Source organism: Oreochromis aureus, linkage group 3 (genome assembly GCF_013358895.1).
Source record: "Oreochromis aureus strain Israel breed Guangdong linkage group 3, ZZ_aureus, whole genome shotgun sequence".
Taxonomy (NCBI): domain Eukaryota; kingdom Metazoa; phylum Chordata; class Actinopteri; order Cichliformes; family Cichlidae; genus Oreochromis; species Oreochromis aureus.
Window position 1 is genome coordinate 44,471,126 of NC_052944.1, and position 72,089 is coordinate 44,543,214.

Genomic DNA, 72,089 nt, shown 5'->3' on the forward strand with positions numbered 1-72,089 from the left:
TCGTAAACCACCGCCTCTGTTCAAAGATGGTCGCTCACAGTGGACATAGATGGCCTCTTTCACTCCTCTTTCAAACCATCTGTCCTCTCTGTCCAATATGTGAACATTGGCATCCTCGAAAGAGTGACCTTTATCCTTAAGATGCAGATGGACTGCTGAGTCTTGTCCTGTGGAGGTGGCTCTTCTATGTTGTGCCATGCGCTTGTGAAGTGGCTGTTTGGTCCTTTGTCCCTCCTTGGGGGGATACTCCCACTGGGTTTAAATCTGGGACTCTCGGCCATTTGACCTTAGAACTGAAGAAGCTTCTCGGATGAGAGGTGAAACGTCTTCAAGCAACTTAAAGAAGTCCAGACGCTTTTCTTTGCAAACTCCTCTGACTATGATGACCTGGATGACTGAGAACCTTCACAGACATATATCAACAAACATGCACAGAAATACACGAGAAAAACATAACACTCAATAAAACATCAGAAAAAACAACTGAAATAAATCAGACTGTGCTGACTGAAAATCGGATATCCGGCTCAGCTACAGCTGAAAGTCAGTCAGAATAAACAGATTTTTAACAGAGTTTTAAAATGATCAGGCAGCTCTTATGTTAATCAAAGAGGTTATTCTAAAGGTTAGCGACGTCCACCAAAGGCTCTGCCACCGTGTTTATAAACACTTTTCTTTGGCTGAATGTGATTGTGCTGCTGATTTTAGTGCATCTTAGTGAGCTGGATGTTTGACAGACGTGATGAACAGGCTGGCTTTGATGGACGCCTGTGCTGATGCTGGGAGATTACTTTAGATTACTTTAGCTACCACTGCACTGATTCTTTGGTTAGAGTTGTGTTTTCAGCCTGCTGAATAGTAATATATGCTGCTTAGCTAATTGTTGAAAGTTGAATTTAGTTTAAAATACACTTAAATACAAAAGATACTTGACTGTTGATTTGGTTTAGCATTAATAATCTTGGAAGGTAGACGACCTCTGGAAGATGGAGAAGCTTTAGATGAAAACTGTTTTCGCGTCTCTCCACCCAACCAACATGGAGTCTACTGCCTTTAGCAGATGCTGCTCTGCACTTAGCTTCCTTTGCCTTTCATGATAAAAAGTGACCACTGCATGAGAACCATGAAATACTCTTCAGCCTATTATAAAATTTCACTCTGGAATTCACAATGTTTAGTTTCCTAAGTACTATATGTCTAAATTATGTAACACAGATACTCCCTTTTTCTTGAGCCACAAGCATGTCTGCAAGAAAAATGTCATCTTCAGCTCTATCTTTGTCTGAGCCATTTTAACATTTTAACATAGAAGTGCGAAAGCACTTCTATGCTCACAAATAATTAGAGTTTTTTTGATAGTGAGAGACAGTGAGGTGAAGATAATACTTACCTGAAATCAGCAGGGCTTGGGAAAGAGAGACTGAGAGAGAAAGAGAGACGAGGGAGAAAGTGTGTCATGAACTGGAGTTCACACAGAGGCAGGACCCAAAAGCAGACTCAGTACACCAATTGCAAACTATATACAATTCTTTATTTACAGAGGTGATCAGGCAAAAACACACGGAAGGTTGGGAAAGGCTGTTGTGAGACACTGTGATTGGGGTCACGGGAGTCTGTAACAGAGGGAGAAAAGGTTTAGTAAACAGGTATGGGAGCAGGTGAGACACGTAAGGAGAACAATGGTATGGTAGGCTTACACTGGGCAAAGGGCGAAGGGCTTCAGGTGGTTGCGAACATCAGGGTTGGCAGGAGGACAGGCAGGCAAAGCAACTAATGCATGATTTCCTTAACAGGGGACTTAGAGGACCATTTTTTTGGAGGACCAAAGAAAAGGTCCTCTAAGTCCTGATTGGTTTCATTTCTGAAACACTTGTCAATGTTTGTTTCCTTTTTCTAATGCCAACTAAACATAGCACAGCACAGATGACCACTAGAGCTAGTACTGATAATACCAGTGACAATCCAACAATATGCTGGCTTTCTCTGCTCTCTGGTTGTGGACTCACAGTCTGAAGGTTGGACGTATGAAAACCTGCTAAAAGAACAAACAGACAAAGCCCAAAATAACAGGTTTTGTTTTAACTTGAATTGAATAATGTTTGCAAAGTGATAAAAATTTTTAAATCTGCTCACAAGTGACATCGAGTTGACATCTTCCAACACTGAAGCCATAATCAGTGTTGACCTCACACAGGTACAGACCCGAGTCATCAGTCCTGACTCTGGACAGTTGAAGTCTGATTCGTCCTTCTCTGAGGGCGTCTTTGTCACTCTGGACTCGTCCTGAAAACTTTTCATCCTGAGACTCTGACACCTCAACACCTTCATGAACATGATACAGGACTGAGGATTTATCACTGATGAAGAGTTCACAGAGGATGTTGAGAGTTTTGGTGGATCTGTCAGGTTTGGTGGTGAACGTCCACTCCAGTGTGATGTTGTGGTTCTCCTCTGCCTGATAGCAGGTCTGTGTCACATTGACCACAAATGATCCTGTTGAGGAGACAGAGAGGGAAAGAGAGGAGCAGACACACTGAGAACTGGAACAAATCTGTTGTTGAGCTTTATTTGGAGTTCATAAAGTGAAGCTGTAAACTAACCAGAGACACATGAGGTGAGGATGATGAGCAGCAGGATCCTGCAGATCATCTTCTCCCTGTGAGAGGAGACAGAGGTGAAGAGTCATCAACAAATGAGGTCAAAGGTCAGTCAGTACACCTAGAAGAAGGAAAATCTAAAGTCTGACTTCATTCACTCATTACAACATCTGACCAAAACTACAAGAACTACAAAAAGTGCAGAAAAACCTGCACTTTGATTTAGTCTGAAAATATTTCTGTGTAAATCACAAGTCATGAGTCCTCAGAGGTGCAGAAATTATTTTTTGCCACAAGGTAGCGCCATATTTACACTGAAATAGAAAGGAACTATTAAAGTCTGTGAAGGTTCTCAGTCATCCAGGTCATTGTAGTCTAAGGAGCTTGGAAAGAAATGTGTGTAGACTTCTATACATTTCTTGAAGACATTTATCCTCTCAGTATGCACAGGATGCTGTACAGTGCAGAGAGGAATGCTCAGACCTCTACATTGGAGAAACCATACAATACCTTCATAAAAGCATGGCACAACATAGAACAGCCACCTCAACAGGACAAGAATAGGTAGAGGATCAATAGGGGGTCCAAGACCTTCTTGGGGACACTCCCAACAGAGCTTAAATCTGGGACTTTCCACCAGTTGCTCTTAGAACTGAAGAAGCTTCTCGGATGAGAGGTGAAATGTCATTAAGAAACTTACAGAACTCCATACGCTTCTTTTTCCAAGCTCATTAGACTACACTGTTAAAAAAAAAATCCTAGAAAAACAGTAATATTCAGGCAGCTGGGGCACCAAAATAATACCAGAAAATAACAGAAAATAACTTTCTCATAAAAATTTGGTTATTTTCAGTAATGACAATTCAGTTTGTTGCCCTAATTTTACATGGGATTTTGCCTTTTTCAAGTGCTTTTAGACATTAAATTAGGAACATGTTAATGTGATTAAACAATGAAATTATCTATAAACAAGGTCAATGAATGTGGCAATATGAATAATAATACTTAAATGTACAGAAATATACAGTTAACAGTTGGTTTAAATAATAATGGATTGCATGCCCTGGGACAGACTGACAGAGGCGAGGCTGCCATATCGCACCATCGGCCCCTCCGGCCATCACCAGTAGGTGAAGAGTCTTGACCAAGGACACAACGACCAAGAGTGTCCGAGCCGGGGCTTGAACTGGCAACCTCCTGATTACAATGTGAACTGCCAACTCTTGAGCCACGATCGCCCTAAATAGCAATAATAATAATTATTATTTGATGTAAAAAAAGTTTGAGACTCATATATTTTTCCATAGCATTACATTTGAATTCAACAGTTCAATCTTTCAAATAACGGACAGATATTTGTGAAATCATGATACATGTGTGAATGTATTTTAACAATCTAAATATGCATATGTACAGACAGATACATTTAAAAAACAAGAAAATTATGTTTTATTACATTACAGTGATTTTACGTTAATTTACATTTGAAATGTGAAATCACAGTCTATTTATGTAAATTTAATGATATTCTAGAAGAACAGAACAAAACTGTAAAATACACAGTAAAATACTTTTATATTAGGATTTATTTTTACAGTGTACTATTAGAGTCATTTTTTCAGATGTTCTCCCAAACCTTCTGAATCGGACTAAATAAATATATAACAAGGTTTACACGAGTATTACTTATATATAAATATTCATTTTACAAGCTGAGCAGAATGTTTGTGTTTATACTTCCAGTTTAGTTTTCCAGGATTCATGCCAATAACATCTCCACAGAATTATAAAAGTAATGATTCTTTATTTAATTTGCTGTTGGAAGAAAATAAAACATTAGCTGGAGTTTGATGGTTGGTGTCACGGTCCCTAAGACTCCATCTTAGGCAAAACTTTTTGTTTTTGTTCTCTCTCTCTCCTCTGCCGTGGCGGTGCTCATTGCGGGCACTCGCCCCTGGCCCACGCACCTATGCTCATCATCGCACCTGTCTCAGGAGAGCTTCTTAAGATGGCCTTAAGAGACCTATGCTGCTCTTCGCTGGATCGTTGAGCCATCAGCGTCAGTTATTCTGCAATCGACAAGTCTGAATATGTGAGTCTCCGTGTAATTTATTACTAATTGGATTGTCTGTGTGTGTAGATCTTCCCTGGACCCGCCCCTGTATCACTGAACAAGCGAGTGAGCGAGAGGAATGTTGTAGGAAAGGAGTTGGACATTTGCTGAGAGAGTTGAGTGTGTTTCTTGACCTTTTCCTGCGGCTGAGTCCGTCTACAAAACAGTGTCAGATGGAGTCAGTGTTTGGTGTTTGAGCTCTTCTAAAACTAAACGCAACCTAGTGACCTGTAAATAAACCACTGAACACAAAGATAACCTCACACCTGAACTGCATAATAGTATTAATAATAATACAACCTTTGGTACATTAATGGCCTGCAGTACAGCTTACATTTCACTTACAAACTTACGAACAGTTGTAATCACATTTTATTTTACTCTAACACAGAAATGTTTCTGTATTAAATTCAGTCATTTTATTATCTTTATGATGTAGTCATGTTGTTACTGCTCTACAAAGCTTCTTCAATGATCTGCAGATGATCACGCCAAAAAACAATGCCAGTCCAAACATAGAGGTGCACAGAATACAAAAAATAATAATAACAAACTTTTCATTAATATTTCAATACTTGATAAACAGCTAATGAATCAGAATAAACAGAAGATCAAATGAACATATTCTGGTAATTTTGCTCAAATCATTCATTTTTCTCCAAGCGCTTCTTAAACTGTGTGAATGTTTCAGCGTGGCTCTTCTCTGCACAGAGGTACAGTATGCTGTCAAAGGTGTCACTCATTGCACTACAAGTTGATGGTGATGATTCTGAATTGATTAATCCACAAACATAAGCCACAGCTTCATTGCAGCTCATGTTTATATCCTGCCTTTAATCTGCACATAATGGCTTCAGTAACTTGACGTCTTTTCCAGAAATAAATGAAAATGGAACGTTTTAATTCTGTCATATTGATGTTGAGATTGCAGTTTAGGTGGCCCTAGTGGCTGTGGGAGTCCTGTGCATATAGGAAGAAAAATCTAAGGATGTTGTGGCAGGCTAACAGATGTTCTCTTTTACTATTAAAAGGAAAACGAGGGTTCCAGAGAGGATCATTTGAATGAGGGGAAACACCTTACAGTGTGGTTAAAGTTGTGTTATCTTTCTTTGCTAAAAACAACAACAACAAAAAAGTTCCCCTGATCTCTCACCGGGAAAGTCTCTTCTAACTGAGCTGGTCACACACTAAACCAACACATCATAGAGAGATAGTGACTGTGACAATGACACATATTAAGTTCAACATGCAAGAAATGACAGAATTTAATGTTCAGACACAAGTATTTAGTTACCAAATAAGCTTACAATAAAATGCCTTTTTCTTCAAACAGAATATAAATGAAATAATTTAATTTGTTCCACCAATCTGATCAGCCATGTCTGCTGGAGAATTACAGAACTTCCCATGTTGGGTTTTCCAACTTTGCACTGAAACTGATGGGGAAATTCACAACCTGAGAGTAAAACTGAAACAGTCACTCACATGCTGGTGTCTATGAGCTCTAACACTGAAATGAAATCAGGAACAAAAATCGAGATCACAAAACATTTTATTTAGAGTAACTTCGAATTAAGGTCAGTGGATTAAATTGAAGAAAGAAAGAAAAGAGGGCAATAATTCAAAGAAGAATAATCTGTTAGTTTCTGATGATTCTTCTTTTTAAACTTTTTCAAAATCGAACATTGTAATCAAACTTTATCAGGCTGTATGCCTTCTTCATAAAAATATGAGCATTTTATCTAATTCAGGGGTCGGCAACCCTAGGCACGCGTGCCACCGTTGGGTTAACTGATGGCAAGCACAACCATAGCTGGACTGGCGATCGGGCATAAGGGCATTTGCTCGGTGGCTCGATTATTCATTTATTTATTTATTTATTTGTTTGTTTGTTTATTTTGGTGGTGGATTGGCCAGACGCTGGTCGGTGTGTAAAAATAACTCAGTTGTTTGGTGTTGGCTATGGCGGAGCTTCCACAGATTCAGTAAAATTAACAAGTGGTGGAGGCCAGCAGGTGGATGAGGGAAGGGGAGGCAGGAGGAGGAGAGACCCGAGGCAGCCGCCGGTCGGAGCGTCAGGTGAACTGAACTTCAGGTAAGAAGTTATGACCTGCAGTCTATCTGGGTCAGATATAAACCAAGTTTAGGTGGAGTTTATTTTCGTTGTGCTGAATTTTTGCAGTCAGTTACAATAACTCGTACTGCGCACTAGCTAGCATGACGGAATTTATATACAGCTGGGCGGGTGCTATGATTTTATTGATAGTGAACTTTATTTTATTCATAAGGTTAGTTAGTAGAGTTGCCAACCGTTCCGTACAAACGGAATCGTCCCGTATTCAGAGAAATTATTACGCGTTTCGTGTTGAGCTGAGAAGGAACACAGTTTGTCCCGGACTTCAGCCAGGATGGAAAAAGACACAAAGCTGGAGTTATTGTGTCTTTGCTGCACAGCTGCCTCTTCTCCCCTCATTCTCTCCCCTCTCTCTCCTGTTGCTACTTCAATCATGAAACTGATCAATGATCAGCTGATCAGCTTTTCTCTCTTGTTTGTTTATCGCCCAATTTGCACCAGAAAGAGGAAACTGCCGGATGTCGCGCTAAACAACAGCAGCACCTTTAAGCTTGGTCAGCTGTTGTTAGAATTTATTTAATATTAATTTCTAGTATCAGCTGATGTTTGCTGGAGCCACAGCTGTAAAAGCTGCTGGTCATGATATCAGTTTGGATATGTGGTGAGAGGGAAACATGCAGATGAAACCAGGAGATGTCCTTACTGAATCATCAGAGCTGAACAGGTGATGGAGAAACAGGTTTACCTTTTAGGTGACATGAATGAGTTGAAGGGAAGTTATGAACTGTTTCTGAGAGACAAATAACACCAGGATGCTTTTCTACGTAGCTGACAGCTGGTAACTGTGCAGGGGCGGGTCTAGCAAAGTTATGCCAGGGGGGCAGGTAGGGCATTAACAGGGAAAGGGGGGCACAAAGAAATACTTTCTTATTCTCATTTAAAATATCTAGCTTTTATTAAATAATTATCTGAAGCTTACAACCAAAGTTTTTATCTGACGTAAAATGAATAGAAATCATACATTTATCAACAAGACAGTGTACATCACTGTCACAACAGCGTTTGTTTTCATTCAAAGGCTTTATGGCTTTAATATCTGGGGGGCCGGTCTTTAGTCAAAATGCATCCATAGACTTGAGACACAATGCATTTTTGGGACTTTCAGGTGTATGGACCAATGTTTTATTTTCTGATCAAACCAGAAATCTTTAATGAGCAGCTAGATTTGTCTCGCATTAACTGGCTGAGTTAATGCCAGTTAATGCGACATCGAAGCAGCTGGAATCCACAGCTGTGTGTGTTCATGGAGCTTGCATTTTCACCTGCTGGACATCACTACCTGACAAGTTTAACTGTCTTCAGAACATTGCAGAGGCCTTATTGACAGCATTTGGCTCTACATATCTGTGTGAGCAGATTTTCTCTCACATGAGTGTCCTCAGGTAGCCGTCTGAGTGCTGGACACTCAGAGACCTGTGTCTCTGAGTGGGAGACCAGAGATCACACTAACATGTGTGTCTCTGTATTAACAAACATACCATATTGGCCCAGTTTATTTTTCTTATCATTGTTGTGAGGAGACCATAAATAGCATTTGCATTTTCTGTTGTACAGTTCATTTGCTGTTATGGATAAAAAGTGTCTTTTTTTTGTTTCAAAATAGCTGATAACTTTTCGCTGATAGCTGCCAACATTTGCAAACAAATATAATTCTATAAAGTGGTTCAATATAGTGTGTAACTGTTAATATAGAGCGTTATTAAATTTATTGCTAATGCAATCATATGGCACACTGACTTCTGAGGAAATTTTAAATGGCACTCGCCATCAGAAAGGTTGCCTACCCCTGATCTAATTATACCCTCACTAGACAGTAAATTGAACTTTTAAAGTAAATCTGAGACATTATTAAGTTTGTATACAGAAACAGAGCTATAGATGAAGTACTTACTTTAGTCTTGTCTTTCTTCTGGCAGGCTTGTTGTGTTGTAGTAAAGCATGGGGACTTTAGTCAAAAGCTACAAACTGTTTGTTCTGGGAGTGTTTTTGGAATTTTTTTTAAATTTCCAAAGAAATTTTGGTGGGATTCTTTGAACCAATTTATTTAACCACTGTGGGGCTGCTCTAGGGAAACATTACGGCTCAAATATGAACACATTTAAACTTTGTTTTATGTTTTGTCTTTTATTGCAGTTTCATTATTTATCAGAGGTCATGCAGACACTTGGGTATTTTACATCAGTACATAATCAACCATTGTTGGTACACTGCCAAAAACTTCTTCTGTTGCCCTGAAAAGCTTTGCACTACAGTTTTGCTACAGTTTTTTCTTTTTTCTATCACAGGGTTGTCAAATATTAAGCCTAGAGGGAAAGGATGGCATACATTTTTTTTCTTTTTTTAAAGGTTTTACAGCATTTCCTACCCATCTCGTGTCTTGATGCATCCCAAAATGTTGATTCTGTTCATCTGGACATAGCGTTTTCAGTGGGAAAAAACGTTTTGTCACTCATCCAAGTGACTTCTTCGCACGATCTGATATCGTCGTGTTGGTGTTGTTCCCAGATCAACATAGTAAATGTTGTTCCAGGATCAAAATTTCAAGTGACCAATCAGAATGTTGTGACGTCATACTTTTGCGACTTCGGGAAAAACAAAAAACTGTGCTTAAGCTGCGAGAAACCGCCTCTGTCCGCCGATCAACGGACCCTGACTGCGACCCTGACCCTAACCCTTTAATAAACAGTAAGCAGAACTGATATTGTCCTTGCAACATTGGAATTTCATAAATGCACGAATGGCTTGGCGCGCCAAAGAATAACGTCACAACAATGTGATTGGTCACTTGCAATGTTGAACCTGGAACAACATTTTCATGATGATCTGGGAACAACACCAACACGACGATATCAGATCATCCGACTTCTTCAGTCTCAGCTGACTGCAGATTTCCCCAGTCTAATAAACAGTACATTTGCATTATGACTGAAACTTTAACGTCAGCCTCAGTCCACAACTGTGCACTTCAGTAAACCAGACAAAAACATATACAAGGTATGAATCAATGTTTTACAATAAGAAGATAGTTTACAAAAAAATCTGCTCAACTATTTTACATGTGTTTCTGCATTAAAAATATATACTGTATATATCAAACTATGAAGGAGATGCACCTAAACTGATGCACCTTGATTGTGAGTTAATAGTCATTGGTTGTGATTTTATTTAGATTTATTTAGACGCCGGTCGGGCCTGCTAACCAGGCTAAAGAAGCAGCCTTTCAAACCACCGTTCCAGAGCATCTTCCTGACCAACGCACGGTCGGTCGTCAACAAAATAGACTAACTGAACCTACTTCTCTCTGCACAGCCAATCGTCCGCGACTGTTGTGTCCTGGTCGTCATGGAGACATGGCTATGAGAGGGAATTCCCGACGCCTCGATGCAGCTAGCAGTCCGCACAATGCACCGCAGCGACAGAAAGTCTACAGTGGGGAAAAGCAGAGGAGGCGGTTTGTGCATTTACACACATAACAACTGGTGCACAAACACTAAGATCATCACCACAGTCTGCTCCCCGGACATAGAGGCAATGTCTGTCATGTGCAGACCTTTTTACCTACCCAGGGAACTGCCTGCAGTGCTAATAACAGCAGCCTACATACCACCAGACGCTAATGCTAGCTCAGCCCTTGCATACCTACACGACACGATCTCCGAACAGCAACGGATATACCCAGAAGGAGTACACATCATTGCAGGGTATTTCAACAGAGCATGCTTAAGAACTGTGCTGCCTAAATTTGTACAACATGTGAAATGCCCTACGAGAGGAAATAACACCCTGGATCATGTTTACTCAAATATTAAGCAAGCCTACAGATCTGTTCCTCTCCCCCACCTGAGCATGTCCGACCACCTCTCCCTACTCGTTGTCCCGGCATACACACCACTCAGGAAAAGGACAAAGCCCACCATCAGAATCATTAACACCATTTCTGAGGAAGCTCTCACAGAGTGGAGTGTCTTTGAACAGGATGACCTAGAGACTCACACAAAAGCAGTGCTGGGTTACATCAAACACTGCATGGACACTGTCACCACGGAAAAGCGGGTCCAGGTCTACCCCAACCGTAAACCCTGGATGACAAGCAAGGTTCAGGCACTGTTAAAGGCACGCAACTCTGCATACAAATCTGGGGACCAGGACATGTACAGCAGAGCAAGAGCAGACCTTAAAAAAGGCATCAGAGCAGCAAAACTGGACTACTCAAACAAGCTATCAGATCACCTCTCTGATAATAACTCCAGGAAGGTATGGGAGGGCCTGAAACACATCACCAATTACAAAGGCATTGGGACAAATATAGATAATATGGACATCTCGTTAGCAGAGGAACTTAAGCACTTTTTTGCCTGCTTTGAGAAAACTGCAGTCACCCCCACCATGCACACCACCCTGCCAACAACATCCTCTGAACACAGCCCCCACACATTTAGCCTCCAAGAACTTCAGGTCCGCAATGTGTTCAGAGCAGTAAATCAGAGGAAAGCTGCTGGCCCTGACGGAATAGCTGGTAGAGTGCTCAAAGCCTGTGCAAAGTAACCCAAATCATCACTGCAGAAGAGACTCCAAGACTGGCAAGTCCTTCCAAACCTGCCATCATCACTGTCTCCTTTCCTTCTGATTCCTCCATAAGCTACTGCAATATGAACCTCTCCATTCTGCTCGACCTCCCAGTAACAGCGACCACTCAGACTGTTGCTACACAGCACGTGAGGCCAGTGATCAAATCTGCCAGGATGATCAGGGTACAGCCTGTCCTCTTATACATGCATCACCTTCTTGCTGTTGTCAGACAGTTTGAGGATCCTGTCAAAGATCACAGAAATCTAATGGAGAGAATAATACAGTACATACAATATACATTCAATACTTTCATCTCTAGCCACCCAATAACCAAACAACAGTTAGCCCATATTTTGCAATGTTTAGTCTAAACTTTGCACGATGCAAGCAGTGCAGTGAGACCAATCTGTATATTTGGTCTCTTCTGTACATAATCTGTTCATAACTATTCTACCATTATTCTATCCTTTTCTGTATATCTCAGTATATCTGTGTATTTGCTCTCTACTTAAATTATCTGTATCTGCTCTTATTGCACTTACTGCTTTTGCACTTCTGATAAGATGCAAACTGTATTTTGTTACACTGTATTTATACATGTGTAATGACAATAAAGTTAAATCCTAATCCTAATGATGAGTACAGATGGGCAACAGAAAGAAAGAAATCTTACAGGAGAATCTTATTTATACAGTGCCAAATCACAACAATAGTTGGCTCAAGGCACTTTATATTGTAAGGTAGACCCTACGATAATACAATGAAAATCTGAGACGTGAATCCTGAGGGCATACATTTTATACCACCACCCTCTAATGCTAGTTTGCATTAACACAGAATTCAAATTACAAGATTTATTTGGTGCAGTTTTTCAGGTCTTTAGGTAGTGGTTCACTGAAGAAATGCTCAGCCAATCAACTCTCTGCATTTCGGTAAACACTGGACTCTACAGTGCCACATGTAAAGAAGGTAGAAAAAAGAAGAAAGACAGTGATATATTTAGAAAAAAAGAAGGGGGGAAATACAGTGACTGCACTGGAGAATGTTGAAAAAAACAGAGACCGGTGACACAGAGAAAGGAAGGAAAAAATAAGGAACAAAGGGTGCTGTGCAAAAAAATGGACAGTGAAAATAAAGCAATGATGAATGCTGGGCCTCTCTGGGTGCAATTGATCTCTAAGATGATGTCGATCCAAAAGAGCAGTTTTTAACAACGGACCCTCCCACTTTTCCACTGAGACAAGTTTCTCAGGTATGAGGAAAGTAGCACAGTAGTATTTAGAATACAGTTACTTTGTTGAAATAAATGGATTACACGGCGGTATTTTCCTGTTTCATATTGTCGCAGGTCAGGACTGTTTGGGTTTGTTTGACAGCTACGTTCTGTTGTTCCAGGCGGCAGCTTTACGGTTGCCATGGTTACAGGGTGACGCACGCTCTCTGTGACTGTGTGTTTCCTGGATGAGAGAGCGCCTTTTTGTTGTTGTTGTTGTGCTAAGCTAATAGGCAGAGTGTTACAGGCATAGCCCTAAAGAATGTAGCCTGATGGGCAGTGTAGTCCGTGCTGCAGGGAGAATGGACTGCCATACACGTTATGTGTCTGTGAGCGCGAGGAGCGAGAAAAAGGCGAGTCGAAAAGTACGAGTTGTCATCGAACAGAAACGGGAGCTGGAAGCATGTAAATATAATAATAACCACTGCAGCCAAGAAGAGTGCCTGATGAGCCCAGCTGTAAGTAAGCTATTAAGACTCGACTGTACACTGTGTTCGTGTTTTCCTCCGAAACAATAAGTTCCGTTGGAGCAGCCTTTCAACGCCTCTCTCTCTCTCTCAAAGCAAGTTGACCCAGACAACAAAGTAAAGCTATTTTTTTCGCTCTGAGCCCGACACGGAACCCACCGTATTAGCCAGAGGTCCCTTTACTACGGTTCGGAGCCGCGGACCTTCAGTAACAGTAATAAATCACATTCATGTAGTTGTAAACAGCATGATAATATATTAAGTAATCCAAAGTATTCAGAATACGTTACTCTAATTGAGAAACGTAACGGAATATGTTACAAAATACATTTTGGGGCATGTATTCTGTAATCTGTAGTGGAATACATTTTAAAAGTAACCTTCCCAACACTGTCTGTGTGAACACTCCTGAGTACACTGAGGCCTGTACAATATTAATGCCACATTCTGTCAGGTCTGATTCATAGAAGATCAGGTTGCCCTTCTGCAGCTGCTCAAAAGCCAGTTTTCCAAGAGCTTCAATCATCTTCTTGCTCTTTGAACTCCAGTGTGGATCTGCCTCAGGCCGTTTGTCATACTTGATGTTCTTCACTTTGGTCTGAACCACCAGGAAGTGAATGTACATCTCAGTCAGGGTCTTGGGTAGCTCTCCTTCTTCACTGGTTTCTAACAAATTTTCCAGAACAGGCACAGTGATCCAACAGAAGACTGGGATATGACACATGATGTGAAGGGTTTGTGATGAACTGATTGTAGAAATTATCTTGTTTGCCTTTCCCTCATCTCTGAGTCTCTTCCTGAAGTACTCCTCTTTCTTTGGGTCAGTCAACCCTCTGACCTCTGTAACCATGTTTACACATGTTGCAGGGATCTGATTGGCTGCTGCAGGTCGTATGGTTATCCAGATGTGAGCAGAAGGAAGCAACTTTCCCCTGATGAGGTTTGTCAGCAGCACATCCACTGATGTGGACTCTGTAACATCAGTGAGGATCTCAGTGATGTGGAAGTTCAGAGGAAGTCGACACTCATCCAGACCATCAAAGATGAACACAACTTTGAACTTTTCAAAGTTACAGATTCCTGCTTCTTTGATTTCAGTAAAGAAGTGATGAATAAATCCCACTAAGCTGAACTTTTTATCCTTCAGCAGATTCAGCTCTCTGAATGCGAATGGAAAAATGAACTGGATGTCCTGGTTGGTCTTGTCTTCAGCCCAGTCCAAAGTGAACTTTTGTGTCAGGAATCTTTTCCCGATGCCAGCCACTCCTTTGGTCAGAACTGTTCTGACTGGTTTGTCTCTTTCAGTCGAAGCTTTAAAGATGTCTTCACACCAGATTGTTGTTTCTGGTCTGTCTGGTTTCCAGGAAAACTTTTCAATCTGTCTGACCTCATGGAGGCTGGAGACACCTGAACCAGACTGAACAACTCTGTGGAGACAACGTGAAGAATCAAAGCTTAGACTTTGTGTGTCTGTCTTATGACAGACTTAACTTTAACCTATTTATGTTCATCTCGAGCTCTGTCTTTTAAAAATTAGGATTCTACTACAGTACCGATGCTTGAGTAACAGTTCACAATAATGCTTCTTTCATGCCACCATAAATATCAACGGGGAAAAATGTCTAACTTGCTTTGTTTTACATAGTTGTTTCTTATTTTTTCATTGTAAAGAACTTCGTACACCCGTTTCTGAAAAGTACTATAACACATGACTATAAACAAAACGTGACTATTCAATAATCTTAGTATTAAAATAAGACTTTTCTCTAACACTCAAGAATAATAATTACATACTAATTTGTATCAGTGGTGTTCCCACAAAGAGAAACATCAATATCATGTTGATATCATGTATGGATTACAGTGATGCAGTGATTTCATCTTTCAGACAGAAAATGATTTCCTTCTATCCCAAGTCTTAATTTAAGTTACAATTTTATCACCAGTTCACCAGACTGGAGTAAGGAAACGCGTCAGCTATAACTCCTACTGGGCATCATTTAATCTTACTTCTCAACAGCAGGGGATCCCTTTCCTTTGAAGACAACAATGGCTTCCTCTTTACAGAAACACAGCTGGCTTCAGGTTCAAGTTTCAGGTTCAGGGACATCTGGTTTATGATGTGTCCTGGTAAACAGAAATAATGACCATCAAGAAGGAAAATATACTTTTCAATCTTCAGTTTTATTAACTACTGGACAAGATATGAGGCATTTATAAATATCTTGTAGTCTGTCTAATCCAATGTGGAAATAACTAAAAGTATTCAGCAGGCCTATAGAGTTTTAAGCTCATAACAGGGAATGATTGTTGTTCTCTTTAGCCTGTTGGGCTTATAGTTTTTAAATTTGGGCTTCAGGATCATCTCACAGCTTCTACCTAGCTTCATTAAATTTCTGTCTCCACCCAGAGATCCAGGAGTAGTAATTGTGTCATTGTCTTTAATGTCTGCTGTGGTAGTGTGTAAACTGTGTTTCCTTTAGAGAAGCTACATGTGATTTTTTTTTTTTTTTTTTTTTACACTGATCTCACATTTTAGACAAAAATGGTTTTCATTTATTTTCAGTATTAATTAAAGGTGCAATTGAAACAAAAGCAGCCTTTAGGTTTTCCTCATGGAGCACAAAGGCATGTACACTGCAGATATGTAATGTATAAAAATAATTATCTCTTACCTTTCAACAATGGAGGATTTTCTTCTTTTAACTTCAGCAGGATATAATTTAGAACTTTTCCTCTTCAACCTTCACTTCGTCTTCCTCGTGCTGAGTCCAGGTTTAGGACCAGAGGAATCTGATCTGTAGAAAGTGGAAAACTAATATTAATTTATGGGTTTTTTTGTTTTTTTTTGCCCCACAAGCTGCATGTCTTTGGACGGTGGGAGGAAGCCGGAGTACCTGGAGAGAACCCACGCAAACTCGGGGAGAACATGCAAACTCCACACAGAAAGACCCCGGCCTGATGGTGGAATTGAACTCAGGACCTTCTTGCTGTGCGGCAAGAAGGTCCCTTGTGGGGATAGGTTAATTGGATAATCCAAATTACCACTAGGTGTAAATGTGCGAGTGAATGTGAGTGCGAATGGTTGTCTGTCCCTGTATGTTAGCCCTGCGACAGACTGGCGACCTGTCCAGAGCGTACCCCGCCTCTCGCCCTATGACAGCTGGGATAGGCTCCAGCGCCCCCCGCGACCCTGAAAAGGATAAGCGGAAGCGAATGGATGGATGGGATGGATGGATGTTTTTTTTTGCTTTACTCTTTAGCTACAACAGCTGCTAGACAAACAGTTATATCTTACTCATTATCTGAAGGGGATCCACATCCTTTGAAAACAATGATGGCTTCCTTTGACCGATCACTCTTCACATACACACAGGTTCAGGTTCCTGTTCAAGTTCAAGGGTTTCTGGTCTTTGATGGATCCTGGCAGGCAGAAAATGAGACCATCAGGGATGGAAATTACCTTTACAGTCTTCAGCTGCAACATATGCTGCACAAACAACAAACTATTTACAAGAAGATGAAAAACACTGGGTCTATATAGTTTACAGCTCTTCACACTAAATGATTTCAGTTCACTTTAGTCTTTTATGGTTTCCGGAAAGTTTTAAGACATCTATTTTTATCCGTTTTTGTTGGTGCTTAACTGTGTGAAGCTTATGATCTGAAACAGATCACATAATTCTATGGATGTTAGAGGACAGCTTATAATCGCCATGAAGACTAAAGGCAGGCAGGTGTTCTTTGGATCTAAAACAAGACTAATATAATAACCAGCACCTCTAGATTTATAATATAGGTTATATGGCACTTGTGTATCATAAACACATCGGTCCAATAATTAGTCTTTTATGATATAATGCAGTCTTTTGAAATGATGTCACATTGATGCTGTTTTTATAACAAAGCATTTTGATAAGGTAGTAAAAAACGCTTTCATTTCTCTTTAAAGAAATCTTGTAATGAAGGATATCATAGGAAATATTGTACATCCTAAAAGTCATCTTAATCTATAGGAAAAATAAGCTTTAGTTCCAAACCACCATATAGCAAAGCTTTCTGTGAATCTGTACAATGCTCAAACAAAACACACTGACACTAAAAAACAGGTTCCAGAAAGTATTAATACAGAGAAATGTAATGTGTGGTGTTGAGTGTCATATTTTTCCATTTTGGCCAAATGCTGCAGTCACCTGATCAAAGAGAGAAACAAGTTTTAATCTGATTTTGTTTATGTTGATGTTTTTTGTTTATTTCTTTGTTTTGATTATAGTGTACTTTCTACGGTGGTGTATTAAATAACATGGATACACTGATACATAGATGCCAGTACTTTATAGATCGTTTACAGATGTTTGTGGCCGTTTCTGTAAGTGATTGAATTCATAAGTGTGGTTAAAAAATCCTGAAAAAAATCCTGTCGAAAAACAGCAATAGATAAAATTCATTTAATTTAAAATAGTACATTGTACTGTATTTTTATGGATGTTTTTTTCAATGTAAGGTAAGAAAATGATCCAGAGAGGCTGGATCACATACTAGACATACTCCGGGCTGAGGCAAAGCGAAAGACTGCCCTTTGGTCTGAATCTCTATACGTGAAATTATTTTAGGGAAACGTGGTCAGTGAGAAACAGGAAAATGAACTCATGATCTGGAGCATTTGTGATAATTCCATGCATCATGTCCTTTCTTGCTTAATTCAATGAAATGCAGCAAGCAGTTACAGCGGCATGACTCACAGCCCATGAGTCAAAGCTGTGTTCCAGACCCACTGAAAAGATCTTGGCACATCATGAAATATGGAAATACGACAAAAGACAATCAGTAACAACATTTAAATCAGATTTAAAATGTTCAATAAATGCTAATTATTGCATTTAAACACAAAGAGCCCTAAAGTGCAAAGCCAGAGAATTCACTTCCAGCATGTATCATGTAGTGTGTTTATACTGTTTGTTAGGTTTATATCGGTGGATTGTCATTTATGCTTAGAAATATATACTCATATAGGCTTAGAGTTATATAAACAATTGCATAATGTTAGAGGTCTGATCCTTAGTAGTCTGCAAAGACTCTGTGTGCCTTCCAGAGTGTTCTGGCATACACACACATCCTAAGGTCATGAGAGAGGTCGTGCCTTCTCTTACTGTTTTATGGTATTGTGGTGTCTAATGCTTTTGCTGTTGTATTAAAATTGTCTCGTTCCAGCAGTGGGACTGTGCTAGACAAATCAAATGTCAAATGTATCCGGCTTATCCCAACCAAAAGCCCTGGATGACCCGGGAGGTCAAGCAGCTGCTGAAGGAGATGGAACATCGTGTTCAGGTCTGGCAACAGGGACCACTACACCGCAGCCCAATCCAACCTGAAGAGATGCATCAGAGAGGCGAAGGGGGACTATAGGAGGAGGAGGTGAGGCGCACTCTGCAGGCTGTTAACTAAAGGAAGGCGGTGGGTCCTGATGGTGTGCCAGGTTGAATACTGAGGGATGGTGCGGAACAGCTGGCTGGGATCTTCACCAGGATCTTCAATAAATCCCTCGCACAGGCGACTGTCCCACTCTGCCTGAAGTCCTCCACCATAGTCCCCTTGCCTAAAAAGCCCCACATCACCAGCCTGAATGACTACAGACCAGTGGCACTCACCACAGCGGTTATGAAATGCTTTGAGAAGCTGGTCCGCAGACACATCACAGCAGCCCTGCAGCCTGAATCCACACCAGTTTGCCTACAGAGCAAACTGGTCCACAGAAGACGCTGTAGCCACAGCACTCCATGCTGCTGTAACACACTTGGAAGAGCATGGGAACTAAGGGCGAATACTCTTTGCGGATTACTGTTCAGCTTTTAACACCATCCTTCCACACAAACTGGTGGCCAAGCTACAAGACCTGGGGCTTCCATACAGTAAAGCATTTGGATTGGCAGCTTCCTCTCGGGCCGTAAACGGAGAGTGAGAGTTGGCCATCACACATCCTCAGCACTGGCTCACCCCAGGGCTGTGTGCTCAGTCCGCTGCTCTACTCCCTCTACACAGATGACTGCACTCCTCTCCACCAGAGCAACATCCTTGTGAAATTTACAGACGACACCACTGCGGTGGGGCTCATTTCCAGGGGTGATGAGTCTGCTTACAGAGACGAGGTGGAGCAGCTGTCGTCATGGTGTAAGGCCAATAACCTCCTCCTCAACACTTCAAAAACCAAAGAACTCATAATAGACTTCAGAAGGAAAAAGGCAGAGATCCAACCACTATTCATTAATGGGGACCGTGTAGGAAGGGTGGTGAACTTTCGCTCCCTGGGAGTCAACATAGAGGAGAACCTTTCCTGGAGTGTGAACACCTCCGAGCTACTGAAAAAGGCCCAACAGAGACTGTACTTCCTGAGAATTCTCAGGTGGAATAACATCACACAGAGACTGCTGGTGTCCTTCTACAGAGCCACCATTGAGAGTGTTCTAACCTATTGCATATGCATCTGGTACACTAGCTGCACAGTGGCTCAGAGGAAAGCACTCCAAGGGATCATTAACACTGCCCAAAAGATCACTGGCTGCCCTCTTCCCATACAGGAAGATCTACACAACACCCGCTGTCTTAAAAAAGCCCAAAACATCATAAAAGATAACTCACATTCTGGCCACTCCCTGTTTGAACTGTTGCCCTCAGGCAGACAGTACAGAGCAGTCAGTGTAAGGACTAATAGACTCAAACACAGCTTTTATCCAACTGCAATAACACGTCTGAATATTGCTACAAAAAAGTGTCCATCATGCCACTCTGGTATTAATCTATGCGCTGACTGAAGCATGTATGTGGGAATGTATGTGAATGTTTACTGATACTTCTTATTAAATCATTTGGTATTCTATTGATTTTATTTAATGAATTTTATTGTTTTATTTATATTTTGATATTGTTAGGGATGATGCACTGATCTGGGACAATTTTCAATTTCGTTGAGTGACAATGACAATAAAGATTCTGATTCTATCAGAATCCTCCTGTATTGATTAAAACTGAAGGACTGTTTGTGAACTTCAGTGAGGACTCTGACATTTCTAAACTGAAGTGTATGTATATAGAAGAAAGGGTTAATGAGCTTAAAAGCTGAAAAAAAGGTTAAACACACAGTATCCATCTCAAACCGCTCATGAAGCACAGCCTGATGACCCTCCCTCTTCTTCCTGCTCTTAAACACAGCACCTCCTCTCTGTCCACGTGTTTCCTCGTTCCCTCCCCTTCAGATCTGCACTTTAAAGATGGGTGTAACCAACATGTGGTGACGTGTAAGAGCTGACAGGCTCCATTCACTGCAGAAACACATGTTGTTGAGATCACAGCTCAGACTAGTTTCCGTTATAAGGAAGATAAACTCACACAGTCACTGACACTGAGAGGAGAAATGGCACAGAAAGGAGTTCAGCTGGACCGAGAAACCTTCTCTTGTTCCATCTGTTTGGATCTACTGAAGGATCCGGTGACTACAGCCTGTGGACACAGCTACTGCAGGAACTGTATTAAAACCCACTTTTATGAAGAGGACAGGAAGGGAATCCACAGCTGCCCTCAGTGCAGGAAGACTTTCACACCGAGGCCTGTCCTGGAGAAAAACGTCATATTAGCAGCTTTAGTGGAGCAGCTGAAGAAGACTGGACTCCAAGCTGCTCCAGCTGATCACTGCTATGCTGGACCTGAAGATGTGGCCTGTGATGTCTGCACTGGGAGGAAACTGAAAGCCATCAAGTCCTGTTTAGTCTGTTTAATTTCTTACTGTGAGAAACACCTCCAACCTCACTATGATGTAGTTCAGTTTAAGAAACACAAGCTGGTGGCCCCCTCCAAGAAGCTCCAGGAGAACATCTGCTCTCGTCATGATGAGGTGATGAAGATTTTCTGTCGTACTGATCAGCAGAGTATCTGTTATCTCTGCTTGATGGATGAACATAAAGGCCATGAAACAGTCCCAGCTGCAGCAGAAAGGACTGAGAAGCAGAAGGAACTTGAGGTGAGACGACTAAACATCCAGCAGAGAATCCAGGAGCGAGAGAAAGATGTGAAGCTGCTTCAACAGGAGGTGGAGGCCATCAATGGCTCTCCTGATAAAGCAGTGGAGGACAGTGAGAAGATGTTCACTGAGCTGATCCGTCTCATCCAGAAAAGAAGCTCTGATGTGAAGCAGCAGGTCAGATCCCAGCAGGAAACTGAAGTGAGTCGAGTCAAAGAGCTTCAGGAGAAGCTGGAGCAGGAGATCGCTGAGCTGAAGAGGAAAGACGGCGAGCTGGAGCAGCTCTCACACACAGAGGATCACAACCAGTTTCTACACAACTACCCCTCACTGTCAGCACTCAGTGAGTCTACACACTCATCCAGCATCAATATTCGTCCTCTGAGGTACTTTGAGGATGTGACAGCAGCTGTGTCAGAGACCAGAGATAAACTACAGGACATCCTGAGAGAGGAATGGACAAACATCTCACTGACAGTCACTGAAGAGGATGTTTTACTGTCACCACCAGAGCCAAAGACCAGAGCTGGATTCTTAAAATATTCACATGAAATCACACTGGATCCAAACACAGCAAACACACATCTGTTATTATCTGAGGGGAACAGAAAAGTAACATTAATGAAACGAAAACAGTTTTATTCTGATCATCCAGACAGATTCCCTGTGTATTATCAGGTCCTGAGTAGAGAGAGTCTGACTGGATGTTGTTACTGGGAGGTGGAGTGGAAACGAGGAGTCGTTCGCGTAGCAGTCGCATACAAGAATATGAGCAGAGTAGAGAGGCCATTTGGATGTTTATTTGGATACAATGACAAATCTTGGGCATTATATTGTGACACAAACAGTTTTCAATTTTGGCACAACAAAGTCCAAACTGTCCTCTCAGGTCCTCGGTCCTCCAGAGTAGGAGTGTACCTGGATCACAGAGCAGGTATTCTGTCTTTCTACAGCGTCTCTGAAACCATGACTCTCCTCCACAGAGTCCAGACCACATTCACTCAGCCGCTCTATGCTGGACTTTGTGTTTCTGGACATTGGTTTTTAGAATATGGAGCCACTGCAGAGTTGATTAAAGTCAAATAGAGAAGACAGGTTGATGTTGATCCCTGACCATTATATGTACTTGTGTAGTTTCTAAATGAGGCTTTACATTTTAGAAGCTGAGAAGTTCAGTGGTCCATTGATGTGTGAAAATAATATTGCACTGATTCAAACTGTACTTACATTTATATACCTTACATCAATATAAATCTGAATTTGTTCTTATGGCTGATAATCATGTGAGTTTAAATGATACTACTCTTCATATTCAGCATGTTTGAAATCTTTCATCAGTCTGGTTAGTGGTTTTATTCTGTAGTTGCTGTAGTGGGTTGTCAAATGCAACAATATATTGGAGCTGCAGTGATTCATCAGTTAGTCAATGATTAGAGAATTGATTGTTTTATCATTATTTTAGTCACATTTAAAGCTGGTTCCAGTTTCTGAAATGTGAAGATTGTTGATTTTCTTGATCATATATGATCGTAAACTTAATGTCTTTGAGGTTTGAACTTTTAAAATGCGATAAAACTTTGAATCCCTGAGGTTTTTGATATTATATCATTGTTATTGTATCAAGAGTGATGACATTTAATGCCATTTTTCATATGAAAAATTTGATCACACTCAATCATTCAAGAGTTGCCAGTTTGTCTAGGAATCGGAAGGTGGCCGGTTCAAGCCCCGGCTCCAACAGTCTCAGTCATTGTGTCCTTGGGCAGCTGTGGCTACAATGCAGCTTGCCATCATCAGATGACTGAATGTAGTGTAAAGCCGTTTGGGGTCTAAAGCGCTATACAAATACATGCCATTTACCATTTTACCTTTTAAATATAAAACTAAATGATACAGTAGGATAGACATGTTTCAGTACCCTGAGCTGTGTCTGGCAGGCAGAGCATCTCCACAAATCTGATGCTTCTGATTTGGAGAAAATGAGCTGAGGGAGACACCTGGTGGACAAACACAGACATGACAGAAAGAAAGACTAAAGTGCAGAGTGGAGACAAACAGCTGGAAATACTTGTTGGAAAGGATTGTCATGCTTCAGAAAAACACACAGCACACACTCTAACAGTCCTTTATTTGCACTGACGGAGACACGTGAAGAAACCAAATCACACAATAATGAAGTGAACACATTTATAGCCAGTGTTCAAGATGATGGATAGAAATGAAAATCATGGAGCATTTATGTATTTTTAGGTCTGTTTCTTACAGCAGAAGCAGCATTTACATGAACTCACTGGCCTTTTTCCACTGAACGCTCTCTTCTTCATCACCTCATCTGCCTCTTCTGACTGCTGCTGAGCTTCTTTGTATATGTAAAGGATTTTTCTTCTATCGTTATCTTTTAAGGGTTTTCTCATAGTAGTTTTGGGGAGTTTTTAATTAGATTTACAGCTTCACAATAACTTTGTGATGTCAGATTAGAAAGTCTGTGTCCAACCCTGGTGTTTGATCAGATGTTTGATCCCTGCAGGGTTGGATTTTTTTATATGAATGTTGAACTTGTTGTATTGGAATTTAGTTACTTATGGATTATTCATTGTAAAAAAGTGCATCTACCAGCATTTTATTTATTTCTTATTATGATTAACACGTCAAACAAATATATTTTCCACTTTTTGTGTGACAGATGCAGGAATTTCTCTGTCCTGCATGTGGAGAAATCTGCTGTTAAATCAGAACATTAACAGGTTTCAGGTTGTATTCAAACACATATTACTGTGTATCATGTGTCAGCAGGCATGTGTTAACAGGGACTATAAGACACTTTAATGCATATTTAATGTTTAACACAGTAAGATGCACAGGTTCATTTCACTAAAACGAAGCAGGAGATGTCCTTCCAAGATTTAAAGTTAGTTTATTTTTCAGAAAGGGAAAGCAACTTTAAAAAAAACCTACACATTCAACCATACAGGGAAGGAGAGAAAGGCTTGAGAATGGTTTACTCAAGGGGAAGGCAGATCTAAAATTTCCTCAGAAGCCAATGTGCCATATGATTGCATTAGCAATACATTTAATAACACTCTATATTAACAGTTACACACTATATAGAACAACTTTATAGAATTATATTTGTTTGCAGATGTTGGCAACTATCAGCAAATAGTTATCAGCTATAACAAAAAAAAAATCTGCTCACACAGATATGTAGAGCCAAATACTGTAATAAGGCCTCTGCAATATTCTGAAGACGGTTAAACTTGTCAGGTATTGATGTCCAGCAGGTGAAAATGCAGCTCCATGAACACACACAGCTGTGGATTCCAGCTGCATTCGTAGTTCTGCAAATTTTGACCCCCACAGAGTCGAGCTTTTCACTTCAATCAGCTGCATTTCGATGTTCTCTGTGTCCAGCCAGATAATGCGAGACAAACCCAGCTGCTCATTAAGGCTTTCTGGTTTCATCAGAAAAGAAACGGATATCATGACCAGCAGCTTTTACAGCTGTGGCTCCAGCAAACATCAGCTGATACTAGAAATTAATATTAAATAAATTCTAACAACAGCTGATCAAGCTTAAACGTTCTGCTGTTGTTTAGCGCGACATCCGCTAGTTTCCTCTTTCTGGCGCAAAGTGGGCGATAAACAAACAAGACAGAAAAGCCGATCAGCTGATCATTGATCAGTTTCACGATTGAAGTAGCAACAGGAGAGAGAGGGGAGAGAATGAGAGGAGAAGAGGCAGCTGTGCAGCAAAGACACAATAACTCCAGCTTTGTGTCTTTTTTCCATTGTAGCTGAAGTCCGGGACAAACTGTGTTCCTTTTCAGCTCAGTACGAAACGTGTAATATTTTCTCTGAATGCGGGACCATTACGCTTTTTACGGGACGATTGGCAACTCTACTAACTAACCTTATGAATAACATAAAGTTCATTATCTGTAACATCATAGCACCCACCCAGCTGTATAGAAACTCCGTTATGCTCCGTCCATTGACTACAAATGATCCTGTCGAGGAGACAGAGAGGGAAAGAGAGGAGCAGACACACTGAGAACTGGAATAAATCTGTTGTTGAGCTTTATTTGGAGTTCATAAAGTGAAGCTGTAAACTAACCAGAGACACATGAGGTGAGGATGATGAGCAGCAGGATCCTGCAGATCATCTTCTCCCTGTGAGAGGAGACAGAGGTGAAGAGTCATCAACACATGAGGTCAAAGGTCAGTCAGTACAGCTAGAAGAAGGAAAATCTACAGTCTGACTTCATTCACTCATTACAACATCTGATCCTCTTTATGATCTTGATTATTACACTGACTGACCAAAACTACATGAACTACTGAAATTAAAGCAACCAGGAGAAAAACCTGAACTTTGATTTACTCTGAAAATATTTCATATTTTTAAAGTACAGGCATCAAGTTGAAAGTGAAAGTTTTCCCAGCAAAGTCTAATCTTAAAAGTAGAAATGTTGTACACTTGTAGGGTCTTTACCTTAAAAACCTAAAGTGCTTTGAGGCAATTTTTGTTGTGATTTGACGCTATGTAAATAAAATTTTGTTTTCGTTCTCCCGAATCCAAACTGACCGCTGGTTCTACTAATAATAAAATTACAGTTTCATAAGGTATTGCGATTTAGGGTTTTTATTTTTATTTTTTACCAGGTATCAACTATAGTGTGAAAACTGGACATAGAGTGGCGTTAAGTAGTGTCGTTATGATGGCTTGAGTTGAGCATTTTTACCATTGTCATTCAGAACAGATGAGAGAGAGAAGCGTCTGACTGTGAATTCTTTGCTTCTTTAACTCAAAGTGTTTCGGGAAGTATGAGGATTGATAACGCTAACTCTATGATGACAGACAAAGAAAAGCATGTGATGTTTCTTCCGGATCTGCACATGCACTTTTTCCCTCATGGCGCTAAACTGAGCTGAGTTGGAATGTAACCTGCAGGCACACTTCCAGGATCTCCCACTGTCTGTAGAGTTTGCACGGCTCTGTGAAATGCAACATTATTTATTATATTAGTATTATAATGATGCTCTTTTTCCAAAGCACAAGACAAAAAACATATTTTAGTCCATATAAAAATATCCAATGCGCCGCAGCGAGAGGCTCGTAAACAGGTCGCTGATGTAATAAGTGTACTGTCCTTGATCAAAACTAAATATTTAAAATTTCCAATCACCCCTAAATTTAAAGAAGTTCATTTTAAAACTACAAAAAACATCTACCCCTCTAATGAATTTATGAAGGAAATATTTAAATTTGTGTCAGACAACTGTTGTATTTGCAAAACAACTTGTGACTATCCAAAATTTATGGAAATCTCTCCATGACTTAATATCATCCTTGTCTAGAAATATTGATTTCTGGTCTTTTCAGAATATTCAAATAGGAGTAATCCTCAAGGATGAAAATAGGGAGTTCTTAGTAAACAATCCCATTATTACAACAAAATATTACATTCATAAATGCCGATATGCTAGATCCCGCCCTTCATGGCTTGCTCTTAAAAATGAACTTTCCCTGTTGTGTAAATCTCTGAATAAGCCTCAGGCATATAAATTGCATACATTTTTAGAAGAACTTTATGTCTTTTAGCCCCTTTCTTAAGCTATATGTCTTGTTTATAAGACCTCACTTTTATTGATTTTCATGCTCCCCTTTATCTCCTTCATTTTTGTTCTTTATTTTTTATTTTATTTTATAACGTATTTATTTGGTTTTACTTTTTTTATATATAGTTACAATTGTTGTTAGTTTGAATGTAACATACCAACTACATCATTGTAATAATATGGTTTTCCTCTGATTAAGAAAGAAAAAAGAAAAAGGAGATGTGATATACTTTTGTGAAAGATTCAGTGATCCACTATTTTTTTGAGATTGTCATTGTTCTAAATAAAGTTTGAAAAAATGTGTACTGTCCTTCCTTCTTTCTCTTCACCACCAATTCACCACGCACCTGTAGTTAGCCAGATGATGGTAGCAGTTGTGATCAACTCGACCATAATGACAGAAAAATACTTTTAAAGAAGGATCAGAGTTTCTTTTTATTATTCTTGTCAAACATTTATCATGTTTTTGTGGAGCTGAATGTGTTTGAAAACTCTTTAATATGTTTACTGCCTCATACACCAACTACTACACCTGCTGCACCCTCTCACCTTTGATAGTGTCTGATGGAGAGAAAAAATTGAAATGAGCATGAACTTAAATGCAACTTAAGCATCATGTCAGTGGCTGCTTTATCTCTATGTTTAGGATCATTATCCTCCTGCATTAAAAAAAAAAAACCTGTAGCACTGGTTGTTAACTTCAGTGAGAACTGTGACATTTCTAAAGTGAAGTTTACTTATGTAGAAGAAAGTGTTAATAAGCCAAAAAGTTGATGTGAGCACTGAATTAAAAAAAGGGTTAAACACAGTATCGCTCTCAAACTGCTCCTCTTCCTGGAGTGAAGCACAGCCTGATAACCCTCCCTCTTCTTCCTGCTCTTAAACACAGCACCTCCTCTCTGTCCAAGCATGGGTGTAACCAACATGTGGTGACGTGTAAGAGCTGACAGGCTCCATTCACTGCAGAAACACATGTTGTTGAGATCAGAGCTCAGACTAGTTTCAGTTATAAGGAAGAGAAACTCACACAGTCACTGACACTGAGAGGAGAAATGGCACAGAAAGGAGTTCAGCTGGACCGAGAAACCTTCTCTTGTTCCATCTGTTTGGATCTACTGAAGGATCCGGTGACTACAGCCTGTGGACACAGCTACTGCATGAACTGTATTAAATCCCACTTTGATGAAGAGGACAGGAAGGGAATCCACAGCTGCCCTCAGTGCAGGAAGACTTTCACACCGAGGCCTGTCCTGGAGAAAAACACCATGTTAGCAGATTTAGTGGAGCAGCTGAAGAAGACTGGACTCCAAGCTGCTCCAGCTGATCACTGCTATGCTGGACCTGAAGATGTGGCCTGTGATGTCTGCACTGGGAGGAAGCTGAAAGCCATCAAGTCCTGTTTAGTCTGTTTAATTTCTTACTGTGAGAAACACCTCCAACCTCACTATGATGCAGCTCCATTAAAGAAACACAAGCTGGTGGCCCCCTCCAAGAAGCTCCAGGAGAACATCTGCTCTCGTCATGATGAGGTGATGAAGATTTTCTGTCGTACTGATCAACAGAGTATCTGTTATCTCTGCTTGATGGATGAACATAAAGACCATGAAACAGTCCCAGCTGCAGCAGAAAGGACTGAGAAGCAGAAGGAGCTCGAGGTGAGACGACTAAACATCCAGCAGAGAATCCAGGAGTGAGAGAAAGATATGAAGCTGCTTCAACAGGAGGTGGAGGCCATCAATGGCTCTGCTGATAAAGCAGTGGAGGACAGTGAGAAGATGTTCACTGAGCTGATCCGTCTCATCCAGAAAAGAAGCTCTGATGTGAAGCAGCAGGTCAGATCCCAGCAGGAAACTGAAGTGAGTCGAGTCAAAGAGCTTCAGGAGAAGCTGGAGCAGGAGATCGCGGAGCTGAAGAGGAAAGACGGCGAGCTGGAGCAGCTCTCACACACAGAGGATCACAACCAGTTTCTACACAACTACCCCTCACTGTCAGCACTCAGTCAGTCTACACACTCATCCAGCATCAATATTCGTCCTCTGAGGTACTTTGAGGATGTGACAGCAGCTGTGTCAAAGACCAGAGATAAACTACAGGACATTCTGAGAGAGGAATGGACAAACATCTCACTGACAGTCACTGAAGAGGATGTTTTACTGTCACCACCAGAGCGAAAGACCAGAGCTGGATTCTTAAAATATTCACATGAAATCACACTGGATCCAAACACAGCAAACACACATCTGTTATTATCTGAGGGGAACAGAAAAGCAACATTTAAGGAACAACAACAGTCTTTTTCTGATCATCCAGACAGATTTACTGAATGTTTACAGGTCCTGAGTAGAGAGAGTCTGACTGGACGTTGAGGTGGAGTGGAGAGGAGGAGGAGATTGTGTAGCAGTCGCATACAAGAATATCAGCAGAGCAGGGAGCCTCAATAAATGTGTATTTGGATACAATGACAAATCTTGGGCATTATATTGTGACACAAACAGTTTTCAATTTTGGCACAACCATGTCCAAACTGCCCTCTCAGGTCCTCGGTCCTCCAGAGTAGGAGTGTACCTGGATCACAGAGCAGGTATTCTGTCTTTCTACAGCGTCTCTGAAACCATGACTCTCCTCCACAGAGTCCAGACCACATTCACTCAGCCGCTCTATGCTGGACTTTGTCTTGGGTTGTATAATGGAGACACTGCAGAGTTGATTAAAGTCAAATAGAGAAGACAGGTTCATGTTGATCCCTGACCATTATATGTACTTGTGTAGTTTCTAAATGAGGCTTTACATTTTAGAAGCTGAGAAGTTCAGTGGTCCATTGATGTGTGAAAATAATATTGCACTGATTCAAACTGTACTTACATTTATATACCTTACATCAATATAAATCTGAATTTGTTCTTATGGCTGATAATCATGTGAGTTTAAGTGATACTACTCTTCATATTCAGCATGTTTGAAATCTGTCATCAGTCTGGTTAGTGGTTTTATTCTGTAGTTGCTGTAGTGGGTTGTCAAATGCAACAATATATTGGAGCTGCAGTGATTCATCAGTTAGTCAATGATTAGAGAATTGATTGTTTTATCGTTATTTTAGTCACATTTAAAGCTGGTTCCAGTTTCTGAAATGTGAAGATTCTTGATTTTCTTGATCATATATGACTGTAAACTTAATGTCTTTGAGATTTGAACTTTAATAATAATTTAATAAAAATCTGAATCCTTGAGGTTTTTTTCATATTATATTATTATTACTGTATGTAGAGTGATGACAATTAATGCCATTTTTCATATGAAAAGATTCATCATATTTGATCATTTATACATTTAAATATAGACACTTAATGATACAGGCCTTTATATTGCGGAGGATAGATATGTTTCATTGCCCTGAGCTGTGTCTGGCAGGCAGAGCGTCTCCACAAATCTGATTCTTCTGATTTGGAGAAAATGAGCTGAGGGAGACACCTGGTGGACAAACACAGACATGACAAGAAGAAAGACTAAAGTGCAGAGTGGAGACAAACAGCTGGAAATAGGGCTTTGGAGTTGACGTCACGCCGCAGTGCATTGTGGGATTGCGGCGCCATGACAGAAGGCCACAAATCAAAACAAACACACTTTGTTGGAAGCAGGACTGTCAGAACATTGCTTAAAATCAGCGCAGAAGACAAAGGGCTGTATTGCGACCGATTGCGCCCAGACGCGTGCATCGGTAATGTGGACCCGTATGAAATAAACCCAGACAGCCTACCGCCGTTGTCCTATCCCGATATTTTCGCATACCTTGTCTGTGGAGTCAGCGGATACACGGCGAATCATTTTCGGAATTATAAATTCCTGGAGACGCACATCTAATTCACAAACGGTTGGGTACAAGATTTGGCCGTTTTTAAGCCTCCACGTTGTGAGTACGTTGACCATATGACCAAGATACAGCCAGAGGTTGCACATAACATGGACTTCTCCCCAGCAGCTGCCCCCAAAATTGCTCTAGATGAACAATTCACGATTGATACCAGCTGTGCGTTGCCTTGTAAAATGTTTGCATTTCATGTGTACCTGCACATGTACTTGCTAAGTACATGTGAACAGATCTTGAATAAAAAAAGTAAACATACTTTTCATTTCTGTTTTATTGAAACCACTTTACAGAAAATACAATTATTTACAATGAACTGTACATGCAACACAGCAGTTTTATGAATATTCAACAAGAGCAAGTTTCATTTGGCCCTGGTTTGACAACCACACTGGGGCACATATTCACCAAAACACAGCAAACCTTAACATTCTTATCAAGCAGTGTTGTGTCTTCACCCTCACATGATATGAGTAACTCCTGTCCACAGCCTCCATGACATGGTGATTTTGTTGTTGGTCTTCTGTCAGATCTTCATCTATTACTTCTGCACGGGGCACACCTTCATACTCTGCAGCTGCATAATGAAAGCATGTATGATAAAATTAGTGCATACACATAAGGTAAATGTACACCAGTATTCCAGGTGCGTGATTCATCTGAAAGTTATGTGCAGATTAGCGTACAATGAGCGCAATTTTGTATGTTTTTGGGGCAGGGGTTACCTCCGATGGGTGCTCTTTTTCGCTTTCGTTGCACTCGCCTTGCGTACTGGTCCGAGTCTGACCGCTGCAATCCAAGCCTGACGTCTTCGTTTAATAATATCGGATACATGAGATCCCTCCCGTTCCTTCCAGGAGGGGAAACGATGAAAAGAGAGCCCATTTTCCAGCTTCTTGCCTTCCCTATCGTGTGATCTAACGTTGCAACCGACAACACAGTACGTACGAACCATAGCTGTCGCTTCCGTGTGCTTCGTTTGGCCTACTGTCATGGCGGGAGGGGGCGCTCCAAAGCCCTATACTTGTTGGAAAGGATTGTCATGCTTCAGAAAAACACACAGCACACACTCTAACAGTCCTTTATGTAGCCAAGTGAAATAATACTTCGCATGGAAAGGGTTTAAAAAGAGGGGATTGTGTTTTTGACTGGTTGCCTGTCTACCAGAGGTCTGTTGTAGGGTTGTCATGGTGATGACTAGACCTCGCGTTTTGGGGGTATACTGTCCCTTTAAGAGCCGCCGTAAGCTAGAGCACGCATGCACTCAAGTTTGTGTCACACACTGAGCGCTGTGAGCGGGAGCGAGAGAGAGTCAGAGGCTGCAAATGATTCAGTGGCTAGCTACACAAGAGGTAAATGTGCTTAAAAAGTGTAGAATACTGCAAAATATTGTCACCAGTGTTGTAGTAGACTGTAATTAGCTAAATTTCTTTAGCGATGACTCCATGTTTGTGACCATTTCTGTAGAGTTCTTAACGTGCGACGGGTGTATGTTTAATGGTCACGTGCTGTGAGAGGGACTGAAGAGCGGGTTGGCGTGAGTAGTGACAGTGTCCTAACAGATTTCAAAGTTGTTAAGTTTATACTGTTATTCACTTTGCATAACTCTGTATGTTTCTGAACCTTTTAAGGGTTTTTGGGGGGAGTTTTTAATTAGATTTACAGCTTCAGAATAACTTTGTGATGTCAGATTAGAAAGTCTGTGTCCAACCCTGGTGTTTGATCAGATGTTTGATCCCTGCAGGGTTGGATTTTTTTGAATTTGTTGCATTTGATTTGAGTTAGATTTTTACTGATAGATAATTCAATGTAAAAGTGGATATACTGACAGGTTATTTCTTTGTTATTATGATTAACACGTCAAACAAATATATTTTCCACTTTTTGTGTGACAGAGGCAGGAATTTCTCTGTCCTGCATGTGGCGAAATCTGCTGTTAAATCAGAACATTAACAGGTTTCAGGTTGTATTCAAACACATATCACTGTGTATCATGTGTCAGCAGGCATGTGTAAACAGGGATTATAAGACACAACAATTAAGAGGACCCGAGGGAAGCTCGGAAAAGCTTGGAAAGCTAAGCAGAAGTTATTTGGAGAGGAGAGGATAATGGCTGCTGAAGAAAGAATGCCGTTGGTTGAAAAGAGAGGTAAAACGACTTCAGTGGTGTGGAAACCAATGCTCCCTCTAAGTTTGCGCGCGTGCGCATTTGCGCACTGCTGGCACGGTCTCTGCAAGACAGAAAATCTGCGTTGCTATGCAAAAAAAAATCTAACCTGAATTGAAATTAAAATTAAAACTTTAACAATTCTGTTTTGCAGTGTTAGTCAGTAAGTGACTGGCTGCTCCTGTATGGGATTAGAACGATGCCACCTTATCCTATAGTCCAGCCAATAATGCGATTCACATTCGTATATACGCAGCCAATCAACGTCGTTGACAGGCTATGACAGCGTCCTTATGTGCTGACACCGTTTTTTAGCTAGCAAAGCGGCGTGGCTGATGTGCAGTGAAGCCACATTAATGACAACGTGTACAACCATTGGAGATGTGAGCAGGACAGACGGAACAATTGACGGAAAAAGTGTGGACTTTATACCAGTTTTTAAATTGTGTTGTTAGGCCACGTAAAACCAGAGTTATGATAAAAATATCTGCAATGTTTGGTTTTCTTCCTGAATACTATCGTTGTTTATATTTACTGCGGGAAGAAACGGTAAAAACAGCGTTTTATAAGGAAAACGCTCGAAAGCACCCTCCACCTGTGAGCAAAAACAAAACCAAAAGACCCCACCCTTTCCTATTGGTCGAAAAAAGTACCGTGTCGACCAATCAAAAAATGATATGGCAATGTGGGATCTAGTTGTTAAGAAGCGGGGGGAAGTTTTAGGAGTGACGGCGGTGTTCTGAGATGTGAGAGATTTGAGACGTTTAGCGCAAATCTTGTATAGTTAGTGTGTAGTGTAGTCAATAGTTTTGTTGTGTGTGTCAGAACAATGAGGCGGCTGCTGAATGTTACAGGAGTGATACATCTCCTGTTGTCAGGCCTGCAGGTATCAGGCTGTTGTTCTCCTTTATCTCATAGGGGACAGAAATTACTTTTTGGAGTGGCACAAATAATTTGTGTGGCATCAAATTTGATGCAGAACAGCTGATTGTTCTGTAAATAGTTTGAAATGTTTATTTAAAAACGCCTTGGCTGCATTAAAAAAAAAAATAGCTGCAGAAAACTTTGTTGTTTGCCAAACTGAGTAACTTTTTTGAAGTAGTAACTATATAATTAATTGCCCAACATTGGTCATTATATACTGTATTTTGCAGACAGAGAGTTATAGGACTCTCTCCCAGACCACAGACTCATAATACAAGTCAGAGCTTTATGAAAAAAAAAAAAGAAGAAAGAAAGTTGTGTTTTCAAAATTGGAGTTCAAGTTATTTTTACCTCAAATAGTGTTAACATACTACACAGGAACAAGATTTTTCAAATTTTTATTGTAAGTGGGCTAAAGCAGTTAATTCAAAGTAGTCTAACATTAATGTAAATGCTGTAATTTGATTATTTTAATAAACCATGTAACTTGGATGGATTCGATGCTGGCGTGACCACAGTGCACACGTCTGATGTCGCTCACAGTGGTCCAAGGGACTGCTCAGAGAGTTTGTGTGTTCGCTCAGACACATGAAATATTTGAGGGAAGATTGGTGGAAACATTATGGGTTCGCGGAGTCAGACGTGGATCAAATATTATGCAGTATTTTGAAGTTCACTAAACATAGATGTTTACATTTTTCATTTATTTTTTATATTGCAAACATTTGCACTGTAATCAGTATTTGCACACTATTTTATATTATTTTTTGACAATCTTTAAAGCCATTATTCAATACATTGTTATTGTTAAATAAATATCGTCAAATAATCGAGATCTCAATTTCAGTGAAAATAATCGTGATTATCATTTTTGCCATAATCGAGCAGCCCTACCGTCAGGTGAGAATGGTCAACAGAAGGGGAAGGCGGATCCATCAAATAAATAAATTTAAAAAAAATCAACTCAGGTGCTTTTGAACGTGCACTCAATCGTGAAGGGAACCAGGCGCCAACTGCACACACACAACATGGGAGACCCACCACCATCTTCAGCTCTCACCCTGGACACAAAGGAAATAAAATCAGCAGAGTTCTACACAAGTGGTGAAGTTGAATGATTGGCAAATAAACGTTGGTTTTAATGATGGACAAAACTGATTCAAATAGTTCCTCCAAAACTTGGCTTCAAAGACGAAAACTGTTTTGTTTTTCATGTTTACACACATATATTCTGCTCAAAGCTCAAGAATGGATTGAGGTGAAAGATTTTTCTAATCACTCCAACATTTGTTTAGCTGCTGCACAATTTCATTCATTTCACTGGATGAGTAGATTTTTCATTTGATTTATCAGTTAGATAAGCACACAGAGACTCGATGAGCTTCTATCTGTGTTATTAAAGCTCCAAATTGTGGGTTTCTACAGCCGAGTTCCTGAACTGCAGGAATCTCATGTCTGTTCCTGATGCTTCACTTTTGTTCTTGTTTTAAATGCAGTCTGAACTTTGAACTACAGGATCAGTGACATGACAGTTTTATATATATCATAGAGGAGGATCATCGCAGTAACAGATTAGCCAAATGTAGAATATTACAGTGTTTATGGAAAACAAATGCAGTTTTTCAGGGAAAAAGGGCCATATAAATATCTACACTAACCCCACCCCGGACCAGATGGTGGTGCTATAAACGTGCTATATAAAGGCTGCTGAGCTGTGTTGTTCATTGGATTAAATAAAACTGATCACACAGTCAGACATTTTTCCCTTCTCCATTTTTTCTCTCATTTTTTAAATTTCTACTTTTTCAGATATTAGACATATGTCTTTATCTAAACTGCTTCACCCAAAGGTTTTCTTCTTCTCTCATACATAAAATACAGTTCTTAATCTTAGTAACATGTAAAACGATTTTGTTGTCTTGTTTTAAATGTGTTCTCTAAATGTGCCTTATCCAGTCTGTATCCTGGACCCTGAGCAGATACAAGAATGAACACCAGGCTGAAACAGACACAGCAGGGACTCAGCAGCTCGGAGTCAGCATACAGTCAAAGACAGATCAAGGAGGCCGTTCACAAGTCCATAAATCATAATGACGACCAGTCTGAACTTTTCAGTGTCTGAATGTCAGGTCGTGTTGGAAGTTTCATCTGGGTGGAGACGATGTTGTTATTGTTGTAGGCTTTCTGTATAAATTCCACACAGACGAGTCATAAAAATGTCATTTATATCAACATGGGTTAAACAGTACAAGTGCATTTTGCCTTTACAACAGTGTCCTGCATGTTGAAGAAGAATGATGAGTGAGTCTTTCTTCTTCAAGTCTTTCACTCATCACACGTCATTTTGAGTTGACAGCTGGTTGCTATAATGAGCGGCCGAGGCTCCGTTTGAGCAGGACACACACTGATGTATTTCACACCTTCTCAGATCCATTACAGCATTTACTCTCCCCCACTAAAGTTTCACTTGGTATCTGCTGATTATTTACATAAAATAACTAAATAAACTGATCATTTATATTACATTGTATAGCTTACATTAACACACATCCTAGCAAAGTTTGTTTTACACATTTTACATATTTATTTACAAATTCACATTCCAGTGATGAAACACTGCCATGAAGTGTTTAGGAAGTGTTTAATGGTGAACATTAATGTTGTGTGAACTGTGCCGCTGCTGTTTTTTTGTTAGACTTTCCAGAATGGTGTGATATTCTGGAGCACTTATGGGCAACCAGTAAATATGATGTGGGAAAAATGAACAGAGGTAGTGACTCTGACCATGTAACAGTAGTTAATAATTAAAGCCAGAAGCAGTGACTGCAGCACTGCATGGCAGGTTCTAATCCCTGTACCATATTGTTTCACCAGAGAGCAAAACTTTTCCTGTGATTTTTCTGGCAGATTTTCAGGTTTTGTTTTAGTACAAGGCTGATCATGCCAGTTAGTTTTGGGTTTGTTTTTTCTTTTTAAGAGAAAGACCGTTTTTATGCTTGGACGTCCTGAACAAGCCATATATAAAGATATGCACTTAAAAGGTAATAGTTTGAACAAAATTAATCACCTTCACAACAATAGGGGTATACGGTAGCTGCCAAGCGAGTATCAGATGGGAATGGTTTTAATTTTCTCTAAATGTTTTAGCAAATGTATCCCAAACGGTAAAGAATCTCTCCTTCGACCAATGTTCCCTCTAAGCTGCGCACGTGCGCAATTGCGCACTGTTGGCACGGTCTCTGCGCAGAGAAAATTTGTGTTGCGCACACACAAAAAAAATCTAACCTGAATTGAAATTAAAGTAAATATGTGCCGACACTGGTGTTTTAGCTAGCAAAGCAGCGTGGCTGATGTGCAGTGAAGCCACGTTAATGACAACGTGTACAACCATTGGAGATGTGAGCAGGACAGACGGAACAATTGACGGAAAAAGTGTGGACTTAATACCAGTTTTTAAATTGTGTTGATAGGCCACGTAAAACCAGAGTTATGATAAAAATATATGCAATGTTTGGTTTTCTTCCTGAATACGATCGTTGTTTATATTTACTGCGGGAAGAAACGGTAAAAACTGCGTTTTATAAGGAAAACGCTCAAAAGCACCCTCCGCCTGTGAGCAAAGACGAAACCGAAACACCCCGCCCTTTCCCATTGGTCGAAAAATGTACCATGTCGACCAATCAAAACATGGCATTTAGTTGCTAGGTGTTACAGGAGTGATACATCTCCTGTTGTCAGGCCTGCAGGTATCAGGCTGTTGTTCTCCTTTATCTCATAGTGGACAGAAATTATTTTTTGGAGTGGCACAAATAATTTGTGTGGCATCAAATTTGATGCAGAACAGCTGATTGTTCTGTAAATAGTTTGAAATGTCTGTTTAAAAAACACCTTGGCTGCATTTTTAGGTAAACAGCTGCAAAAAACTTTGTTGTTTGCAAAACTCAGTAACTTTTTTGAAGAAGTAACTATATAATTACACTGGTCATTATATACTGTATTTTGCAGACAGAGAGTTACAGGACTCTCTCCCAGACCACAGACTCATAATACAAGTCAGAGTTTTATTTTTATCTTTTTAAAAGAAAAGAAAGTTGTGTTTTCAAAATTGGAGTTCAAGTTATTTTTACTTCCAATAGTGTTAACATACTACACAGGTCATGAACCCCCTCGCTGAGCCTGGTTCTGCTGGAGGTTTCTTCCTGTTAAAAGGGAGTTTTTCCTTCCCACTGTCGCCAAAGTGCTTGCTCATAGGGGGTCATATGATATGATTGTTGGGGTTTTCTCTGTATTTATTATTGTGCGATCTATTGTACAATATAAAGCGCCTTGAGGCGACTTTTGTTGTGATTTGGCGCTATATAAATAAAATTGAATTGAATTGAATTGAATGAACAAGATTTTTTTTTTTTTAATTTCATTGTAAGTGGGGTAAAGCAGTTAATTAAAAGTAGTCTAACATAAATGTAAATGCTGTAATTTGATTATTTTAATAAACCATGGATGGATTCGACGCTGGCGTGACCACAGTGCACACGTCTGATGTCGCTCACAGTGGTCCAAGAGATCGCTCAGAGAGTTTGTGTGTTTGCTCAGACACATGAAAAATTAAAAGTAATATACTTTATTTTTTCCAGCTGTATAAATTGTGTCAGGTCACTGAACCACAGAGCCACTTTGGGTGGCTTTTGTGACTTCCAATGCAATAATATCCTTCTGCGCGCAAGCAGTGTAGTGAAAGCGATTACGTTTTTGTAGCTTTTCCTTAATGTTCTATGTCCTCTATCAGCAACACCAAATATACCAGGGGTGGGCAATTCCAGGCCTCGAGGGACGGTGTCCTGCAGGTTTTAGATCTCACCTTGGGCCAACACACCTGAATCACATGATTAGTTTGTTACCAGGCCTCTGGAGAACTTCAGGACATGTTAAGGAGCTAATTTAGCCATTTAAATCAGCTGTGTTGGTTCAAGGACACATCTAAAACCTGCAAGGATCTGATGTTCAGAAATAAGACGAGATAATAATAACAACTAATATTAAATGCAGAGTGGTGTATAAACTATTGTGTGGACAAATGCTGTATATTTGTGATAATAAATGCCTCCTGCATTAAACACGTTTGACTCCCTGAACCCAACCTGCACCCTTTATCTTCACCTCTTTAAAGTTCTCTTTAAAGTGCGCATGAGCGAGCGAGCTGCAGACAGACAGTGAGAATGTGAGCGCCACGTAATGCTGACAGCTTTCAGGTTGAGATGGCCTCCCCAACGGTGTGAAGGAAAACAATGCAGCACTCTTCCAAACACATTCTTGGCGCCAGCTGCCAGCAGAGATAAAAAAAAAAATTAAAAAAAGAAAGGTGAAGAAGAAACACAAACGCAAACAACAAAACGGTCATATCTCTGGGCGATGAACAGTCGCAGACAAACATTTTGCTTGCTGTCGAATGGAACAAGTTCACGTAGCTTTCCACACGTTGGACAGCGAGCTTGATATATTGGCATTCCTGCTGACTTAGCTGCCTTGTGAGCGAGCCACTGCACATCGAGCATGAGAAGAGAAGACGAGATGGTTTGGGGTGTGGGGTCTTCTCTCTGGGCGTGGATATCACTCAGATCAAAATTAATTTTCCGGCACCTTAACTCAGGATCTGGGTGAGCGAGTGTGCCACACACAGTCTTTGATGGCTCACATGTTGCAGGAGATACTATCTGAAGTTACCCACCCTCTAAAGTCTTTCTTCCCCCTACACATATTTTCTTTTTTTTGTTTTATCTCAGATTTCAGCGGTGGAATCGGATCCCTCCCGCGCTCCTCTGTGGTACACACAACAAAGGTATCTGTTGTACCAGCCAGTCATCGTGTGCAATTTAATGTCTCCTAAATACTTTTATTGGTGAATCTTTCAGGTGCATACTGAACATTCCTTTGGGCTTTTGCCAGAAAGCCACACAGAAAGAGACTATTACTCCTGTGAACAATTTAAAAGAAAAAGCCAAGTCCGGGCCTCCTACAGTTAGTGGCTAGAGTGGCTCTGTTATGCTGCAGGGGTCTGAACTATTTGGGTCTGCTTCCTCCTTGAATATCAATAAAAAGGTGTCTGTACTGTGAAAGCTTCTTTTATTTCAGTTACACAGAAAGAGTCCTTTGACATCAGAGCATGATGCAGCAATGCAAATCTCATATCCAAATTGTCAAATGACCTTCATATCAGTTTTAAACACTCTGGGTGAGAGTATTTTCTCACCGTGTAAGGTTATTTGTGTGTTTTAACTCACAAGACCTTGATCAGATCTTCTCTAAGATCTAGTTTTTAGTGTCTGAAGCTATCCAGCGAGTAAAAACAAAGCAAAGCACAATGTGAAGCTTTAAATGGTATGTGAACATAGCATTTAAATAAGACCCAAACGCACCATCACGGGAGCATCTCTATGGGAGTGGGCGTAAGTATTTGATGCCGTCCGATAGAGTAAGAACTCACTGATTTATCCTTCACTCAATCTTTTCTATTATATGGTATGTGTGGCTGAAACACAAAATGAGGGAAATACCTTTTGAAAGTATGCTCATCCATTCAACGCATATCCTGAGTCATGTCTTCAAACAGCATTTGTCTGTGAGTAGGAGGAACAAACAAAGGGCAAAAAAACCCCAAAAAACAAACAAACAAGAAAACCCAAAACATACTGATAGTCTGCTTTAAAGAAGTTTGATCTCTGTAGCTGTAATTTTCCTTCTTCGTAGCAACTGTACTGGGGTGATATGGGTGATTTTTTGCCCAAGGCATTCAGAAAACTATAAAACTAAAACCCAGCTATGTAACAGTCTTGAAACACATGGTCTGTCCATCCTGTTGCTCTGCTGACGCTCGGCTGTCTTCATGCTTGTGCCACTTCTGTACCTGCTCTGTGATTCCCTTCCATCTTTCATGCAGAGTGAGCAGGTGTGAATAGTTTATTTTATTAAGTTGTGAGTAGGAAGAAAAAGAATTTCAAAATAAAAGCATGTAAATGTAAAACATAGAAACAGGCAAAAACTATTCTTTTAAAACCAAGATTCAAGGTTTAAAGTTTGCATTATTTTTTCTTTTAATTTGTTTCCAGTTTGCCTACTTTGCATCCTCAATATATCTACCAAGACAAATCGGGGTGTGAAATCACCTCATATATTGACACATTTTACGCTTGAACATGAGCAGACATGACTTTTAATTACACCCAAACCTGGCCAACTTCGTAATGCGAAATTATTAGTCATGGTGCTTTCACCCACCACAGCAGACAATCCAAATGACAATGATCCAAGCCCTGCTGCCTAAAATAGGTACCACCTCCAGGGATGTGTCTGTGTGTATTTTTCAATACATAGCCACCACAACAACCCCGTTTTGTAGGCCTGCAGACTGAGGTAATGCCCTATAAGAGATTCCAGATGCCTTACCTCATGCCTGTCTGACTAAAAAACACCTCAGTTATCTCAGCCACTTCCTCCTCCTTCCATATCAAAGGAAGATTTCCCTACACCGGCTAACAGCAGCTAACAGCAGCCAAAATCATTGTCACTGGTCAGAAGTAAGCATAACTGACTCATCAACTCATATTGGACTCCTTTCACAAAGTTTTAGTCTCTTCCAGAGGAAATAGATTTAGACACCAGTTAGACTAACAGCCTACACTCACTACAGAGCAATGGTGCCCAGAGCTGATTGTCCTACAGCAGCCTCTCAGCTAGGATTATGCACTTCAATTAGCAGGAGCAAGAAAACAGAATTCAGTTGACAACCTGCAATCTACTGACATCTAACATTAAACGGATCAGTTTTAGTAAGAATGACAGAGATAAAGGGGATGACAAAGAGGAAGAGACTGGGATGGATGGAAAAAACTTTGGACACTTGTGTTTGTTTCGACTTGATGGCATATCTGTGACCTTTAGTGATCCACTTAGGGCTGCTGCCTCTCCCCATTCCTACATTTATTAAAACAAATATATAATTAGCACAATTAGATTGTGGCATGCAAAAGAATCGTAACTAATTAGCTCAAAGATATTGAGCTTGTTATTCAACCCCAAGCTGGTAGGTAGGGGGAGCGCTTTATTTAAACACTATCCAGTGTTTCCATGTGCCTCAACCTTCAACAACAGCAGAACAGAAGTCACTCATGGTACATGAGTGACATCCCGCTACAAAACAACAACTGTCAGTGACTCTGCACCACGGCGTAAACACAACATTCAAGATAACAGTTAAAAGTAACTAACCATAAACAATAAAACAAGAACATCTAAACAGCAGCACATGTCCCAAGGCATGATGGGAGAGAACTAGCTGTTGCATATTTAGATCGTATTTTTACGATCTAAATATGCATATGTACAAAAAATATATTTAAGAAACAAGTAAATTGTGTTTTACTATATTTACAGTGATGTTATGTTGTTTTACCTTTGACATGTAAGATCACAGTCTGCTTATGTAAATTGAATGATATCCTAGGAAGACAGTACAAAACTGTAAAAAATTACAGTAATATACTATGACATTACTATTTTTTGGAACAGTGTGCCTTCGGGAATATTCAATATGCAGAAATTAGCTCTACATGAGCGGTTTTCCAGATCGTCGCACCGATCAACCAGTGACTGGTTCTGGGTCGGAAGCCTCCACTACTGTCAACCGTTCAAAGTTATGCCCAGCAGTAGACTCCACGGAGGCAAGACATTTTTGGAATGAGCTCACCATTGTTTGTAGCGAGTCCAATGAATGAATGAATTAATCTTGAATCGGTCTAGTGGCGTCTCAAATCAAGGCCGAAACTTCCTCCTTGAGAGAGGTTCTTTGTTTAGCAAATTTGGCAGATAGTTAGTCCATGGACACCATTATGGATGGAAGGTTTTCAGGTGCTGGAGAGCCGTCCATTGACGTCGACACATTGTTAGCTGCAAAGGACGCTAGCTTATTTGCAGCACGTGTAGCCAGAGTTTGTGCATTAACTGCTTTTGCTTGTTTAGACGTGCTCAATAACTTTCAAAGTTAGTTAAATTGACTTAGACAGATAGTTGTATCGCAATGTGCGCAGCAAGTTCGTTATAAAAAGATAGTTTTAAGATATGGACCGGGAGCCTTCGCACATACGTCCTCCCTCTACATGACACCGGAAGTCTCTATATAGAACAACTTTATAGAATTATATTTGTTCGCAGATGTTGGCAGCTATCAGCAAATAGTTATCAGCTATTTTGAAACCAAAAGAAAAAGACACTTTTTTATCAATAACAAGAACTCCATAACAGCAAATGAACTGTATAACAGAAAATGCAAATGGTATTTATGGTCTCCTCACAACAATGATAAGAAAAATAAACTGGGCCAATATGGCATGTTTGTTAATACAGGGATACACATGTTAATGTGATCTCTGGTCTCCCACTCAAAGACACAGGTCTCCGAGTGTCCAGCGTTCAGACGGCTACCTGAGGATACTCTTCGTGAAAATGCAAGCTCCATGAACACGCACAGCTGTGGATTCCAGCTGCGTTCGTAGTCCTGCAAACTTTGATCCCCACAGAGTCGAGCTTTTCAGTTCAATCAGCTGCATTTCGATGTTCTCTGTGTCCAGCCAGTTAATGCGAGACAAATCCAGCTGCTCATTAAAGCTTTCTGGTTTGATCAGAAAAGAAAACATTGGTCCATACACCTGAAAGTACCGAAAATGCATTGTGATTTCTGTCTCGAGTCTACGGATGTATCTGTGTATTTCCACGGTGCTGATGCGCTGAGCTCCTGAAGCATTTGAAGTGTTGGAATGTGGAAATTTCAGAATCCCTTGAAAAAACTGCCAGCTAGCAACGTCCCTCTCTCCGGTAGGTTAAGTTATTTTTAGCCAACTACAAGTTGAATCTGGTAGTTGGGGTTGTTAGCTAAGATACCGTCATTAAGAAGAGGCACAACTAATCTATGCGAGCTAATTTGCGATGTGCACCACTGGCCCAGCCATTTATTTTTTTAATGCACCTTCTCATATTAATTAACCCCCGTGAGAGGGGCCAACATGTAAGAGTTTGTGGAATGTTTTTTGTCTGTGTCTCTGTATATAAGATGTGAAAGCGGTGGCAACAATTCAGAGATCACCCTAGTGTTTGACTGGGGTGATCCTCTCCACATTGCAGTGTGTTTATTAAACCACTTCAAAACGCTTGCTGGGTGTGTTGCAGGTTATTGTTAAAATATCCATAACAATGGCATAGTAAAGTTCTGTGTTTGCCTAACCTTTTTTAACATTGTTGAGTAAACTAAAAAAAAAATTACAACTAAAAGTTTTGCAACGAAACATTTTTTTACACTGTGTGTGAACTTCACCTCTTCACAGGTGAATGGTTCAGAGTATTTCAGCAGTTTCAACAAGTTTCCCCAAATATTTTAACACTTCAAGTAATCCAACTCAAATACTCAGCTTTCAGCATTTACTCTGCATTTTCTTAGGAAATGTGTTCTCTGTGTTTTTTATTGTTTGTTTAACTTCCTCTAGTTAGGGTTAACTTTGGAGTTAAGTTTGTGTTTTGGAGTTTTGTCAAAACTTAACAATGTGGTGTATGCTGTACAGTGCAGCGAGGAATGCCCAGACCTCTACATCGGAGAGACCAAACAGCCACTTCACAAGCGCATGGCACAACATAGAAGAGCCACCTCCACGGGAGAAGACTCAGCAGTTCATCTGCATCTAAAGGACAAAGGTCACTCTTTCGAGGATGCCAACGTTCACATTTTGGGCAGAGAGGACAGATGGCTTGAAAGAGGAGTGAAAGAAGCCATTTACGTCCACTGTGAGCGACCATCTTTGAACAGAGGCGGTGGTTTACAACACCAACTGTCTGCCATCTATAATCCAATTTTGAGATCCCTTCCCAGACGCCTTAACGCCCACTCAGGAAATCACATGATAGGGTGGGGCCAGGTTTCACAATGAGCTCACCCGAAATCCTGGCTGATTGTGACCCACACCCACTTTCACACCTTGGCTCATGTGATTAGGTAGAGGATCATCAGGGGGTCCTTTGTCCCTCTGTGGGGGGATACTCCCACTGGGTTTAAATCTGGGACTCTCCACCATTTGACCTTAGAACTGAAGAAGCTTCTTAGATGAGAGGTGAAACGTCTTCAAGCAACTCAAGAAGTCCAGATGCTTTTCTTTGCAAACTCCTTTGACTACGATGACCTGGATGACTGAGAACCTTCACAGACAACTTGATCCATGGATTTTCAATAGTTTTTATTAAATCTTGCACGCTGCTGTCTGCTATAATAGCTTGTATGGGGATGGAAGTCAGACCCTCCTCCATGACTTTCCATTGAGCATCATATGAAGGATTACACCAGCATATCATAGGCCTTAATTGTGCTGCCCAATAATATTCCCTAAGAGAACGTAAGCCCCACCCCCCTTTTCCTTTGTTAAGTTGTAAGGTTTTAAATCTAATTCGGGGCCTTTTTCCTTGCCATATGTATCTTGACAAAATTTTATCCCATTCATTAAATTGTTTCTGGTTCATTTCTATTGGTAATGTTTGAAATAAATATAATAATTTAGGAAGAATATTAATTTTGATTGAATCTATTCTCGAATATAAACTTAAATATGGAATTAGATTCCATCTCGCTATATCTTCCTTCATTTTTTTTTGTATTGGTAAATAATTTCGTTCTAATAGTTCTGTAAGATCCTTAGGTATTATGACTCCTAGATATTTAAAGTACTCTGTTTCCCATGCTAATTGATACTTATTTTTAATTTCTTCTTATGGAATATAGTTGTACTTAAGCAATTGTGTTTTACTCATATTAACTTTATATCGTGATAGTCGACCAAAGTATTTAAATGATTGCATTAATTTAGGTAGAGAGTTTGATGGTTGACCCCAAAATATTAAAATATCATCTGCATAGCAGGCTAATTTATGCTCCTTTTCATGGATATTAATACCTTCTACTTCTTTATTTTGTCTTATATATTGAGCCAATGGTTCCAGATATAACGCGAATAATAATGGTGAGCATGCTCAGCCCTGCCTTGTTCCTCTCTGCAGCTTAATACTATTTGATAGGTAGCCATTAATTTTAATCCTTGCCGTAGGGTTATCATAAAGTGCCTGTATTGTCTTAATTATAATTTCATGAAAGTCAAATCTATGCAAAACTCGGTAAAGAAAGTTCCAATTAACTGAATCGAATGCTTTTTCTGCATCGATACTGATTACCATTACTTCTATTTTATTCTTTTGAATATGGTTAATAATTTGTAATGTCCGTCGTACATTATCTTGTATTTGGCGCTCTCGAATAAAACCTGTTTGATCATTATGAATTAGAATAGGGTAAGAACTTTTCTAATCGTCTAGCCATGATAGATGTAAACAGCTTATAATCTGTATTAAGAACAGATATTGGTCTATATGACGCACATTCTAATTTATCCTTGTTTTCTTTTGGGATGGCAGCGATAATTGCTTCTTTCCAGCTAGAAGGTACTTGAGCTTTCTTTAGGACCCAATTCAATGTGAAAAGCATCACTGGTATTAATTCTTCTTTTAGCTCCTTGTACCATTCTGCCGTATATCCATCTGATCCTGGGGATTTATTTATTTTAACTTTACTTATTGCTGTTCTTACTTCCTTTTCTGTTATATCTTCAATCAAAGTTTTATTCTGTTCTTCATTCAGTATTGGTAAATCAAGAGAATCTAAAAAACTGTTAATTTCAACTATACTACTGAACTGTATTATCTGCTATTTTCTTTTTTAGTTTCCAGGCTAAAGCATTCATTGCTTTAGATCCTCCCTCATAATACCTTTGTTTAAGAAACATTATTTTTTTTATGTAGTCAAATCATTTATTTCATTTCTTGTTTTCATGATTTCCTCCAATATATCCTGTTGTTTTTCTTTTATGCCTTTTCTCTAATTCTTCTAATTTATTTTGTAGCTGTTCTAATTTCTTATTTCTCATCTTTTTCTTATAAGAGGATATTGCTATAATTTTCCCTCTCAGGACAGCTTTTAAGGCATCCCACAGAATAGGAGGAGACACCTCACCATTGTCATTAGTTTCCATATAGAAGCGAATCTCTTTCTTAATTTGTTCTTTGAAGTGAGGATCATTCAGTATGCTTGAATTTAATTTCCAGTTATTGAGTTTTGGTTGCATCAACAGACAGGTATACTGGTGAATGATCGCTTAAGTCTATTGCTCCAATTTCACAAGTGTTTATTCTATCTTTATTTTTCCCAAAAGTTATAAAATAATCTATTCTTGTGTATAACGAGTGCGGTGAGGAAAAATAAGTATAATCCCTTTGGTAGGGATGCAAGTCTCTCCATATATCAATTAGTCCCACCTCCTTCATCAGTGTATTTATATTCTTAATTAATGTTTTAGTATTCTGCGCTTTTCTATTGGAAATATCTAGCTTTGGTTGTAGATGTATATTTAAATCTCCTCCGCAAATTAGAAAACCTACTGTCTCTGTTACCATCATATCTATAATTTTCTTAAAGAAATAAATATCGCTTCCAGGGGGCGCATATATATTTAACAACATGACTGGATTCCCCTCAATGTTTCCCCTTACCAAAATATAACGTCCCTCTTTATCACTTATCTCAAATATTTTTTCAAAGAGTAATTTGCTTGATAACAGGATAGCCAGTCCTCTCCTTCGTCCAGTTTTATAGGAAGAGGAGAAAACTGTTGTAAAACCCATTCTTTTCAGTTTTTCATGCTCCTTACAGTCTAGATGGGTTTCCTGTCGATACCCTATTTGTACTTGTTCTTTCTTCATTTTAGTTAAAATTTTATTACGTTTAATTGGATTCGACAGGCCATTTACATTATATGATATGATTTTTTCCTTATCTTTAAGCATACCCTTACTATTTGAATATTATTAATGTAGCAACAACATGTACCATCAGACCACTCCCTAAACATTGTTACGTCCCTCTGCATCCCCTAATCTCCTCAATGTTTTCAGCTGGTGCTAATTGGCCACACCTAGTCAGGTGTGGATAAAAGCATACCTGAGGCAAGCTTCCCAGAGAGCTCACTTGTCTTTGCCTTGGTGGCACCAGCCATTTTAGCCAACCTGGTATTCCATTTTTTTAAAAAAAACCTCTTCTCACTAACACTCTGGTATTCGTCTTCCTTTTTTTATGTTGCGGCTTTTGAGCCGGGTCGTAACAACATACATAAGCAAACATTAATATTAACATTAAAGCTGTATAAAACAACAGCTACAGAAATAAGCTTTATTTGGTCAAAGAAAAATAAAAGAGAAAAAAAGACTTCCAAATGTGGGGTCTCCGATATGACCCTAAGTAAGCCCCAATAAAAAAGGGGGCTTCGAGGGGGAGCCTCTCTCACCTCTGTGAGACAGGGCCTTCCTTTGCCCACCGGCCAATGTCCATTCGACTAATAGCATAGGTAAAACGTCCGCCTATTTTCGATTTCTGCTTTACCAGTGTATATGGCTAGTTTCCTCAGAGGACATTTTAATTACATTAAACTCACCACCTGTTCCCTTTACGCCTCGATTTTTCGGTGTCCCACTCTTTCTTGCTCTTGACGTCTCAATACTCGGAGGCTTTCCTTATAATCTCGGGTCTGGTCTTTTTTTACTTGCCTCCGTGTTTTCCTTTCTATGCGCCACGATAAACGTAGGATCTGTTCCAGAAGCGTCTCCGGGCATTTGATGATCGTCACCAGGAATCCCCTCTTTACCATGTCACCTGTCGCCTCCTCCACCGTGCCGTATAGCACTGTTCCCTCAGGATAAAAGACTCTCATCTTTGCTGGGAAAGGAGTTTGGAATCGGATTTTCTTGTCTTTTAACACAGATTTCACCTCTGCGTATTCCCTTCCCTGCTTTAAAATCTCTGGTGCATAATCATGATCCAAGTTAACTGTCTTGCCTTGGTAGTCAAATCCACACTTCTGCCAGGTCAATTTCAATATTTCTTCTTTCATTCTGTAACTAGACAGTTTCGCGATGATTGACCGTGGCGTCGCTCCTGGCGATGGTTTTGACATCAAAGCGCAATGTGCTTTTTCCACTCGTACCTCAGCGGAGTCCGGCAACTCCAGATTCTGTCGTAATAAACTCTCCACAAATACGACCATTGATGTAGAGTTGTCTTCCGACCCTCCTTGACACCGTATATTTGAATGTTTTCTCTTCTAGACTGTCCCTCCAGGTCTTTTAGCTTGGCATCCATCTCAATATGCAGTTTGAGCATCTCTGTTACTGCTTCCTCATTAGCTTGTACTTGAGTTTCTACATCCACTATTCTTTCTTCTACCTCTTCCACTCTCTTGTTGGTTTTGTTTATTTCCTCCCTGATTTCATCCAATTGTGCACAATTATCTCTTCTGAATTCCCTTAATTCTCGGAGAATAAGGTCCAAGCTTGCTGTGCTAGCATGTTCTTTTGCTTCTGCTAGCATATCGCTGTCCTCTATGACGCTACCAGCTGGTGAGTTCTGGCCTTCTCCGTCTTCGTCGTGCAATTCATGCTGCGCAGATTTCTTACTATTTTTAGTTCTTGGCATCTTGTAGCCCTTACTCAATTATCTTATTTTTATAAGAATCTTTACGAAATCGGGTCTCTATGGGCTATTAATTATTTTTAATTCAGGCGTCAGGTTCACGATCTCCTATGCTGCCATCTTGTAGATTTCCAAACCAGAAATCCCGATTTTTCAATGATCTTATTTAAAAATGGGAGATTTGAGATCGGCCTGTAGTTGTTCATTTGTGTCTTGTCAAGGTTGTCCTTTTTCAGTATAGGTTTTATTACAGAAGTTTTTAGTGGTTAAGGGAAACACATCTGACATTAAAGAAAAGTTGACAATGTGTAACAGGTCTGACTCCAAAGTCTTTGAGACCTTTTTGAAAAAACTTGTTGGAAGGACATCTAAACAGCAAGAGGAGGAGTTCAGTTGACCTAGGATGTCCTCCAAGTCTTTGCTGTTAATAGGGTGAAACTGTTGCATGGTGTTTAAACAGTTTTTCGGTGGACACAGTACATATCCTAAATCAGCTGTTGATGTACCAATTGCTTGTCTAATCTTTTAGAATTTGTCTGTGAAGAATTTGGCAAAGTCATTGCAGGCCATGGTCGAATGAAGTTCAGCTGCCACTGACACAGGAGGGTTTCTTAGCCTGTCAACTGTAGCAAATAAAACCCAAGCATTATGATTGTTTTTGGTGATGATGTCAGAGAAGTAGGACCTCCTTGCACTCCTCAGTTGTAAATTATAATTGTGAAGTTTCTCTTTATAGATGTCATAATGAACCTGAAGGTTTGTTTTTCTCCATCTGCGCTCAACTTTCCTACACTCTTTTTTTTCATTTTTCACCAGTGTGGAGTTTCTCCATGGAGACTTCTTCCTTCCAGAGATAACCTTCACCTTAATGGGAGCATTAACATTTTAGATCAGCATAACATTTAACATTTTAGCATTGAAGCTATTGATGAGTTCATTGACTGAACCTCTGGACAGGCAAGGTCTTAATGGGAAGACCTGGTTAAAGATCTCACTACTGTGTTCAGTTCTACACTGTTTTGTGATCATTGCTGTTGATATATTTGTGTGCACTGAAATTTTACTTTCAAAGAAAACACAGTAATGATCAGACAGGCCCACATCAGACACAGTAACCTTTGAAATGCTCAGGCCCTTGGAGATCAGTAAGTCAAGAGTGTGTCCTCTATTATGTTTGATCTCTGTTACGCGCTGAATCAGCCCAAAGTTGCCCAGAGTGTTACTCAGGTCTTTAGTCCCTTTGTCCTGAGGGTTGTCCACATGGATGTTACAATCCCCAACAATAATTACACAGTCAAAATCAACACAGATCACAGACAGCAGTTCACTGAGGTCATTAAAAAAGTCTGTGCAGTATTTGGGAGGCCTGTAAACATTAAGAAACACAACTTTGGATGGGGCCTTCAGCTTTAAAGAAACATATTCAAAAGACTGAAAACTTCCAGGAGATAGCTGCTTACATTGAAATGATTCATTAAATAAGACAGTGACCCCTCCTCCTCTCCTGCTCACCCTGGCCTCACTGATAAAACTGTAGTTAGGAGGGGTCGTCTCGATGAGAACAGGTCACTGTTATTTTGGTCCAACCAAGTTTCAGTTAAAAACATAAAATCAAGGCTGTGCTCAGTGATTAAATCATTAATTAAAAAAGTGTTCCCAGCTAAAGCTCTAACATTTAATAAAGCCAACTCAAGTGTTTTAGAGGTATTATTTGCCCCCTCTTGTTTGGGAGCAGTCTGTGGCACACGAGGTGTGTTTACTATATTTAAAGATCTTTTAGAGTGCAGCTCTCTGTGTTTTGACCAGGCCACATGTCTCCTTCTGTCACGTAAAAGTACATAAATTTTAAAACCTACTAATAAAAAGGGTCCCAGCTTCTCCTGGGAAAAGTCACCACTGCCATAATCCTCGCAGCCCAGACCCTCCACACATCACACATCAGACTGCAGAGACAGAGCATGAAGGTGGTAAGGAGGGACTAAAGGGGGCAGGGCTGGGCAATGTAACTTTGATTGCTCTGTTGGGGGCGGGGCTCAATGACAAACATTTGGCTGCTCTGGTGGGGGGTTTATGGGGGAGAAAAAGAGATTGGGCCGGGGGGTAGATCTGAGCCCAGCATTGACCCGCTCCATCATCTCCTCAGTGAATTTCAGGTGTGGGGAGGAGGGAGAAAGGGAGGGGGAGGGTGATGACCTGTCAGGGGTTTGGGGGACTGGGGAACGTTGTGGTCCCTGGTCCTGGTCGTTAGTGTTGTTGAGAGACTTTTGTTGAGATTTCGGACTTCATCTTAGGTGAAGGAGCGACTCTTTCACGGTAACACGCTCTGAGTTTCAACAGCTGAGAACTGAGAGGGAGGGGTGAGTGTGTCGTATGAAGCACGAGGATCCACTGAGCTGTGTGCCAGGGGGCGCTAATGCACCTTAACGTTGGTTGCTAACCAAGAAGAAGAAGAAGCAGCAGCTGTGAATCGGGAGGGAGGGGGTGAGTGAGTGAGTGATTCGTTCAACTCGTTTGAGTTGTGAGCCAGGAGGGAGGGGGTGAGTGAGTGAGTGATTCGCTTACTCTACGATTCAGCACAGGAAGGGAGGGGGTGAGTAACTCAAATGTGCTGTTAGCATGTTAGCTGAGCGATGCTACAGTGAACCGAGGAGCTAATTTCTTGATGTGAGGTTTCTACTCAGGGTTTTTTTCTTCCAGTTCAGAGCAGAAATGCTTTTGTTAAGAAACTGGCTGTTGTTTTTTTTCCCCCACAATTTTAATTATAAGCTAGATATATTTCTACTAATGGAATTAGTTTGCTAACAGCAACAGGGATGAGTCAGCGAGTCAGTTGGGCTTGTGAATCATGATTCACGAGTCAGTAAAGTGATTCTCGAGTATTGAACGATTCGTTCACGAATCGAACATCACTAATTCTTTAGCTTTTTATCACTCTGATTTCTCAGCATACAAATTTGTATCCACAGTCTCATGCTCCAAGTGCTTTATCTAAGTGTGAGACATTCCCCCCCTCATCCACTCACCCCAACCAATGGAGGCAGATGTCCGCCCATCTCTGAGCCTGGTTCTGCTGTTCCTGTTAAAAGGGAGTTTTTCCTTACCACTGTCACCAAGTGTAAAGTGAGGACAGATTATGATTTCAGCTCTGGCGACTGGCGACTCAATGTCAACGGTAAGCTGATTAATTACCTTTTTTTGCGTAGCTCTTACTGAGTTGCTAAAATTGACTTGTTAGCTTCTGTAAACTGTTTGTGCTGGAATTTTTATTTGTGACTAAAATTCAATAAGTGCATTGCAAATATCCATTTCAGACATGAACAATCGGCAACTAATATTTTGTCTTTTACAGAAGCTGCTGATCAGCTTAAACCTCAGAGACCAACTTTAATATCAACAAGAAACTATATCAGCAGCAGTGACAGCAGCTGTAGCTTTAATTATGCCGACAAAACCTCTATGCTGATGCTGATCTAAAAAACATACCTGTGATGCTGTGTGCTCTGCATGCAGGAGAAGAGGACCCAAACGCTGGACTTTTTGAGGCAAAACGTAAACTTCAAAGTAGCTCAAGTGAGTCCAAAGCAAAATGTTCATCAAGGGCACAGGAGCACAGGGAACAGTCCAAAACAGAACGTCCACCAACAAGACTGGAGCTCAAGGAACACTTCATAAGTTCAGGGGGTCGGCCTGGGGGCCGTCGGCTCATTACCTCATAATTGAACAGGTCCGGATGTTGGCCATACAGAAGGCAGCAGCAGTGCAGGCATCAAAACTCTGGAGGCCGACCATCCAGAAGGCAGTGGTGGCGACACAGTTCAGGAGGCAGCCCTCGACAGCGATGATGTCCAGGCAGTGGCCTGGAAATTGGCCGACGATGTTGAGGTGGCGAATGTGGACAAGCCAGCCATGCTAGACGTGAATGTGCCCTCTGAACAGGACATGGACCGGCTGACGGTGTGACAGGCACAGGACCAGACGAGGCAGGACCAGACGAGGCAGAAGGTGGTGGAGAAGTAGCACCGCCCCCAAAATGGCCTGCAGATTTAAAAACCTGAGAGGGCTAGGCTCAAAAACTTTGTTGTGGATATTTAGTATAGTTCATATTTAAAGTTGATGTTATGTTACATTGTGTTCCTGTTGAATATATCAATTTCCACTTCAATCAGAAAAAACAGATTCTTTTTTTTTTTTTACTTTAAACTGTTGTTCCATTGTCATAACAATACAATAATGTAAAGTGACTACCAGAAAAAGCTGAGGTTATAGTTTAAAAAAAAGCAGCAAAAGCATTCACTTATAGTATGATTTCTGGCCCTTTTACAGCCAAATATCTATCTGAGGGAAAGAAACAATTTCAAATGAACATAAACTTAAATGCAACATAAGCATTATCTCAGTGACTGTCTTATCAGTATGTTTAGGATCATTATCCCCCTGCATTGAACAAAACTGAAGGACTGTTGTTAACTTCAGTGAGAACTCTGACATTTCTAAAGTGAAGTTTATTTATATAGAAGAAAGTGTAAACAAGCATAAAAGTCAAGCTTAAAGGTAGAAAAAACTCCAAACACACATTATCGCTTTCAAACCACTCACAGCGCACAGCACAGCCTGATAACCCTCCCTCTTCTTCCTGCTCTTAAACACAGCACCTCCTCTCTGTCCACGTGTTTCCTCGTTCCCTCCCCTTCAGATCTGCACTTGGGTGTAACCAACATGTGATGATGTGTAAGAGCTGACAGGCTCCATTCACTGCAGAAACACATGATGTTGAGGTCACAGCTCCAACTAGTTTCCGTTATAAGGAAGAGAAACTCACACAGTCACTGACACTGAGAGGAGAAATGGCACAGAAAGGAGTTCAGCTGGACCGAGAAACCTTCTCTTGTTCCATCTGTTTGGATCTACTGAAGGATCCGGTGACTACAGCCTGTGGACACAGCTACTGCATGAACTGCATTAAAACCCACTTTGATGAAGAGGACAGTAAGGGAATCCACAGCTGCCCTCAGTGCAGGAAGACTTTCACACCGAGGCCTGTCCTGGAGAAAAACACCATGTTAGCAGCTTTAGTGGAGCAGCTGAAGAAGACTGGACTCCAAGCTGCTCCAGCTGATCACTGCTATGCTGGACCTGAAGATGTGGCCTGTGATTTCTGCACTGGGAGGAAGCTGAAAGCCATCAAGTCCTGTTTAGTCTGTCTGGCCTCTTACTGTGAGAAACACCTCCAACCTCACTATGATGCAGCTCCATTAAAGAAACACAAGCTGGTGGCCCCCTCCAAGAAGCTCCAGGAGAACATCTGCTCTCGTCATGATGAGGTGATGAAGATTTTCTGTCGTACTGATCAGCAGAGTATCTGTTATCTCTGCTTGATGGATGAACATAAAGGCCATGAAACAGTCCCAGCTGCAGCAGAAAGGACTGAGAAGCAGAAGGAGCTCGAGGTGAGACGACTAAACATCCAGCAGAGAATCCAGGAGCGAGAGAAAGATGTGAAGCTGCTTCAACAGGAGGTGGAGGCCATCAATGGCTCTGCTGATAAAGCAGTGGAGGACAGTGAGAAGATGTTCACTGAGCTGATCCGTCTCATCCAGAAAAGAAGCTCTGATGTGAAGCAGCAGGTCAGATCCCAGCAGGAAACTGAAGTGAGTCGAGTCAAAGAGCTTCAGGAGAAGCTGGAGCAGGAGATCGCTGAGCTGAAGAGGAAAGACGGCGAGCTGGAGCAGCTCTCACACACAGAGGATCACAACCAGTTTCTACACAACTACCCCTCACTGTCAGCACTCAGTGAGTCTACACACTCATCCAGTATCAAATTTCGTCCTCTGAGGTACTTTGAGGATGTGACAGCAGCTGTGTCAGAGACCAGAGATAAACTACAGGACATTCTGAGAGAGGAATGGACAAACATCTCACTGACAGTCACTGAAGTGGATGTTTTACTGTCACCAACAGAGCCAAAGACCAGAGCTGAATTCTTAAAATGTTCATGTGAAATCACACTGGATCCAAACACAGCAAACACACATCTGTTATTATCTGATGGGAACAGAAAAGTAACATTCATGATGTTCAAACAGTCTTATTATCATCGAGACAAATTCACTGAATGTTATCAGGTCCTGAGTAGAGAGAGTCTGACTGGGCGTTGTTACTGGGAGGTGGAGTGGAGAGGTGGAGCAGTTCGTATAGCAGTTGCATACAAGAATATCAGCAGAGCAGGGACGGGCAATGAATGTTTATTTGGAAACAATGACAGATCTTGGGCATTATATTGTGACACAAACAGATATATATTTCTGCACAACGATGTCCAAACTGTCCTCTCAGGTCCTCGGTCCTCCAGAGTAGGAGTGTACCTGGATCACAGAGCAGGTATTCTGTCTTTCTACAGCGTCTCTGAAACCATGACTCTCCTCCACAGAGTCCAGACCACATTCACTCAGCCGCTCTATGCTGGACTTTGGACTTGGAAAGATGGGGCCACTGCAGAGTTGATTCATTTCAAATAGACAGAGAAGATGGGTTCATGTTGATCCCTGACCATTATATGTACTTGTGTAGTTTCTAAATGAGGCTTTACATTTTAGAAGCTGAGAAGTTCAGTGGTCCATTGATGTGTGAAAATAATATTGCACTGATTCAAACTGTACTTACATTTATATACCTTACATCAATATAAATCTGAATTTGTTCTTATGGCTGATAATCATGTGAGTTTAAATGATACTACTCTTCATATTCAGCATGTTTGAAATCTTTCATCAGTCTGGTTAGTGGTTTTATTCTGTAGTTGCTGTAGTGGGTTGTCAAATGCAACAATATATTGGAGCTGCAGTGATTCATCAGTTAGTCAATGATTAGAGAATTGCTTGTTTGATTAATGATTGTTAATTATTTTAGTCATATTTAAAATGGTTCCAGTTTCTGAATTGTGAAGATTCTTGATTTTCTTGATCATATATGACTGTAAACTTAATGTCTTTGAGGTTTGAACTTTTGAATTGTAGCATTTATTGTAATTTTTCATCTGAAAAGTTTGATCACATTCGATCATTTATACATATAAGTATAAAAACTAAATAACACAGGCCTGTATATTGTGGAGGATAGACATGTTTCATTGCCCTGAGCTGTTTCTGATTTGGACCAATGACTGTAGAAAACAAGGACGACGCCACAGCTCCCCAAAAATGAAGCCAAAACGTCTCTATTGCCCCCTGGTGTCTGGCTGCAGTATAGGTCATAAACCCCACCTAAATTAATTCTCCTCAGATAAATTTTTTCCAAAGTTTCTTTCTTTTGTTATCAATAGTTCTCATCACAGTGATTTATGTCTAAGGGGTCTCCTTTCCCATAAGTTTTATTCTAATTCCTACCGCGGTGATGTTAAATTGGGGTATAACGTCATCATAACAGCTTTGACTGGCAGCTGCAGACTTGGAGAAACATACGTATCTCTATTCGGGAATATCAGATAGAGTCCTGAGAGGGGGGCCAGCGTTTACGTTACGAAAACACGACCAACTGTTTTAACCTGACAGCCTGAGGTGTTCTTCAGTAAACTGGACGTTAAACGTGTTTGTAAGCTAATCCATAATTAACGTCCATAGCTAGGTCCGGAGACCTAGCTAGCTAAGATGTGCACTCGGCTGTCGGGGAAACTTGTTTTGTAAAGTTCGTTTAGCTAATCCATGCAGGTGAATGAATTTATCCTGACTAAAGAAATTAACACTAGAAGTCCCAGAGAAGAGCCATTTGGCTTTTCTACCTATAAAACCCACCGTCGAGCCAAATGGCTGGTAGGCTTTTAGCTAATATCCTTAATCACCTGTGAACAGCTGCTTTTGTTATGTAAATAAGGTGGGGCCATGCTGAACCACTTGGAGTGGTTAGTTTCCTGAGCCACAAGGAAACTTGTGTTTCAGTTTGCCTTAGGGAGAAATCAACACACATGGGTGTATTTCCTTTGTTGCTGAGATTTATTGATAAAACAGTACAAAAAAACAAAAATAAAAAACCATTTGTACCCATATTTACAAATAACAATAAAAGTGAGTGAGTACATTTCAACATTTTCAGCAATCACTCACAATCCTGGCACTGCCATGGTATCTGTAGTCTGCATTTACCACATGTGTATCTGTAGCAGTGAACACATCGCACAGTGGCATGATAGTTCTTGCATTTGTGTTTGACCTGACACGTGGCTCTTTTTGCAGGGCTAGGTGTGGAGGGTTGTGTCCGAAGCAACTGTTCTTTTCTTGCCTTCTTCCCAGCCATATGAGAGTTAGCCAACTCTCTTGCAAACTCCACCAGGAAGTCCACCCGTCTTTCCTGCGTCCCGTTGCATGCTTGATACAGCACATGTGCATTCAGTGCTGCCATGTCAATCATGTTATAGAACACGGCAACTGGCCAGCGCCGTGTTCCTCTGCGGACCGTGTACTCCCGCACTATCTGGTCCATCACATCCACGGCACACTTTGTGGTGTTGTAAAGGGTGACAGTGTTTGGCTTCCTTTTGGTGGTGTTATCAGTCTGAACCACGCTCTGCATGCTGCTAAGAATATACAGTGGGGCAAAAAGTATTTAGTCAGCCACCGATTGTGCAAGTGCCCCACCTAAAATGATGACAGAGGCCAGTAATTTGCACCAGAGGTACACGTCAACTGTGAGAGATAGAATGTGAAAAAAAAAATCCATGAATACACATGGTAGGATTTGTAAAGAATTTATTCGTAAATCAGGGTGGCAAATAAGTATTTGGTCAATAACAAAAATACAACTCAATACTTTGTAACATAACCTTTGTTGGCAATAACAGAGGCCAAACGTTTACTATAGGTCTTTACCAGGTTTGCACACACAGTAGCTGGTATTTTGGCCCATTCCTCCATGCAGATCTTCTCCAGAGCAGTGATGTTTTGGGGCTGTCGCCGAGCAACACGGACTTTCAACTCCCGCCACAGATTTTCTATGGGGTTGAGGTCTGGAGACTGGCTAGGCCACTCCAGGACTTTCAAATGCTTCTTCGGAGCCACTCCTTTGTTGCCCGGCGGTGTGTTTTGGATCATTGTCATGTTGGAAGACCCAGCCACGTTTCATCTTCAAAGTTCTCACTGATGGAAGGAGGTTTTGGCTCAAAATCTCACGATACATGGCCCCATTCATTCTGTCCTTAACACGGATCAGTCGTCCTGTCCCCTTGGCAGAAAAACAGTCCCATAGCATGATGTTTCCACAGTAGGTATGGTGTTCTTGGGATGCAACTCAGTATTCTTCGTCCTCCAAACACGACGAGTTGAGTTTATACCAAAAGGTTCTACTTTGGTTTCATCTGACCACATGACATTCTCCCAATCCTCTGCTGTATCATCCATGTGCTCTCTGGCAAACTTCAGACGGGCCTGGACATGCACTGGCTTCAGCAGCGGAACACGTCTGGCACTGCGGGATCTGATTCCCTGCCGTTTTAGTGTGTTACTGATGGTGACCTTTGTTACTTTGGTCCCAGCTCTCTGCAGGTCATTCACCAGGTCCCCCCGTGTGGTTCTGGAATCTTTGCTCACCGTTCTCATGATCATTTTGACCCCACGGGATGAGATCTTGCGTGGAGCCCCAGATCGTGGGAGATTATCAGTGGTCTTGTAAGTCTTCCATTTCCTGATGATTGCTCCCACAGTTGATTTTTTCACACCAAGCTGCTTGCCTATTGTAGATTCACTCTTCCCAGCCTGGTGCAGGTCTACAATACATTTCCTGGTGTCCTTCGAGAGCTCTTTGGTCTTGGCCATGGCGGAGTTTGGAGTCTGACTGTTTGAGGCTGTGGACAGGTGTCTTTTATACAGATGATGAGTTCGCACAGGTGCCATTCATACAGGTAACGAGTGGGGGACAGAAAAGCGTCTTACAGAAGACGTTACAGGTCTGTGGGAGCCAGAGATTTTCCATGTTTGAGGTGACCAAATACTTATTTGCCACCCTGATTTACTTAATAAATTCTTTACAAATCCTACCATGTGTATTCATGGATTTTTTTTCACATTCTGTCTCTCACAGTTGACGTGTACCTCTGGTGCAAATTACTGGCCTCTGTCATCATTTTAGGTGGGGGCACTTGCACAATCGGTGGCTGACTAAATACTTTTTTGCCCCACTGTAGACTGTCTTCTTCCGTTTGGCCGCATACGCCGTCAGCGTGGCAGCAGTGGATGAAAATACCTAAGAAATAAGATAAATTGTTATTTCCATAGCACTTTTACACACAATGAAACACATAAACATAGAACCACAAAAGACCTGCAGCCTACCTGAGTGGTGAATTCATTGCGATTTGTGTATCTAGCGGATTGAGAATTTCCGGTGAATCTTGTTGACTGTGCCGAGGATGGTGGTTTTCCGTCTAAGAAGTTTTTGCGCAGCCAGTGAAAGCGATGTGAAGAAATTGTCCGTGGTAACATTTCTGCCCTTGTCTAGGAATGGTTCCATCAGCCTCATCACTACATTTTCAGACAGTCTCTCCCACTGGGACGATTGGGGTCCTTGCCAAGATATAGGAGGACATTGCAAATGTACTTGGATTTTAGGTCGCAGGCCACCCAAAACTTGATCCCAAACCTGTCAGGTTTACTTGCAATATACTGCAGGAAACAGCACCGAGTCTTTGATGGGAAGAGCTGTTCATCAACGGTGATATGTAGACCAGGGTTGTAGCACGTGATGCAGTTGGTGACAAATGATCCCCACACACTGGAAACTGCAGCGAACTTATCAGTCTTTGCTCGATCACTGCGGGTGGACCTGTCATCAAAGCGTAGGTGTTGCATGATGTCTTGGAAGCGGTTACGCGGCATAGTTCCAATGATCTGTGGGTTTCCCAGGTTTGCTGACCAGCAGTCACGTAGTGATGGAACCCTAGTAACCCCCCGCAAGATCAAGATCTTTGATCAAGATCAAGATCAAGGACTCGGTGCTGTTTCCTGCAGTATATTGCAAGTAAACCTGACAGGTTTGGGATCAAGTTTTGGGTGGCTCATGCGACCTAAAATCCAAGTACATTTGCAATGTCCTCACATATCTTGGCAAGGACCCCAATCGTCCCAGTGGGGAGAGACTGTCTGAAAATGTAGTGATGAGGCTGATGGAACCATTCCTAGACAAGGGCAGAAATGTTACCACGGACAATTTCTTCACATCGCTTTCACTTGTGCAAAACTTCTTAGACGGAAAACCACCATCCTCGGCACAGTCAACAAAATTCGCCGAAATTCCTCAATCCGCTAGATACACAGATCGCAATTAATTCTCCACTCAGGTAGGCTTCAGGTCTTTGTGGTTCTATGTTTATGTGTTTCATTGTGTGTAAAAGTGCTATGGAAATAACAATTTATCTTATTTCTTAGGTGTTTTCAACCTCTGCTGCCACGCTGACGGCGTATGCGGCCAATCGGAAGAAGACAGTCTATATTCTTAGCAGCATGCACAGTGTGGTTCAGACTGATAACACCACCAAAAGGAAGCCAAACACTGTCACCCTTTACAACACCACAAAGTGTGCCGTGGATGTGATGGACCAGATGGTGCGGGAGTACACGGTCCTATAACATGATTGACATGGCAGCACTGAATGCACATGTGCTGTATCAAGCATGCAACGGGACGCAGGAAAGACGGGTGGACTTCCTGGTGGAGTTTGCAAGAGAGTTGGCTAACTCTCACATGGCTGGGAAGAAGGCAAGAAAAGAACAGTTGCTTCGGACACAACCCTCCATACCTAGCCCTGGAAAAAGAGCCACGTGTCAGGTCAAACACAAATGCAAGAACTATCATGCCACTGTGCGATGTGTTCACTGCTACAGATACACATGTGGTAAATGCAGACTACAGCTACCATGGCAGTGCCAGGATTGTGAGTGATTGAAATGTACTCACTCACTTTTTATTATTATCTGTAAATATGTGTACAAATGGTTGTTTTTGTAGAAATATTTTTTGTTTTTTTTGTACTGTTTTTATCAATAAATCTTTTGGAGATCTATTTTCCTGGATGATTGAGAATGCATCAAGACGAACACAAAATGAAGTTCACAGCTTTTAGCAGTTCCCCCTCCCCACACACAAACAAAGAGGCAGTTTGCAGTTAGAAATCCGCAATCATTCACACACCCCACTCCCTCCACAATTCTCAGGTAACGACCCAATTTACATATGAATTGATGCTAACAGACTAGCCAAGTTAGCTTCCACTTGGCTGACAGAGGGTTAGAAAAGCCTGGGACTTCTAGTGTTAAGGGAAACTGTTTTCAATCTCTTGCCACAGTAACACCAATTTCTTTTTTTAAAAAAGCTTGAACTTTAGTAACTCATCATTAGTCAGTAACTATGGATTAAACTGTAGAACTGAAAAAATGTAAGAGAAAAATGGTAAACGGCCTGAATTTGTATACTGCTTTAAAATTCAAATTCAAATTTTATTTGTCACATACACAGTCATACACAATACGATATGCAGTGAAATGCTGAGACAACTGCTCGTGATCTAAAGAAAAAAAGACTATGAATAGGTTAGGAAATAAATATGAAAATTAAAATGAAGGCTAAATTTAACTAGGAAGGAATAAAATAAAATATAAAAATTAAAGTTAAAAATAAAATAACTGTACAGCAACAAATTAAAATGAAGGGTAAATTTAACTAGGCAGGAATAAAAGAAATATAAAAATTAAGTTAAAAATAGAATAACTGTACAGCAACAAATTAAAATGAAGGGTAAATTTAACTAGGAAGGAATAAAATAAATATAAAAATTAAGTTAAAAATAAAATAACTGTACAACAAAATACACAATACACAAATACACAATATAGAAATATATAAGAATATATGAAGAAATATAGAACAATAACAGCAGCTGTACAAGTACTAAGTGGTAATGAAGAAATATAAAGTCCAGGATTGTGCAATCCACATGTGTAAGCGTCTTGTGCAGTGCAAATATGCCATCCATCCATCCATCTTCATCCGCTTTATCCGAGGCCGGGTCGCGGGGGCAGCAGCCTAAGCAGAGAAGCCCAGACCTCCCTCTCCCCAGCCACCTCCTCCAGCTTATCTGGGGGAACACCAAAGCGTTCCCAGGCCAGCCGAGAGATATAATCTCTCCAGCGTGTCCTGGGTCTGCCCTGGGCCTCCTCCGGTGGGACATGCCCGAACACCACACCCAGGAGGCGCCCAGGAGGCATCCTTGTCAGATGCCCGAACCACCTCAACTGGCTCCTTTCGATGTGGAGGAGCAGCGGCTCTACTCTGAGCCCCTCCCGGATGGCCGAACTTCTCACCCTATCTCTAAGGGAGAGGCCTGCCACCCTTCGGAGGAAGCTCATTTCTGCCGCTTGTATCCGCGATCTTGTTCTTTCGGTCACTACCCACAGCTCGTGGCCATAGGCGAGGGTAGGGACGTAGATCGAACGGTAAATTGAGAGCTTCGCTTTTACACTCAGCTCCCTCTTCACCACGACGGACCGGTGCAGCGTCCGCATCACTGCAGCCGCAGCACCGATCCGTCTGTCGATCTCCGGCTCCCTTCTCCCATCACTCGCGAACAAGACCCCGAGATACTTGAACTCCTCCACTTGGGACAGGAACTCATTCCCGACCCGGAGTGGGCACTCCACCCTTTTCCGGCTGAGAATCATGGCCTCAGATTTGGAGGTGCTGATCCTCATTCCCGCTGCTTCACACTCGGCTGCGAACCGCTCCAGTGCGAGCTGGAGGCCCTCACCTGATGAAGCCAACAGAACCACATCATCCGCAAAAAAGCAGAGATGAGATTCTGAGGCCACCAAGTGAAAGCCCTCCGCCACTTGGCTGCGCCTAGAAATCCTGTCCATAAAAATTATGAACAGAACCGGTGACAAAGGGCAGCCCTGGCGGAGCCCATCACCCACCGGGAACGAGTCCGACTTATTGCCGGCAATGCGAACCAAACTCTTGCAACAGTTGTATAGGGATCGAATGGCCCGTAGCAATGGGCCAGACACCCCATACTCCCCATAACACCTCCCACAGGACACCCCGAGGGACACGGTCGAATGCCTTCTCCAAGTCCACAAAACACATGTAGACTGGTTGGGCAAACTCCCATGCACCCTCAAGTATCCTTGAGAGGATAAAGAGCTGGTCCAGTGTTCCGCGACCAGGGCGAAAACCGCATTGTTCCTCCTGTATCCGAGGTTCGACTAACGGACGAACTCTCCTTTCCAGCACCCTGGCATAGACTTTCCCAGGGAGGCTGAGGTGTGATCCCCTGTGGTTGGAACACACCCTCCGGTCTCCTTTCTTAAAGATGGGGACCACCACCCGGTCTGCCAGTCCAGGGTACTGCCCCTGATCTCCACGCAACATTGTAGAGGCGTGTCAACCAGGACAGCCCTACAACATCCAGAGCCTTCAGGAACTCGGGCGGACCTCATCAACACCGGGCTCTGCCACCAAGGAGTTGTTTAACTGCCTCAGTGACCTCGCCCCGAAATTGGCGGGTCATTCCCTCATCCCCAGACTCTGCTTCCTCCTCGGAAGACGTGTCAGTGGGATTAAGGAGGTCCTCGAAGTATTCCTTCCACCGTCTGACAATTTTCTCAGTCGACATCAGCAGCGCTCCGCCAGCACTATACACAGTGCAGGTAGAGCACCTCTTTCCCCTCCTGAGACGCCTGACGGTTTGCCAGAATCTCTTCGAGGCAGTCCGAAAGTCTTTTTCCATGGCCTCTCCGAACTCCTCCCACACCCGAGTTTTTGCTTCAGCCACTGCCCGAGCCGCATTCCGCTTGGCCTGTCGATACCTGTTGGCTTCCTCCGGAGTCCCACAGGCTAACCAAGCCCGATAGGACTCCTTCTTCAGCTTGGTGGCTCCCTTCACCTCTGGTGTCCACCATTTGGTTCGGGGATTACCACCACGGCAGGCACCAACCACCTTGCGGCCGACCTCATAACACCTTCTCTCCTCTCTGTTATGAGATTTTGATTTGACATCAACTCTGTTGTAGTCAATCAGCTTTAAGCAAATATGCTTAAAGTGATTTATTTAAGTGACTTGTGATAAAGTGATTCGATTAGATGACCACGCAGTGTAGTTGTGCAGTGGCCACTAGTGTAAACAAATGTCCAGAATCTCCAGTGTGTGTGTAAAAACCATATGTGTGGGTCAGTACTATGTGGTGGGGTGATTGAGAGACCGTATCGCCTGCGGGAAGAAGCTCCTCCTCAGTCTCTCTGTGTTGGTCTTCAGGGAGCGGAATCGCTTTCCTGACCTCAACAGAGAGAACAGTCCATTGTTGGGATGGCTGAGGTCCTTCACGATCTTCCTGGCCTTGGTCCAGCACCGCCTGCTGTAGATTGAGTGCAAGTCAGGGAGCTCGGAGCGGATGGTGCGCTCAGCTGATCGCACAACCCTCTGTAGAGCTCGTCTGTCCTGCATGGTGCTGTTCCCGAACCAGGTTGAGATGTTTCCCGTCAGGATGCTCTCTATGGTGCACGTGTAAAAGTTCCTGAGCACCTTGGAGGGCAGTCGGAAGTCTCTCAAGCGTCTGAGGTGGTAGAGACGCTGTCAGGCCTTTTTCACTACGGTGTTGATGTGACAGGACCATGACAGGTCCTGCGTGACGTGAACTCCGAGGTATTTCAAGCTGTCCACTCTCTCCACTGAGCACTCGTTGATGACGGGGGTCTGGTAGTTCCTCTCCTGCTTAGTGCTGAAGTCCACTATCAACTCCTTCGTTTTACTGACGTTTAGAAGGAGGTTGTTCCTCTGGCACCAGTTCTCCAGATTCCTAATCTCCTTCAGGTAGGCCGTCTCGTTGTTATCAGAGATCAGGCCCATCACGACGGTGTCATCAGCAAACTTAATGATGGTGGTGGAGTTGGTAGTGGCCACACAGTCATATGTGTACAAAGAGTACAGCAGGGGGCTCAGAACACACCCCTGGGGGGCTCCAGTGCTGAGAGTGATGGAGGCTGAGACAGGTCTGCCCATCCTTACTGCCTGTGGTCTGCCAGTTAGGAAGTTGGAGATCCACTGACACATAGATGAGCTGAGTCCCAGGTGCTGGAGTGTGGAGGGAATTATGGTATGAAATGCAGAGCTGTAGTCGCTTTACTAGTCCCTAAGGACCCCATACACATTCAGTCATCCACCCATTCACACACACATTCACACACTGGTGATGGCAAGCTCCATTGTAGCCACAGCCGCCCTGGGGTGCACTGACAGAGGTGAGGCTGCCGGACACTGGCGCCACCGGGCCTTTCAGATCTTGGGTGTGTGAGGACAGAAAAGGATCAGCTTTATTTCAGATTTGAGAAATAAACTCTATATTTGAATTTGTGATGATTCTGTTCTCTTTATGATTACAGGAGCTGCCCTCAGATTCAGATCTCAGCACCAACCAGTGACAGCAGACAGATCGGCCAACATGTTCACATGTTAAATGCAAAATTAACTGATGAAAACGGTTAAATTACCACATGTGCTTTCAGTGAAAGCTGCAATTGTTTTATTGGTAAAGTTAAAGACAAAAAGTCAAAAGGATCAAACACCCGTGTAACTGAGTCACTATATATCAGCATTAACAGGACCTCAGTTTGGTGTTTCACAAAGCTGCTGATCTCAGACCTGCACAGCTGCTATTTTAAACACTTGATGTACTCAGCTGCATGAAGAGCACGTTTGATTTTCTCTGACACAATTAAATAAAACCTGATGAAGGTCAAAGGTCATCACTTGTATGTTGAACTACAAACTTGTGGTCTGGAATTCTCTCACACTTTTTGGAAATAGTGTATTTTTTTGTAAACATATATTTATTGAACTTTGTATTCATTATCATCCAACACTTTAGGGCCACCGTACTTTAAACACCTTGAACATATGGCAGTAAGGAAGCACTAAGAACACATAACATTAAAAAAACAAATAAAAAATTATTAAAAAAATATATATTAATAATACTAGAGGAACTTAAAAAATCTAAAATAAAATACAACAAAGAAAGAAAAAAAGAGTACAGGATAGTCTATACTCTATACATTCCCAAATTAAGTTGCATATTTCCATTACTTTACTCTCTCTCCAGTTCCTAAACATCCCCAGTCTTTAATAGCTCCAGAAACATCTTCCAAATGTCAAAGAATTATGATGAGTTCTTGAGAAACTGACCTATGTGGTCAGTTTCTCAAGAACTAAACTTGAAGTTACATTGTTTAACCATTGATCAAAAGAGGGGCTACCAACATTCTTCCAGCATATTGCAATACAACGTTTGGCCTGGAGTAAGCAAAGCTCAACCATCTTTCGCTCTGTCTAAGCTAAATTACAGTCATCTGAATAAATGCCTAAAATACAGACCTTAGGACTTAATGGAACAGGAGAAGATGTGATCTGAGAAATATATTTTAACACTGAGCACCAAAAATATAGAATCTTTTCACACTCCCACAAACAGTGGTACAATGAACCTTTGTGATCGGTACACTTATAACATCTGTCCAAGATATTAGGATCAAATTTATTTAGTTTTACGGGGAAGACATATGTTCGCATTATCCAGTTAAATTGAATCATTCTCAATTGGGTGTTGATGGTTTGGGTGTGTGTCTTTAAACATATTTTACTCCACTCAATGGGTGAAATATCTTCTTGTAAGTCTTGTATCCACTCCTGTCGCTTATTGTCTGAGGTGTCTCTATGCTTCTCAACCAACATGTTATAAAACTGAGTGACCAGTCTTTTACCAAACCAATGTTTTGTAACAAGTGTTTCTAGGATGGAAATGGAGGCTGTTGCGTTGAATCAGGGGCGATTCTAGGATCAGAGCTTTGGGGGTGCTGAGCACCCAGAGAGCTGCCCAGCCAGGCAAGATAAACTTTACTCGTCACGATGAGACTTCTTCCCTGTCTCTGTCAGTTCCTGCATCCTTAAATGTCTCCAGTTGTCCTGAGTTCCCTCTGACTGTCTCCTTGGTGCATTTAAACCTGTTCCTCCCTGTCCTCGTCGTCTGTTGTCTCCATCTCCATTATCAGTCATCATAACTTTACCCTCTCTGTGCAAGTCTGCAAATTTCTTTATAAAATCATAAGATTCTTAAATTCATCAAGTCTCTCTGTGCCTGGGTCCTCATCACAAAACATGACATCACTGTTTTGTACATTTAACATAATTTAATCCCCACATTTGTGAAAGAAAAACAAAACAGCTTTTTGAAATGTCTGTAACAAAACCATCAAATCTGATAAAGGTTCTTTAAATGCTGCAAAAGAAGAATGGATTGGAATTTAAAAAACATACATATCCTAACCTTAATTACTGGGGGAGAATAATGAATGATCGTGATGTGCGATACCACTGATTTCCTTTCCGATCCGATACCAAGTAATATTCAGGATGGTATCGGCGATACTGATCCGATACCGATACTTTGTACAAAAACTTATTTTATTTATTGTATCTCAAATTATAGCGTCATAATGATTATAGGACATCAGATTACTTGTTCTTATCACTTAATCATGCAGAGTTCATCATATAGAAATAAAAAAAACTGAAGTTGTGCGCTATTTGAACACCTTGCCTGCCTGCAGCACTAAAGGACTACGTGAGAGCCGTCTGTCTCGCCCTAGCAGCACCTGTCCCTCTCCTCCTCTTCAGTTCGTCTCAACATACGCTCATCATATTCTGTGATATGATTTACTCTGAGGTGTTTGACAAGGTTAGTGATGTTGCCACAACCATACATGCCAACCCTACGGTGGCCCTGAGAGGCCAAACGGACTGCAACTTCAGAAAACACTTGCAAAAAGAAAACACTTGCAAAAAGAAAATGCTGCAAAAGAAAAAAACGCTGCAAAAGAAAAACACTTGCAAAAGAGAAAATGCTGCAAAAGAAAAATGCTGCAAAAAAAAAACACTTGCAAAAGAAAATGCTGCAAAAGAAAATGCTGCAAAAGAAAAACGCTGCAAAAGAAAAACACTTGCAAAAAGAAAATGCTGCAAAAAGAAAATGCTGCAAAAGAAAAACACTTGCAAAAAGAAAATGCTGCAAAAGAAAAATGCTGCAAAAAGAAAAACGCTGCAAAAGAAAATGCTGCAAAAGAAAAACGCTGCAAAAGAAAAACACTTGCAAAAAGAAAAATGCTGCAAAAGAAAACGCTGCAAAAAGAAAACGCTGCAAAAGAAAAACACTTGCAAAAAAAAAATGCTGCAAAAGAAAAATGCTGCAAAAGAAAAACGCTGCAAAAGAAAAATGCTGCAAAAAGAAAACGCTGCAAAAGAAAAACACTTGCAAAAAGAAAATGCTGCAAAAAGAAAAACGCTGCAAAAGAAAAACGCTGCAAAAGCACACAAAGCACAACGGAAATAGGAAAAAGACAACGGAAATGTTTCTGGGGAGACAATACCGGACGGACCAGTTGCACGAACCAAAACATGCTAACGGCCGCTTATCAATGCCCAAATGCGCTGAAGATGCGTACTCGCGTGCTTTCGAGTACGCACCGCCGAGAACGCACGGGAGTACGTACCGCCGAGAACGCGAGCACGGACTCGTTGGCGTTTCTCAATTCTCAAAATGCGCGAGCACGGACTCGTGATTTGTACAGTCGGAACACCAGCGTGCGTGATGATGTCACAGGTCCGGAGTTTTTACTGCCGTCCCCTCTTAATGTAACTGTGAGTAACATGTTATGAAGCTTAACTTTAATCACAGCCAAACCGGTTTACTCAGGAACAAATGAAACACTGAAATAAACCAAACATTAACATTTAGAAGTGATCTACGTGACTTATATATCATTTTAACCTCAGTAGTGAAACCTCTATTAATAAAAATAGTGTACATGTACATACGTGTACATACCTTAATAAAAACAAGCAGGTGAGATGTTAGAACGCTTTTATTTCTATTCTAGTGGACACTCAATACTATAGACAGCTGCTGGGGTTTCTTTAACCTGAGTAGTGAGAAGACCGCGAGCGGGGGGGGGCGATGTGCCGGGAGTCCGCTGTTGAGTTTTGGACGAAATGCATTCTGGGATATATAGCTGTCCCAAGTCTACACCGATGCATGCTCGATAAAATGGGCGGATCGAGAACACATCCGGGACTTTTTCGCGTTCTCGGCGTGATGCGTGCCAATTGGAACAGTACTTGGTCTCCGACTGATGACGTATCACGAGTACACGAGAACGCAAGTACGCACAAGTACGCATATTGATAAACGCCCAACAAGTGCACTGGGAGACACTTCAAAGAAGTGGAGCGGCCAAAGAGTAAACTTTCAAAAGTAAGTTCTGAATATTATGTCACTTATTTATGTGCAAATGTTTAATAATGAGGAACATTAAAACATTACTGTTGGCCACATGCCGGCAAAGTTATGTGACATTAGCGATGTTTGTACTTTCAGCATTTACTTTGTTTTAAAGCCTTTACTTTATACGCCGTTAGATAGTCGACCTTAATCTTACAGAGAATCTGATGATTTTGTGGATAATTAAAGTCAGTCATATATCCACAAACACAACAAGCTGAAAGTCAGTGATGCTGCTCGGTTTGCAGTCCTGAATTTCACGGCACAAGCAGGATTCACTGCACTGTTAATGTTAGCTATGTTATATTGCTGCCTCTGTTCGGTGGTGTCGAGCCAAACGGACTTTAACGTGTGTTTGAACGAGCTGACGGTTCACTCGTTAAGCTGAAAGAAAGATGCTTTAATCACAGGAGTCACACATGTGTCCACTGGACCATCTGGGAACTCTTCTTGTTTAGCACTCATAATAACACAAACACTAAATCCTCCTTCTCTTGTGCTGTTTTGTAGCAGTGTATACACCTGAGACTGTCACCTGTCTGTCTGTCCTGCACTCTGTCTCTGTTTCTTTCTCTCTGATTGTGGAATAAAAGTATGAACATGTATTTATAAGTTACACTTGTGTTTGAATCCTGCAGCTTATCACACATTTGATTTCCATGTGCGACAACTGCAAGTGTCCAGAGTGAGGACAGACTGAGGGACCCACTGCTGCACATCATCTGTGAGGCTTTGCACCCTGATGATCCACCTGGACAAACTCAGCAGTGTGTGAGGAAGAGGAGGAGGAAGAGCCAGCAGCAGCTGACAGATGGAGAGAATAGACAGACTGTTCCCTGTTTGTGAAGGACTGCTAGAAAAGTTTAAAATAACTAATTGTCTGTCCTGAATCAGTCTTATTAGGTAATGTTCAAATAATTTTATCATCCCAGTGTTTTCAGTGTGGGAGAAAGTACTCAGGGCCTTCAAGTTACACACTATGAAAGGCAGCAACAAGTTTAATATTCAGAAACCTAAAGTATGTATCAGCAGCAGAATGGAGCTAAAAATAAATGTTTGTTTCAGTTCTACGAAGCTTTGAGTATTTTGGATTAGTAGTACTGCTGTGTTTGTTGCATCATATTGCTGTAATTGTTTATATGCTTTATATATTCTGAGGTAAGTTGATCTATAGTGTTACATCATATTCTATAAGGATGTTATGTGTTTGTAGACTTTCTGCCCAGTTTGACCCATTTAGCAGAAGTCAGCCTGTTTAAGGCTCTGATATCTATTCTGTATGACTTAAAGCAGTTATGACATGGTCTGATTTTCTCACCCAATAAAGGGATATTTAATGTATCAGTCTACTCTTCATTCTATCAGACACAGTTATCACAGCTCGTACATTTGCTTCTTCCACACATATATAAGCATTGAGCCAAATTTAGTAATGCCAACATATTAAAAAAAAACAATATTTGTCTCTTATATATAATACATCTATATATACACTGTCAAAGATGCTTGTCTTTGAGTGAAGATTTAAGGTGATAGGAAATATAAATAAATGCAACTTGAATCTTTACTGAAGCTCAGTGTTTGGCACAGAGTTCATGTTCACTGCTGTAATAACTAATAATGATTAATAAAATATTGGCCATATTATATTTACATTACCAAAGTGAGATGACTTTAGTCTCATGAACAACATGAGCTAATTGTTATTTACTAGCTAATCTTAAATGACTGTTCAGTACAGAAATGAAGCCCAAAAATCATCAGCCTCAGATACTTATCAAATCACACAAAGCTCATGTAGAAACAAATGTACAAAATATGTTCTCCTTCATTTCTGTCAAACAAAGCTGTATGAAACGTTTCCAGCTGTTAGTATCATGGTTGCTAGGCAACCTGGGCAGCGCGACGGAGGCTAGACCGTCCCATCTCACAAGCCTACAAGCCGGCCTCAGCGGTCTTTGAGTGCGGCCCTTAAGGACCGTTAAGGCTGCGTACTTTAAGGCTGCAGACCCTGAATTGGGAAACAGTCCCTGAATTGGGATACAGCCATACATACATGTTTTGGTTCGTGCAACTGGTCCGTCTGGTTATTGTCTCCCCAGAAACATTTCCGTTGTCTTTTTTCCTATTTCCGTTGTGCTTTGTGTGCTTTTGCAGCGTTTTTCTTTTTGCAGCATTTTTCTTTTTGCAAGTGTTTTTCTTTTTGCAGCATTTTTCTTTTTGCAAGTGTTTTTCTTTTTGCAGCGTTTTTCTTTATGCAGCATTTTTCTTTTTGCAAGTGTTTTTCTTTTTGCAAGTGTTTTCTGAAGTTGCAGTCCGTTTGGCCTCTCAGGGCCACCGTACAACCCTCCCGATTTTTCCGGGAGAATCCTGAATTTCAGTGCCCCTCCCG

At 41.1% G+C, this 72,089-nt stretch overlaps 3 protein-coding genes and 1 pseudogene across 3 annotated transcripts; 3 read left to right on the forward strand and 1 right to left on the reverse strand.

Moving 5' to 3' along the window:
• Nucleotides 1–1,488: 1,488 nt before the first annotated feature.
• On the reverse strand, nt 1,489–10,261 carry LOC120438183. Its single transcript, XM_039608629.1, has 5 exons — nt 10,140–10,261; nt 2,601–2,656; nt 2,134–2,493; nt 1,698–2,035; nt 1,489–1,613 (listed from the first exon to the last, which is right to left on the reverse strand). The coding sequence occupies exons 2-4, from the start codon at nt 2,647–2,649 to the stop codon at nt 1,839–1,841; spliced, it is 606 nt and encodes a 201-aa protein (XP_039464563.1). The 5' UTR covers nt 2,650–2,656; nt 10,140–10,261; the 3' UTR covers nt 1,489–1,613; nt 1,698–1,838.
• A 10,266-nt stretch (nt 10,262–20,527) lies between these two features.
• Nucleotides 20,528–22,750, forward strand: LOC116329595 (tripartite motif-containing protein 16-like). The gene has a single exon (XM_039608588.1). It carries the CDS (start codon nt 20,562–20,564, stop codon nt 22,248–22,250), a length of 1,689 nt encoding a protein of 562 aa, XP_039464522.1. The 5' UTR covers nt 20,528–20,561; the 3' UTR covers nt 22,251–22,750.
• Nucleotides 22,751–27,649: 4,899 nt separating this feature from the next.
• LOC120438164 lies at nt 27,650–30,019 on the forward strand (annotated as a pseudogene).
• A 24,111-nt stretch (nt 30,020–54,130) lies between these two features.
• LOC116329592 (tripartite motif-containing protein 16-like) lies at nt 54,131–56,352 on the forward strand. Its single transcript, XM_031751637.2, has one exon. It carries the CDS (start codon nt 54,179–54,181, stop codon nt 55,847–55,849), a length of 1,671 nt encoding a protein of 556 aa, XP_031607497.2. The 5' UTR covers nt 54,131–54,178; the 3' UTR covers nt 55,850–56,352.
• Nucleotides 56,353–72,089: the final 15,737 nt, after the last annotated feature.

Bases quoted from the DNA above. Each gene is read 5' to 3' on its own strand.
- LOC116329592 (XM_031751637.2), top strand. From the start codon at position 54,179: ATGGCACAGAAAGGAGTTCAGCTGGACCGAGAAACCTTCTCTTGTTCC.
- LOC120438183 (XM_039608629.1), bottom strand. From the start codon at position 2,649: ATGATCTGCAGGATCCTGCTGCTCATCATCCTCACCTCATGTGTCTCT. The intron at 2,494-2,600 runs GTTAGTTTACAG...TCTCCTCAACAG, and splicing joins CCTCACCTCATGTGTCTCTG to GATCATTTGTGGTCAATGTG. The intron at 2,036-2,133 runs GTGAGCAGATTT...TTGTTCTTTTAG, and splicing joins ATGTCAACTCGATGTCACTT to CAGGTTTTCATACGTCCAAC.
- LOC116329595 (XM_039608588.1), top strand. From the start codon at position 20,562: ATGGCACAGAAAGGAGTTCAGCTGGACCGAGAAACCTTCTCTTGTTCC.